The sequence below is a fragment of the Ammospiza nelsoni genome, chromosome 19 (assembly GCF_027579445.1).
Source record: "Ammospiza nelsoni isolate bAmmNel1 chromosome 19, bAmmNel1.pri, whole genome shotgun sequence".
NCBI lineage: Eukaryota > Metazoa > Chordata > Aves > Passeriformes > Passerellidae > Ammospiza > Ammospiza nelsoni.
Genome location: NC_080651.1, coordinates 7217642 through 7286677, shown reverse-complemented (window position 1 = coordinate 7286677; position 69036 = coordinate 7217642). Strand labels below are relative to the sequence as shown.

General features: G+C 50.5%; 4 protein-coding genes across 15 annotated transcripts; 1 reads left to right on the top strand and 3 right to left on the bottom strand.

Annotated features, from left to right (window-relative positions):
- Positions 1 to 8738: 8738 nt before the first annotated feature.
- MXRA7 (matrix remodeling associated 7) lies at positions 8739 to 39094 on the bottom strand. 7 transcript variants are annotated; one of them, XM_059485945.1, is made up of 7 exons: positions 38571 to 39094; positions 29784 to 29879; positions 27358 to 27418; positions 23450 to 23549; positions 21292 to 21345; positions 21078 to 21158; positions 12211 to 13917 (listed from the first exon to the last, which is right to left on the bottom strand). In XM_059485945.1, the coding sequence occupies exons 1-6, from the start codon at positions 39051 to 39053 to the stop codon at positions 21125 to 21127; spliced, it is 828 nt and encodes a 275-aa protein (XP_059341928.1). In that variant the 5' UTR covers positions 39054 to 39094; the 3' UTR covers positions 12211 to 13917; positions 21078 to 21124. The 7 variants fall into 7 exon arrangements, with proteins under 7 accessions (XP_059341930.1, XP_059341927.1, XP_059341928.1 ...); XM_059485946.1 differs by having other exon boundaries at positions 21292 to 21342; XM_059485947.1 differs by lacking the exons at positions 12211 to 13917; positions 21078 to 21158; positions 21292 to 21345 and adding an exon at positions 8739 to 9245 and having other exon boundaries at positions 38571 to 38639; positions 38673 to 39094.
- Positions 39095 to 46006: 6912 nt separating this feature from the next.
- JMJD6 (jumonji domain containing 6, arginine demethylase and lysine hydroxylase) lies at positions 46007 to 60561 on the bottom strand. Its single transcript, XM_059485610.1, has 7 exons — positions 60335 to 60561; positions 59199 to 59587; positions 55904 to 56190; positions 54539 to 54674; positions 54284 to 54422; positions 53149 to 53276; positions 46007 to 51532 (listed from the first exon to the last, which is right to left on the bottom strand). Exons 1-7 carry the CDS (start codon positions 60461 to 60463, stop codon positions 51496 to 51498), a joined length of 1245 nt encoding a protein of 414 aa, XP_059341593.1. The 5' UTR covers positions 60464 to 60561; the 3' UTR covers positions 46007 to 51495.
- Positions 60562 to 60890: 329 nt separating this feature from the next.
- Positions 60891 to 62721, top strand: METTL23 (methyltransferase 23, arginine). Its single transcript, XM_059485537.1, has 5 exons — positions 60891 to 61177; positions 61258 to 61362; positions 61451 to 61688; positions 62017 to 62101; positions 62390 to 62721. The coding sequence occupies exons 1-5, from the start codon at positions 61097 to 61099 to the stop codon at positions 62589 to 62591; spliced, it is 711 nt and encodes a 236-aa protein (XP_059341520.1). The 5' UTR covers positions 60891 to 61096; the 3' UTR covers positions 62592 to 62721.
- Positions 62722 to 63023: 302 nt separating this feature from the next.
- SRSF2 (serine and arginine rich splicing factor 2) lies at positions 63024 to 67369 on the bottom strand. 6 transcript variants are annotated; one of them, XR_009419716.1, is made up of 6 exons: positions 67083 to 67369; positions 66538 to 66946; positions 65687 to 65997; positions 65234 to 65337; positions 64467 to 64576; positions 63024 to 63955 (listed from the first exon to the last, which is right to left on the bottom strand). XR_009419716.1 is itself a non-coding variant. In XM_059485539.1 (4 exons), exons 2-3 carry the CDS (start codon positions 66897 to 66899, stop codon positions 65694 to 65696), a joined length of 666 nt encoding a protein of 221 aa, XP_059341522.1. In that variant the 5' UTR covers positions 66900 to 66946; positions 67083 to 67369; the 3' UTR covers positions 63024 to 65337; positions 65687 to 65693. The 6 variants fall into 6 exon arrangements, 2 of the variants coding, with proteins under 2 accessions (XP_059341522.1, XP_059341521.1); XR_009419713.1 differs by having other exon boundaries at positions 63024 to 64576; XR_009419715.1 differs by lacking the exon at positions 65234 to 65337 and having other exon boundaries at positions 67083 to 67363.
- Between the last annotated feature and the right edge of the window lie 1667 nt (positions 67370 to 69036).

The following is a 69036-nucleotide window of genomic DNA, read 5'->3' as shown; positions in this document are numbered from 1 at the left end:
ATTAACAGAGGATTAACCCTTAAGAACAATAGCCCGTTGCATATTCATGCACCTCATACATGATGCACAAATTCCATTCAAACACAGGATTCTGTCTGGTCATTGTCAACTTCTTCCCTCTAATCCTAACAGCATCTTCAAGGCGGGAAGAAGTTCGTTTCTTCTGATAAGAAGGCAATAAATTCGTTTCCCTGAAAGATTTAGGTGTCCTGTGGCTGCTATCTGGTGCGAGTGCCTCATTCCTTTCTTTAAAAAAGCCCCACTAACATAGTTCTTATTTTACCAAATTTTATAACCTAAAGCTGTATTTAACACAGTACTTAAGAGAATTAATACAACATTTCTTTCTAACACAACACATACAACATTTATTTCAATATTTGCGAAAAGCCAATCATATAATACGTGCATTTTTCACAGGGATCTCCAGAAATAAATGCCAGGCAGCACCACCTCTCTCCAAGAGCTTCTTCCTGCAGGGCTGCAGTCTCTTCACCAGTGTAGAGGAGGAAAAGCTGCCTGCCCTGTGAGGACTCATCATCCCTCACTTTGATTTCTCACAGGCACAGCCCGTGGTGCTGCAGTGAGTCCCCAGGAATTTCACTGCATTATTTATAATAACATACGCATAATATTATATATATATATATATATATATATATATATATATATATATATATATATATATATATATATATATATATATATATATATATAATATAATAAAAATGCATAATAATGTACATAGAGCCAAGGATCTCTGATTCCTGAGGTTCAGAAAATGCCTTGGGAAGGTGAGGAGCCCAATGTTCTCATCCATCCATTGGGGAAGATCCCATAAATGTGTGCAGGGTGCACATTTGTGTGTCCCCAGGGTGCATGGGGGAGGCTCACAGCCTCCCTGCCCCCCTGGCCCGGTCCCACTGCCGATTTTGGACATGTGCTCAGGCTGTTTGTGCTTCCCCAGGGTGATGTCAGCTGCCTGGCTCATCTCTCCTGCAGCAGCATCCCACACGACCTGCTTCAACGCCTGACAAGTCACAGTCCCCACAGCAGGTCTGCCAGCAGCTTTTCATGGAAAACAAAATCAATTATCCCCTTCCTCTGAGACAAATTAAGATGAAACAAACTATAAAATACTTCCACTTTGTGTTTATTGTTCCCAGTGCAATTCAGCATTCCCAACAGCTGAGCACACCGTGACTCAGGACAGCGCAAGCCTCAATGGCTGCATTCCTGACCTACTTTGGGAATTAAGAAAGAATTTCAGACAGGAGAATTTCCCCTATAGGTTAAAAAAAAAAAAAAAAAAAAAAGTGTCTTACAGCTATTCCAGAAGTGTTGGCTGGGATCCAGTGACTGGATGAGCTGAATAAGATTTATTCAAAATTTAAAAAAATAGAAACAACAAAACAAACCAGAGGGTCTTCCATGTTTTGCTCTGTCCCTGTCCTAGCACAGATTCAAATCCATGGCACTGACTAATCTCTATCTCCTGAGCCTATCTTTAGGAATTCTTATCATCTCCTGCTGCTCCCAGAGCTTGTAACCTCTGCTGCTTCATTTGATATTTAGAGAGGACTGAGAAGAAAAATTGTTCCTATGAACACTCACTTTTGAGAGAAAAACTTTAGTCATATTATGGAGAAAGAATTAAAAAAACAAAATACCCCTCAGTTGCCACAAGCAGAAGGTAGAAGACACCACTGTACATTTTTCAGCACCTCTGAGGTTGTGTTGGTCAGAAAACTTTCAGAGAAATTCAGGCAGAAAAGGCCTCAGTGCTGAGGGGGTTACTTTTTATACAATCTTTATATCAAAATGTGATTCACCAACAAAAGCAAAGGCAGTAAAGGTGAAGCTGCTTTATTAAAATAGAAGCTGCTTGTGCCCCACACTCACTGAATTACTGCCCAAATTCCCCATAGGCACCAGGTAAAAAAAACTTTCAGAACAAGTTATTTCACCTTCCAGGGGAAATTATATCATCTAAAAGAGATTGTTACCCACATGATTTTTGAATTTTACTCCTTTGTTCTTATGGGGATAAATCCTGACTATTTTAAATTAATTCCCTGCCTGGCAAGAGTGCTTAAGAGACATGGGGGACTGGAAGGGTGAAGCAGGAAGGAAGAAGTGGGGAGTTAGTGTTCTAACTTCAAAGCTGCTCTGGAAACTCCTGCTTGCTCTCCTCTGGCAGGTATTAGTGAAGAATTTTGCCTTTGGCTCATTCTGAGAAATACCCCTGAGGAATAAATTTGAAATATTTGACATAGTTTGCAAAAAATCCCAGAATTCCCCTGAACAGCACAGGAGGCAATATAAGGTGGAAAATAACTTTACAGATGGAAAAAGCACAGGGTTCATGGTGTGGGGAAGGGCAGACTCTTTCCCATCTATAACTATTCTCATTTTTTTCCAAGAAAAGGACAGAGCAAACCCAACTGTTTTGAATTTTATCACCTTTTGTAAACATAACTGATGGCATTAGGTAACCTCTGATAATTTCTACAACAGAAGATGCTCAGTGAAGAAAAGCCAAACTTTGGCTTCTTGTCCTCAAAGATTCACCCAAAGAAAGCAGACATTGAGTAAAATTACTTCACCCAAACAAATATGCATTCGGTAGGCAGCAAATATGATTTAGGTGGGTGGGTTCACATGAATTTTACTGCAAAGAGGGAACTTTTTGCCCCTCAATTTGTGGAGACCCCCACCTCACACCCTGTGCACAATAAACAGTGTCTCCTTGATATTCAAGTTGGATTATCTGTGCCTGGGCAGGATTTTCTCACTTTTTGTGAATCTAACTGATGCCATCAGACAAATTCTACAACAGAAGTTTCTTAATGAACTAAAGAACTTTTGTGTTCCACAGTCAACCATCCAAATGGAAAATTCAGCCTGAGGACTGATAATTCAGCTTGAAGATATCATCCACATCATCCACATCTATCAGAGATCCAGGTTTTTAAAAAAAAAATCTGGAATGAGTTGATAAAAGAACTTTTAATAGTGAGGGAGGTGAAGGCAGGGGAAGATAAAAATGAGCAGAATTCCCTTCTGGCTGTGCAAGTAGCTTTGATGGAGATTTGAGATTTCTTTCCAGATTGTTAAAAGGAGGTTTTTGCAGGGGTTGCTGCTGGGATTGGTGACCCCTGTGCTCCATGATGTGTCTGCAGGTGTTTCCCCCTCTGGAGCTGGTGTCAGTTCAGGGGGTTGGGCTTGTCCAGCTTGCTGTTAAATATGTATTAGGCAAATTTGTGTGAATTTTACTGTATAAAAGAGGTGACTTTTCATCTGTTTGATTTGTGGAAACCTCCCCTGTGCATAGAATAAACAATGCAGAGTAAACAATGTGTCCCTGCTCAGGCAGACTCAGTGTCTGTGACCAGAGTGATGCCTTGAGAAGGCTGAGCTAGAGCAGAGGCTGGACAGAGTTACAGAATAAAGCAGGGATTTATGAAAAGGATCTTCTCAATGGATCCACCTTGGGCAGCACAAGAGCCCAGCCAGGGCTGCACCCAAGATGAACCAAAATGGCCCCAAAATGCACGACCGGGCACGGGGTCTCTCACTGTGATCAGTTCTGCTCCATTTGCACCTTGCAGTTCATTGTCCAATTCCAGCTTTAGCCCATCCAGTCCCATCCTTGTTTTTCTCTCTCCAGCCCACGGTGTTTGTGCTCTTGGGCTGAGATTTGGATCATTTGTCCTTGGTGCCCAGCTGGAGCAGGAATTGTTTTGTCTCCCTGCTCTGTGCACAGAGCTCACCATCCCCTGATGTGAAGCTCAGACCCACACACTGAAGCAGCACAGAATGTGAAAAATACAAAAGCCAAAACATGAGGCATCCAGAGAGCTCCAAAGATGGAAGCCCCCAGACTGGGAACTCACAGTTCTGGGGATTTTTGAAGGAGTTTTGAAAGAGCTCAAGACATTCTGAGATGGTTTTGATGATGTGGTTTATTTCTCTTATCTCTACATAGGCAGGAGTGGTGAGTTTGGCTCACACCTTCACAGCATGACTCAGAACGTCACAAGACCCACAGTTACAAGACCTTTCAAGGATTTATTATCCAATAAAACACTGCCAACAAGGATATTTGTGGTTTTGACCCAATCCTTAAATATTTTGTGTTATGGACTCATGCTACAGTGTGAGCTTTCTTAGCCAATCATGTTATGGCACACAAACCTACCGTGCTGCAGTCTAAACTCCTTGTTTACCTCTGTAACTACTTTTATTTTTATGTCTGAAATTCTAAAACTCTTAAACTTTCTTCCACTTAATGTGTCTCTGCTTTAAACTGCAAATCCACATTCTAGCACCTAAGTTTGAAAGCCTTTTCCAAGCTCTCAAATCGAATCCTGTGTTTAATTCTGCCTGGAAGATTAATCCACAAACATCAGAGGTTTATGTCCAAAAAGGAGACAGAGGAGTCCTTTGGCTTTATTTAAATAAATGGAGTGGCCATGGGGAATTCCCCTGGGGTGTCTCAAGTTTTTGGAGGATGCAGCCTCCTTTTTATCCCAATTTCCCTCTCTCTTTCCCCATTTCTGAGATACTTGAAAGGTTCAGACTTCCTGAAATTCCTGAAACTCCCTCTAATGTACAACCCTCCCTTTCCATTTTTAATTCTTATAGAATTCAGGGTTTTTTCCCATTGTTTCTTTCATCTTTCAATATCCAATTCCATTTACCAGCAAACCTACAGTTTGTTTGTGTGAAAAATGCCTATTTTATGATTGGTTTTTCACAAATATTAAAATGAATATTATATGTGTTATGTTACAAAGTAATGCTCTATTAATTTTCTTAAGCAGTGTGGTAAATATAGTTTTAGGTTATAACAAAATGTTAAAATAGAAACTATGCTATGTAAGATATTTTTTACAAGAGAGGACTCAACAGCGAGATAGCAGCCGCAGGACACCTGAATCTTTCAGAGAAAGAGAATTTCTTGCTCCATTATCAGAAGGAATGAACTTCTTCCTGCCTTGCTCAGCTCTGAGGGTGCCGTCAGGATTCAGAGGAAGAAGTTGACATCGTCGTGAGGGCGGACCGGCCTCGCCTCAGGCAGCACCCGCGTGACGTCACCTGCAGCACCTGACGTCACCTGCAGCTCCTGACGTCACATGTACGCCTGACGTCACCCACAGCGCCTGACGTCACTCACCGCGCACGCGCGCTGCCGCTAACGGCCGTCCCGGCGCGTCTCCAGCCAGCCCCGCCCCCGCTGCGGCGCGGTATGGAGAGCGCGCAGGGACAATTCCAGCCTGTTTCGCGTTGCCGTACGGGAGCCCAATGGGGACATGTCAGTCTAATGGCGACCGTCACTTGTTGCCATGGCAGCGCGGCCCGCGGCCGTGGGGAGCCCCCAGTGTCGCTGTCCCCTCACGGACACCCCCTCGCCCCCCTCAAGGGGACCCCGCAGTACCATTGGAAATCACACCAGTTTAAAAATTTATGCGTAACTTTAGTCAAGGGGTTTTGTTTGGCTTTGCCCCAGGAAAAAGAATTTTAAGTTTCTTTGCAGGGCATTGTTCCACCAGGTGGGGTGTGATGAGCTCAGCACACCGACAGACTGGGAGCACCCAAAAGATAAAGGGACATCAGCGCCATCTACAACATCTGCCCCAGACCTGGCGGGGTTGGAGACATCTCCAGAAAGACTGGTAAGAAAATCAAGAAATGAAGATCTGATTAACATCAGAAGCAAAGAAATCCAGATCCAATAGGAGACCAAATACTAAGAACTACTCGGGACCAATGAACACTGACCCAATTCGTTTCTATGAGTTTTGACTGTATAAAAGATCTGAAAAAATCTACTTAAAGCCATGTGCCATGAAATGATTCTCTGTACACCTGGGCTATGTGTGGGTGAGATGATTTCTGTGGTACATCCTGGCCAGAACATCCTGGCCAGAAAATAAAGCAATGCCTTGACTGTCTAACTTTAAAAATGCTGTTGGAGGGGGTTGTTTTCCCCACAGTTTTGGTGACAGTGCTGCCATCCCCTCATGGAAACACTGAGTACAGCCACTGCATCATGGGGACCCCCGGTGTCACTGTCCCCTCATGAGGGACCCCTCACCGCCATCATCCTGTCATGGGGACCCCCAGTGTCACTGTCCCCTTATGAGGACCCCTCAGGGGGATCCTCACCGCCATTATCCTGTCATGGGGACCCTCAGTGTCACTGCCCTCTCATGGGGACTTCTCAGGGGAACCCCTCACCACCATTATCCTGTCGTGGGGAACCCCCAGTACTGCCATTCCCCCATGAGGACCCCTCACTACCATTATCCTGTCATGGGGACCCCCAGTGTTACTGTCCCCTCATGAGGACCCCTCACTGCCATTATCCTGTCATAGGGACCGCCCCCAGTACTGCCATCCCCTCATGAGGGACCCCCAGTGTTGCTGTCCCCTCATGAGGGACCCCTCACTGCCATTATCCTGTCATGGGGACCCCCAGTGCCACCATTCCCTCATGGGGACACTGACTGCAGCCACTGCACCATGGGGACCCCCAGTGTTGCTGTCCCCTCATGAGGGACCCCTCACTACCTTATCCTCTCATGGGGACCCTCAGTGTCCCTGTCCCCTCAGGGGGACCCCTCACTGCCATTATCCTGTCATAGGGACCCCCCCAGTACTGCCATTCCCTCATGAGGGACCTCCAGTGCTGCTATTATCGTGTCATGGGGACCCCCAGTACCACCATCCCCTCATGAGGGACCTCCAGTGTCACTGTCCCCTCATGGGGACCCCCAGTACCACCATCCCCTCATGAGGAACGCCCAGTGCTGCCATGATCCTGTCCTGGGGACCCCCAGTGCCTTTGCCCCTGACAAGGATCCCCCAGTGCCACCATCCCCTTTTGGGGTGGAATTAGGTGCCCTCTAAGGTCGCTTCAACAGAAACGAGTGTACAATGGGTTCTGTGATTCTGCAGTTATTTAGAGGATGATCCCAGAAGGGGAGATGCTGCTGCAGATGGTGACATTTCCTGTATGAAGGAAAACCCCACCATAGCCACTAATGACATTTCCTGCATAAATATTGATGAGTCCAGTGGGAGAAGCACTTCAGAAGCTGCCCAACCAAATCAGGACATACCCCATGGTCCCTCCCCACCACCTCCATGGATGTGTCCAGCAGGATGCTCCTCATTTCAGCCTTGCCAATGCACATGGAGGAATGCACTGCTCAAAACCCGTGGGTTTCACATCTTGACATCCCTTCCTTTCATGTCTTGGGCAAAGAGAGGCTTTTTATTTATCTTTTTCTATTTATCTTCATTTCTTTCTTAAATCTGAGCCTGGTAAATAACAGTTTTTTCATCACTGTCCTGTTAGCAGCAGCATCTGAACATTTTGGTGATGGTGGTGGGAGCTGGTGTGGACAGGACAGGGTTAATCCCAGCTGCTGTCCCTTGCACAGTGTTATCATTGCTGCCATTCTCTGAAGCTGAAGGGTTTGAGGATTTTTTTTTTGCCCCAGAACTGTTCCTATTCAGAGAAGAACCAACCATAACATAGGAAATATAAAAAATATTTTGGAAATAAACTGTGAAATCTGCAAGACAAAGACTAAAAATCAACTACTTTTATCTCTCTTTTGCTTGCTTTCATGAAGAGTTTTGGAAAATCCTGACTTTTTTGAACTAGGGACAAGCCCCATATAATTTTTCTACATTTCTCCCTGCTTGACAAAGGAAACTGTGTCACAGGGACACAGCAAGCTAGAGTGATATTTCACAACATGGAACTACTTTTCCCACTTAATTCGTTCATGTTGAATAAGAAGAGGTAATTTTCAGACATTACATTTAAATTAAGTCATGATTGGTAGTAAAACCAGCTTGATTTCATTATAAATATGCCTTGGCCTAAGTGAAAACAATTAGAAGATAAAATGATTCTTAAAAGTCTAAGTGTCTGATGTTCTAGAACACACTGTACTGGGAGACAGCGACCAGATAATGAGATATTAGGTTTCTTGGGCTGAAGAGGATTACACAAAATAAAGCAAAACTAATTTTTTAAGTGATCATTCCTGAAAACTGGGGCAGAAAATGTTGCCTCCCTTTGTGAGCAGTTACTAAAACCAAGAAAATCCTTCCTGATAAGGAAGTATTTAACAGGATTTCATAGGAGAGATAAGCACACCAGAAGACATTTAGCTATAATTAGGAATGCTCATTGATTTACTCTATTCAAACCACCAAGGGCTTCTCAAGACTATTCAGAATCTTGATAAAATCACAGAGATTTCCTAAGATTGTAGTTTCCCACATAATTATGTATGAGAAGAGCAGGATCTGAGGTGGACACAACCATCCTTGTGATAAACCCAGCAGCCTTTCTGTGCTCCTTGCACAGTGTCAGGAGATGTTTGTGTTTCCAGGTTGGAGCTGCTTCCTCAGGCGTGAGGATGATCTCAGTGAGGTCAGCCAGAACCAGCTTGGGTTGGTTTCAAAGCCAGCCTGAGGGAGGATGAAGTGTTCCTTCCAGGGAGACAAGGGGCAGCACGCCCTGATCAGAGCACTGATGCCTTGCTTTTGATGTTTGTTTTCTAACTGTAGGGCTGGAAGCCTCCCTGCCAAGACAGGGAGGCAGTCTCCATCTTTGGAGCTTTTCAAGACCCAACAGGATAAAGCCCTGAGTAACCCACCTTGGTCTCACGACTTTTAGCAGGAGGTTGGACTACAGGACCCTTCAACCTGAGTTATTCTATTATTTTAATCCATTTTACGCCTATCATCTTTGGTTTTCTTCAGATATCAAACTGAGAAAGATTAGGCTTGAAAGTTCATTTGCATAAAGCACGGCCAGAAAAAAAGTTGTGAGTTTAACTGCTTTGTAGGACTGACACATATGACCCAGCCAGAAAGAGGTAAAAAATCGCTGTACGAGATGATAGCTCTACAAAGAAAAAATATTAAAAGGCTGAGGAATTACAAGTCTTTTGAAATACATATCACAGGCCTAGATATGTTTGCAAAACAATCTGGAACTGCAAAATAACTACTGAGACATTTTTAAAGCACTACAGCCTCCAGTGTCCTGCAGAACAAGGGCCAAGATGGCTTTTGGGCACAACCTCCCCTGGCTGCAGGGTTAGATATCGTACAGTCTGAGCTGCTCCTTCATGTCCCCTTCTGACATCTCTCCAAAGGTGTCACTTTTTTCCTTCATCAGTCTGAAGATGGCAGCCAGCTGCTCTCTCTGAACCCTGTTGAGAAGAAAGGAGAAGTAGGAATAGCCAGTCCAGGAGCAAGGACATCACTGTGAAATGAAACACGGAGCCAAAGGCAGGTCACTGTGCAACCCTCACTGGCTGCAGGAAATCTGTGTGAGATAAGGCAGAGATAGCCTCTGGTTCTCCTTCCTCCCCCTTCCCATCCATCTCATCACCCTGCATGTCTCTCTGCAGCTCCCTAAACGTGGAGATAAACCAGCCTGCTTTAACACTGACTTTGGAGCTCCTTAGGGCTTATCTATGCTCAAACTTTCAGGATAACTTGACATGTGGAATTTTATAAGACCAACATGTCCCAGTTTAGCAGACTCCATAAAAAAACCTGGTTTAAGATTCAACAGCCCAGTGTGCTTTCCTTCTGTAATGAGAGGATGTAGATACAGAATAATTCAGGAATAGCCATTAAATTTTAGATGCATATCCTAACTTAAAACTAGACAGCAGACTGCGTGCCAGTGTGGACATGATTTTAATCAGCCACTGGAAGATAAGATCAGGGATAGGAATTTGCTTTGATTCGAGTTTGTTGGCCAATGTCCAATGGTGAGATGGACCCAGGTTGCCATTCCAGCAGTGAGGTGGTCCCTGTGTAGGCAGAGGCTGACCAGTGGAACACCTAGCTCAGATTTTTAATCCCCAGGCAGTCCCATAGTAGATGATTAACCCCCTTCTCCCCTGACAGAAGATCTCTTGATTTTTCCCCACCCTGAACCAGTTAACCATTGTACATCCCATGAAGACTGGTATCTGTGACAGGGCTTTATTTGTAGGATTTATACTGCTCATCTCTGGGGGTACAGGGGGTGGGCAGCACTCTTGGCAGGTAGCTCATGAACTGATGTAACTGCACAAAATTCCCTTTTGGGGCAAGATGAATGTGCACATGGCCCCAGGCAGGGCTGGCTGAGGGATGGAATGTTCCCACTGCCAGACCCCTACCTGCTGGGGATCAGGCTGCTCCATTGCCCAGCACATCTCATTCCTGATCTCCTGTGGCTGATAGAAAGAACTACTGGGGATGTGGTGCTTTATGGCTGTGACAAGGCAGATGAAGTTCTGTTACTTCAAGGCTCATTTTGTCCCTGCATGAGCGTGAGGCCAGAACTCACTGAGAGCTCAGAGCACAGACCTGCCACAGTCCCAGCTCCTCCTGCTTGCTCAGCACCTCCCATGGGCTGAAAACACAGAATCTGCCTTTTACTCCCACATAGTCACCCTCCTGTCAAGAGTCCTCTTTGCTGCCACAGCCAGCTTCCCACACAGGACTTTAAACCATTTAATTAATCCATTTAAATGCACGCCACTGCATAACCTGGGGTAGTCTTCCTGCAAAGCCTGAGTGGACAAGCCATCATCTGTTCCAGTAACAGGAGGGGCAGTAATAACTATTGACAGGCAAAACCAGGGCACAATCTTTGCTTGAAAGGACAGCATCAACACACCAGCAGGAATAAGATCAGAGGAAGACAGGAATAAGCAGAGGAACCTTCTTCCCGTGCTCCTGAGCTCCTGCTCTGCATTTCCCCTCTCCTGGGCTAAGCTCCAGCAGCAGCAGGAACAGCAGCCTGTCCTCTCAGCACTCCTGAAGCAAACAGGGCAGGAAAAAAGCAGATCCTGGCTGAAGCAAGCTCATTTGCCAGTTCTTTTCCATTAAAATTAAAATGCAATGATCCCATGGCCAAACAAATCCTGGTAATGATGTGGGATCTTTTGTTTATGGAAGCCTGGATTTGTTTGCCTCTTCTGTAATGTTTTGTGCTCACAGGAAGAGCATCCAGCTGCCCTTTCCAGATGAGAGGAAGGGAAGCAGGGTCATGAGTAATCAATATTTTATTTTAGATCACCACTGGGCACCACAGGGCACGTTGCCAGTCTGGTGTGGAGAAATTCAATACATAGCTTGGCCTCCTGTGTCTGCAGTGCATCCCAGCTGGGAGTGCTCACACAGGGCTGCATCCCTCACTCCTTATTTCACAGACATCAGCACTGCTGAAACCTCGCCAAAGCCCCGTTTCCTTGTCTCCAAAATCAGGATCACAGACAATATTCACTCTCTTTTTTTGAAGCACAACATCAATGCATTTTGGCTCTCCCCTCAACTTTAAATATCACGACTGTGCATTTGGAAAATAGAAAAGAGCTGTTACTACTGTTACTTTTCTGCACTACACAATCTACTACAAAGGGACAGCAAAACAAAGATAAAGAGAGAAAAGAGCCTGGGAAGGAGGAGTAAGGCACCACAAACATTAAACTGTCTTTGAAGAGGAGCTTCTCCTATCAGAGGTGACCTTGCAAAACAACCTTGTAGTGATCCAGCTTGGTTTGCTTTTGGGTATTTTTTTGGATGAGTTCAGATCAAACATAATACCCCGTTCACAAATAAAATCATTCTCTCTTCTCATAAATGCTGTCCTCAAAACTACTTGGATTCAGGAGGTCAAACAGGATTTTACTTATTGCTAACAAAATAGATTAATTAAGGATTTTTGAAGCAGCCTAATTCTTCTTCATAGGCAATTACATTTGCATACTTAGTTCCCTTAGGCTCTTTTTAGACATTTCAGTCCAAGGCTTTTACAGTTAGCTGGAGGTTTGGGGCAGTGAGCCATAGGTATGTCAGAGATCTGGGGTTTAGGAACTGCAAAGCACCCGTGTCCACAGCAGCTGAAATCCTGGGCAGAGCTCTGCATTGGGAATGTTGTTAATGGCTCTGCAGCCAAACAAGAGCAGGAATGCAACACTGCATTGCTTCAGCAGAAAAAGGGGAATATCCCTGGTTTTCCCTCTGATCATTTATGGGAATGTAGTAATTTATGGGATAAAAGTCATAGTAGGGCAGAATGTACTTCTAACCTAAAATACAGATTTCTAACACAAATCTCTTGAGGAAGAAGTTAAAAGCTGCTGGAGGTAGGGAGAACAAGCACAAACCAAATAAACTATTCAAAGGTTTATTGGACCAAACAAAGGCAATTTTTACAGATTCAAGCCACTAGAATTACAGTCCTTTGTATAAGAGCCACCATCAGATACAAAACAAACAAAACCAAACAAAAGTAAAAAATACCCAGACAGCCATTTGAGTTGAAGAAAGAGTTTGACTTGTTGCCACTAGCAAAAATCTGGACTTAACTACCGACTTTGCTGGATGTACATATTGCCATGTAACTTAAACACAACGGATATAAGGCATTCTTTGCATAGTTGGGTGCTTGGGACACAGTCAGCCAGCCAGTACCCAGGAGAGACAGCGGCTGCACCAGCGGGATGTTGAAGCAGAGGGTCCAGATGTGCCTTAATTCATATGCAAACCACTGAACACGCTTGCAGTTGTCGGCTGGGAGGGGCAGCCCAGCCTCTTCTAAAGCTGAAGCCTCCTGCAGTTCTTTAAACGAGCCAGTTTGGGAAGAGTTTGCCAACCCCAGGCGCTGGAAAGGACAACTGTGTACAAGGTTTCAAGTATTGTCTGCATAGGAATTAAAAAAGAAAAAAAAAAAAAAGAAAAAGCAGCCTGTTGGGTTCCTGATATGTTTGCAGTGTTAGCCAAGAGGCAGTGACAGAGAAGCTTTGGAGGACACATCCCCACCCAGGCCTGGTGTTTCTACAACATCACTAAAGGACTTGGACCCTCTTCTCTCTCTCAAAAACCAGCTGGGTTTGATTTAAAACCAAGTATGTGCCCAGCCAAATTCATCTGCTCTGTGTGACAGAGCTGTGGGGCAGGGCTGAGCTCTGGTTCCCATGGACCAGCAAGAGAAGAGGGCACTGGAACAGCCAGCAGGCAGAGGAAGGGGAGTGGGCCTCTCCCAGGACCTCCACTATCCCCTCCTGAGCCAGAGGGAGCCCCTGATGCCATGGCTGCCTCCTCCTTGGGTCTCTCCTCTTGGGAGCTGGAGCAGGGAAAATGAGGATGCAGATAATAACAGCAGCCAAAGTGCGGCCTCTCCACCACAAGCAGAACAGCTAAACGATCAAACTTCATCACTTCTTGAGTATCCTGTGTACCTACAGAATCAGCTCTCTGCTAAAATAACTACAGAAGCAAGATTTGAGCCAGCCCAGCCATCGTCTGCCATCCCTCACACGGACCCCATTTGTCTCTCCAGCCCTCAAAGAGTAAAGCAGCTTTGTACAACACTGGAAATCACAGGCAGTTACCAACCCCCAGCAACAAAGAGGAGTTTGACCCCAGGACAAAACAACTTGAGATTCTGGTGCAAGGTCTGAGAGCTGGTCTGAGAGCAGAGCTATGGTTTGCCCACCCCAGGAAAGGAACAACATGAATTTCATGGCCCAATATATGAAGCCAACACAGCTAATAGACTTGTTGCATATTTAGTGTTCACTTTGGGTTTTGCTTGGGGGAGAGGGAGGAAGGTTCTTCCCAGTCCCCCAAACACAACTCAGGTCACTGCTTGGGCCCAGCCCCAGCTCGTGGAGCCACACAATAGGATATCCTCAAACTTGACAGGAGTTTTTGAAGAACTCAACTTCAGACCAAGAGGGGATCCCAAGTTTTGAGGGTTTATGGGTTTCTCTTATGGGTGTGTTTGGTTGGTTTTGGTATTTCTCTCAAGCCTTTAATGATGCCAAGGGATGCCTTTAGGAGGAGGCTAGGGACAACTTCATATAGTCTTCAGGTCTGCAAAGAGAAACAGGGAGAGATCATTTCAGTCATTTCACTCCTCAGGCTGGTTCATTATTATTCACACAAACGAGCAAGGAGAGCCCTCGGTGTGTGTGCTGGGGGGAAGGCAAGGCAGCTTCCCCCTCAGAGCAGGACAAGCTGCTGTTTGCAAACCTCATGCCTCTAAGAAGGACTTTGCTTCATCAACTGCAGCAGGATAGTCGAAACCCAATCGGAAGTGCAAATCCTCTTGTCTGGCACCGAGCTAAGTTACAACCCTTCTGAGCTACTAATAACAACTGGAGAAGCCAAACTAATTAACTCCAGGGGTTATTGCCTCACTGGCCCGTGCAGAGCCTCCTGGGCTGCTGGCCCCCTTGACCAGCCCAGATTCCTCTCCCATCTGTAGCCAGGTGAGCCAGGAACAAGTGCTGATTTCACAGGGTGATGTGCCTGAACTGCTCAACCTTTCTCAATCTTTCTACAGATGAGTCTGTTCAAGGGAAGGAGGTAAAATCCCCAGAGTCCCTGCAGGTAATTTCCTTTTGATGGGAAACTCCCCCAGTGTGCCAGGGAAGGAGGGTGAGATGTGTTTAATGTGTGGGGACATCCAGGCACTCCCTCCACGAAGCAGAGCCAGGGTCTAAAAAAATGTGATCCCTTGTTCTCAGCTGGAATCTTCCAGACACTCTGGCCTTACTCTCATGGGTGAACCACCTACATCAGGAAACAGCTGGCCCAAGGCTGGACAGCTGCCCATGGACACAGAGACCTGCACTGGGGTAGAGGGAAGCTACAACACACATCACCTACCCTACAAGCACATTCAGACACACCCCAGCCTCATTCCTCCTCAATTCAATCAGGTTCATGGTCCATAACACCTGAGCCACGTTTGGAAGTCCCCTACTCCTGCCAGCCCTGGTGTGAGGGTGAGGAAAAACCTCATTTCTTCCTTGCTCTTCTGCAAAACCTTGCTTTGTCCAGCAGCCTTGTGACATGGCCAGTGACCTGGATCCTGGGTGGGAGATCATCCTGTGACACTGGGGGTACTGGAGCCCCAATGGGAGATCATCCCATGGCACTGGGGGTACTGGAGCCTGGATAGGAGATCATCCTGTGGCACTGGGGTTAGCTGGAGCCCCAATGGGAGATCATCCTGTGGCACTGGGGTTAGCTGGAGCCCCAATAGGAGATCATCCTGTGGCACTGGGGTTAGCTGGAGCCCCAATGGGAGATCATCCTGTGGCACTGGGGGTACTGGAGCCTGGATGGGAGATGATCCCATGGCACTGGGGTTAGCTGGAACCCCAATGGGGGTACTGAATTCCAGATGGGAGATCATCCCATGGCATTGGGGTTACTGGAGCCCAGATGGGAGATCATCCCATGGCACCGGGGGTACTGAATTCCAAATGGGAGATCATCCCCTGGCACTGGGGGTACTGGAGCCTGGATAGGAGATCATCCCCTGGCACTGGGATAACTGGATCCTGGTAGGGAGATCATCCCATGGCACTTGGGGTACTGGAGCACCGTTGCCAAGGCTCAGTGGCCATCCCACCAGGACAAAGAAAGGAAATTTTCCGGGGTGGATAATCGCTCTGCGGGATCCGCGGCGCTGAGGACGGATCATCCCGCTCAAGTCACGCAAGCATAATCAGATTTCACGTGGCAGGACATAAGCTCGTAGCCATGGGGGCCCAGGAGGGGAGGTCCCCTCCAGAGTGCCACGGGTGGAGCAGGGAGGGATGGGGGACATCAGAGAGGGTGGATGAGCCCCTCACAGGGATACTCATCTCCACAGGGCCAGGCTGACAGCTGGGGTGAGAAGATCTCAAAACCAGCGTGGCCCTAATGGAGGATGAACATCAGAGCCAGAAATTCCCATCTGCACAACAGGGATACCCCTTCCTGGTCCTGGAGCAAGCTGTGAGGAGAATTAGAATAAAGAGCATGAGGCAGTCCCTCTCTGGGACACTGGGGCCATAAAACCCCCAGGCTGAGAAGCTCTGCCATCTCAGCCATGGAAACTGGAAATGTTGATTAGCTTGGGATGGAGGCCCAGAGATTTGAGCCACTGCTTATCCTTGGCTCTTCCCTCCTTTCCATTCTGCTTGGATCAGCATGCTTGCCCCCAGCAGCTCATCAATCAAACCAGGTTAGGGTCATCTTTTGCCAGAAGCTGTATCCTTTCTTCAGATAAAGAATATCCAGATATCTCTGCTCTTGCCCAAGCCAACAGCCAAGTCTCTGAATCACATGATTTGTTAGCTGGACATGGTTCTGTGCATGGAAAAGCTGGAGACAAGGAACCCAGACAAAAGCAGGTCCTGGAATAGGAGGGCAGCTCAGGGACTGCAGGTCTCAAAGAAGCATGGAAACTGCATGTGCTGGTGGCCTCAGGAGCATTCCCTTCACTCCAGCTCACCCACAGCACTGACACAAGGCTTCCTGCTGTTCAGAGAAGACAACACTTCAGCTCTGAAAAACAGGGGTTACTGGTGGCATTGCCATGTGCATCTGTCTCTCCTGTGTGCAAAAATCCACAGCAGGTCAGGAGATCTGTAGCCCATTCACAGACTTCAGCTTTCCAAAGGAGTCCCGACTCACTCTAAGGAGAGGCCTCTGTAACCATGTCTGGTAATTGCTTGTGCCCTTTTAAGGAATAGTTTCACTCAAAAAGATTATTTTCAGAAGCACAGAGCATTCCCAGCTCCTTTCCCTGGCTCAGGACCTTGTCAGAACCATCAGTGCTCTGCTCTGAAATCCTGGCAAGGAAGGTGAACAGCAACCTGGCTCCAGACTCTTCTCACTCCAGACCAGGATTGACCCTTGAGGATGAAGAGCAGGGAATAAAAGCCCTTAGTGCTGGGCAGACCTGCAATGGGTGGTTGAGATCTCCCCAAGGAGAGAGATTCCCTCCCATCTCGCTGCTGGGGATGGTCCCATCACCACTGTCCCCAGTTATTTACCATGGGGGCAGACACCATCTCTTTAACCCAGTCTTGAGGTATTGCAGGAAGAATATGAGGAATGACACACTGAATTAAATTTTCCTGGTGCTCCCAAAAATGTAAGCCAGTTGCTTCAGCCAATCAGCAAAACACAGAGAGGACTTAAATGCAGAACAAGGAGAGACAGTGCTTAGAAAAGAGAGAAGGGATTGAGTGAGAGGTACCAAAAGGAGCTTCATCAACACAGATCTGAAATTCCTCCTCTGGGACAGAGAAGTTAAAGGTGCTCTGGGCTTTGGGAAATTCCTGCTGTGCCTCAAGGCTGCCAGGACCAGTGTGAGCAGGGAGCACAGGTCTCAGTGGCTTTAGGACAGGGGCTGGTGAGGAGCCAGCGGGATCAGGGCTGTATCACCTCCAGCACACCTTGCCCACAGCTGGTTTGAGGCAGAAGCTTCTCACATTGCCCAGCCAGAGCAGCAACAGCTGAAAAGGCCAGAGCACAGCCAGGGAGGTGGCTTGGGCTCCTGACCAGCTCATCCATCACCTGTGTGCCCATTCCCTTGCCACACTCCTGACCTCCCCAGCCAACACCACAGCAGTGGGAAAAGCCAGGGACAGGCTGGGCGGTGCTTTCCTCCATCACTCAGTGTTTTTTCAGCTCACTGAACACCAGTTTGCTCCCAGCCTGGCAAGATGCCCCAATTCCTGCATCTCTGGGTCTGTCCCAGCTGCAGGGGAGCCCAGCACAGGCAGAGCAGGGCTCCCAGGGAGTTAGCAGGCAGACAACAGCCAGCTGCCCATGCTGCACAAGGTTAAGCAGAAGCAGATGAAGACAAGTCATGAGAGCTGGGTGAGGGAGACACGGAGAAGCAGCCACAAGCCAGGACAATTCAGGACCTGAGGCAAAAAAAAAAAAAAAACAACCAAAAAAACCAGGAACTCAAGCAGAGTTGCTGTCTGAACTAAAATCTCATGCCAAGGCAGGGTCAGAGACTCACACCCTGCAAAGGCTATGGGGGAGTTTGCAAGGGTTTCCTCTCTGGGATGGGAGAGGAGGAGATGGGAAGGGGCTTCCTGGCCTCCCCTTCCCTGGCTTTCTGAGGGAGGCATCCTGAGTTACTCTGTTTTTAAAGCTTTTGGGGATTCATGACTCAATCATGACTATAAATAGGGCCAGGGTTCCATTCCACTGACATCTCATAGGTCAGAGGAGGTTTTCCCTGGGGATATGGAGGCAGGGAGCAGCACCAGGCCACCAGCAGACTCCCTCCTCATCCAAGTGGACTTGGGCACCTACAGAGTGAGCATGAGGGGGAGCTCAGCAGGGAAACCCAAACTATTGCCCTTTACTACAAGAGGCAGCTGGGAAGCAAAAACACCTCATGCCCTGGGTGTTGGGAAACTGAAAGGAACCTTGCCCATGGCTGGAGCCATCCCTGTGGCTGCAGTAAAGCAGTGCCCACCCATGGCCCTGGGCTCTGCCCCCCTTGCTGCTCCTCCTCCTCCCTCAGCCCAGGACGACTATCGTGCTGCAGAAGATGAGAAGCAAACAAATAATAACCCTGAACCCTCCAAAAAGCCCAAACTTACCAGCTCCCCTCATCCAAAAGAAGCACCATGCTGGACAGGACAGGACAGACAGCAAAGCCACTGGGTGGGGGGAAGGTTAGCAAAGAGAGGGAGGAGGAAAGCCCAGTCCCCATGCTGTACAGAGAGGGCAGCGAGCAGGCAGGCCAGGGTTGTGTGATGGCAATGCAGGGGTGGGCAGGGACAGATGCCAATGGACAGCTCTCCCAAAATGCAACCTCCCCCAGCCCTGCCCACCCACCTATTTTTGGAGGGCTACTAATGGAGATGTTTGAAATAGGCCAAGGTCTGTCAACACAGCCATCAAACCTCTGCAGCTGCTTCCTGCCCTTGTGTGCTCCAGGGCTGTCATCACCAGCATTGTCTCATTCAAATTTCAAACTTCTGCACAGTTGGCCCTCAAGCCACAGCTGCATCCCACGTTCATTCAGGATGCCTTGTAGAGCACAGAAAGGTCTCTCCTCTCTGACATTCCCTAGAAGCAGGGTCTGCCCTGCCTTGCTGAAATTCTAGGGTCCAAGCCCATTTTTTTTCAATGCCCCATAACCAAGAGGCACTCTGAACCCAGCTGGGGAGGAGGCAGGTTCCCAGTGCTCAATCACCACTAAGAAAAGGGTGATATTTACACCACTAAGAAAAGAGCTTGATATTTACAGCCACCCAATTCCCCTGGCATGAGTTCTAATTTCCAGTTGAACTCCAGGCTTAAACCCAGTCTGTATTCAAACAGTGTCACCTCAACCCATCTGTGGCTGGCCAGGAGGTGAGAGGAGAGCATTGAGAGGCAGGAGGAGAGTTTGTTCCTTGGATGGGTCACCTGGATGTGGGAAGTGAGCCCATTAGCCAGGGAAACTGGGCAGCCATCCCCATCTGGGATATCCCCATCTGGTCTGGGGGATGTCCTGCTCCATCCAGGAGTGCCCCTGCCAGGAGCAGTTTGGTGCCATTCATCAGACCCTGTTCAATGGCTCTACCATGGGGCAGCTTCTGCCTCTTCACCCCCACCTCCTCCTCAATCCCACACAGAGGAGAGACCTTTCTAGAGCCTGTCAGATGGGATCTGCTCTCCTTTGTCCCACCAACACCCCTAGCCAAGAGTGACAAGGAGAGAGCACAGAGAGCTCAACCCCCTGACAGCACTGAGGTCAACCAAGGCTTGGCTGGGAGCTGCTTTGCCTCATGGAAAGAGAGAACTGGAAGCAGAGACCCAAGGGGGCCATTTCTCCCATTGTTTTCTCTTTTATAAGGAGTGGAGCTTTGCTGCAGCTGCCAACACTCAGCAGAGCCCTGACCATATTAATTTCTAACAAGAAAAATCCCCACTAACCTCTTTCAACCCCAAGGGAAGTTTGAAGAACATCTGGCAGAGAGCACTCCAAGCCACCCATGCCAGCCAGGCCCTGCAGGCACTGGGGGGTTCCTCCTCCCTCTGCACAGGAGAGGGACAGCAGCACCTCTCAGGCAGCCTGGCTGTGTCTCACACCCACACAGCTCAGCCCTGCCTGAGCAGGGGCAGCTGCACCACCAGCACTCACATTTCCTGAGCCCCAGCTGGCAACAGATGGCCAAAAGCCTCAGGTGCACAGGACAAGGATTTGGGAATAAGCTGTGCTGGCTGGACCAGGGGCTGCATCCTTCCCCTGCACTCTTCCCCTTCCTGCCCAGACTGTTTTTCTCCCCCAGGGGGGTAAAGGCTTCGTGCTTCTGTTCCAGAAGGACTGGTGACCCACCTGGTGTGATCAAGCACAGCCACCACCCCAGCACAAGTATTGGCCAAAAGGATTTACTGTCCTCCTCCCTCAGTGAGCACTCTAATTTTTAAGGCTGAAGTCACCAAAAGCAGGAAGTTGCCTCACTCAGTGAAGGTCACATTCCTTCCCCTTTTAGTCCAGATTTAGCACCAGCTGGAAGCCACAAGGCTCAAGTGAATTGTAGGCAGGACAACCACAGCTTCTGCAGGGATGCAGGTTAGAACAGAAGTTGGTTTTTTGCTTAAATAACCAAATCTATTGCATGCCTGTACTCTCCTGTCTGAAGTCCTACAGCTCCTTCTGGAACAGGCAAGGAATATTTTCAATGGCATATCCAAAATCAAGGAGTCTCAAAATTCAAAGTTGTGAACTACACAGCAAGCAGCCTCCGAGAACCCACTTCTGGTCCTCCCAAAAAAGCATTTTTGGGATGTTTCTTCTTTCTGCTGCTTCACATGGGAACCTGTTGGTTCACAGGAAAGCTGGAGGACTGATAGGGCTAAAAGTGCACACTAAACCTGTCTGAGTTTTGATAACACACCCTAATACTCTGCAGCAGCCCCATTTTCTCAAATCACTACAAAGTGGCTGTGGGATGTCCAGTTTCAGGCATCCAAGCTGGAAGAGGTGAGCATCCAAATGTGAGAGCCCCCATTTGCCCTGAAGTGCTCGTGGAAGGTGAGATGGAGGCAGAGAGGAGTGGACTCATTAATCTGTTATGAGGAGGGAAGGGGAAGGAGGTGGGGAAGGAGGTGGGACAGGCAACCAACTGCAGCTCCAAACAAGCCCTCCCCTGGAAAATAAAAGCAAAATCACCCAAGACACGAGCAGGTGTTACCAGTGGTACCACTACCTCTAAGCAGCAGCAGCGTGTCCTTACCAAAAAGATTTGCAAGAATGTTTGTGGCCGAGGACCTAAGGTACTCGCTACAGAGATGTGAGATCAGAGGTCAGCTCAATCCTGCAACATAAAGGTGGCAAACCCGGGTCACAGCAGGTCAGCAGCACTGGCAGGGCTCATGGAGAGGGGTGGAAGGGCAAGGAGGAGGATGCAGGACAAGGCTGAGCTGCTGTGCTCAGCTCTCCCAGCTTACCTGGCAGCAGCCCTGCCCCCTTGCACCGCCTGCGAGGCCTGCAATGAAAAGCTGCTGATGCCGCAGTGAAGATTTGAGGGGGGGAAAAGTAAGCCAGCAACAAAGCAAGACAAAAAAAAAAAAAAGTTCACCAAGCTGCCTTAAAGAAATGAACAACACAAATATGGAAGAGAAGAAAATAAAGGAGCAGTAGGAAAAACACATCTGGCAGTGGCCCTCAGTGGGGAAGGTTGGTCAGAGCCTCCATGGGACATGAAACCCATCAGTTCAGGTGCACTGTGCTGCCCTGGGACTGCTCCACACAGACAAGAGCAGCCTGAGGTGCCTGGGCTGTGCCATGGGCCCAGGACAGGTCCATCACCCCTGGAGTCTGTTCTGAGTCCTGAGTTCTGAGTCCTTCCCCTCCCCTCCTCACATGCAGGATTCAGCATCTGCTTCCCTCTATTTTCTGATCCATACTGCCCTTAAGCATTTTTCTCCTTGTGTCCAGTGCCTTGATTTTGGGATTTCTCCAAGCCCAACAAAACCCCCATCCCACTGCTGTCCTTAGACAAGGTCACCTCAGTCTCCAGGTGACAACAAGGGTATTTTTTTGCCACACAGGAACCAGCCCAAGGCCCTGCAGGAGTCCTGGCCCTGCAAACCTGAGCAGTGATTGCTCGGCTTGGATGGAGCTGCTGGTGCAAAGGGCTGGAATTTGCCAGCTGCAGGTCGATTTTTGCATTGGTGCTTAGCAGCATCCTGAAAAGCAAATCCCATTTAGCCCCATGGGTGTCTCCAGGATCCTGAAAAGCAAATCCCATCTAGCCCCATGGGTGTCTCCAGGATCCTGAAAAGCAAATCCCATCTAGCCCCATGGGTGTCCCTGGCATTCACTTGGCTCATCCCCCCAGCACCCTCCCCAAGTGAAAAACGCAGTGACACTCACAGCCCTGCTCAGCAGTTACAGGGTGGGGGCTTCAGGCACAACACACACATGGAAAAGAAGAAAGCAAACATTTTTGCCAATGCAGAATCAACCCCATGCCAGAGGAAACCAGAGCTCATTCCTGTTGCTGACCCCAGAGCAGGGCAGGTCTCTGGATTTACTCTGCTTACCACAGTGCCCTGCTCACCTCACACAGATAAACCTCAGCCAGCATCACAGGGATGCTGCCCAAGAGCCTCAAGGCAGGGTTTGCCAGCAGGAGATGCCTGAGCTGGGGGTGAGCTGTGATCCCCCATCCCTGCCTTCCTTGCTGTGCTCAAGTTTCTGCTTGGTTCTTTACACCAGGCCAGCTGTGGTGGTATTTAGACCATGATTTGACAGGCAAGGGGTGACAAATGCCCCTAAATCACTTTCTGCAAACCTCTGGGTGGAGAATTGGGTCCCACAGCCCTTGGGACAGCAGTGGGGACAGCACCACCTCCCAGGCTTGTTGAGCCACCCCTGGGAATCAGCTCCTTGGAGCTCACCCTCAGGGAAGGGGTGTGAGCTGCAGACACCTGTGAGGGAGCAGCCTGCCACAGAGCCCTCAGCTCAGGATTATTCCTTCTACAGGCTGGGGAATCTCGAGCCAGAACGCTTGTTTGAAGTGACAGGACAGGTCTGACCTTTCTTCATGCAAGGCTCAGGGGATACTTCAGCAAAAAGTGCAAGATGAACAATTCTCCATCGCCACCAGGCCCACCACTTGGTAAATCCCCACCATATCCAGCTGCGGAGACAGCCCTGGGGATGGACACTTGCAGTGCCAGCCCCATCTCAGTGAGCTCTAGAACCTTGTGCTCCCTCACTTTGCCCCAGTGTTTCTGAGCTGTGCCCACGCCCTTGGTTGGGATGCCATCCCCAGCCCCAAGGGAGGGGAAGTAACCAAAGGTCAGCTCCTCAGGAGACATCTGTCAGCACAGAACTAATGGGGTCAGGGCAAATCCACCAGGAAAATTTGGTCTAAGCATCCAGAGGAGCTCCAGAGGTATTTAGGGCCACAGTGCCTCCATCTCCTAAATCAGTGTGGCTTTATTTGTTCTCATATCTTCCTGTGTGGGAGAGGTCTGGAGCTCCAGAGCAGTGAGACACTGAGGGCAGTGTGGGGAGAGAGGCTGAGCACACCCAGCTTGCTCCAAGGCACATCAGCCAGGTGGGCTTGGGCAAGAAGAAAAAGGAACCTCAACTTACCTTTGTTCTTCCTCTAGTTCTTCTTTGGACATCATTGACTTGTACTGGTTTCCCCTTAGCTTCCCAGGACTGTATTTAAAAGAAAATGTCTCTTCTGCAGCTGGAGAGGGGAGACAAAAAAACAGCAAGAAATCTGTGAACCAGAGACCTCCTGAGAGCCACAACCCACAGCAGTGGGGTTGTTCCTTTGGGTGCTCTCTGCTCTGCTCCTGCACCCCAAATGCTCTGGCCACTCCAGCACATTTCCTGAGTCAGCTCCAATCTGCAGGAGCCTGGGCACTGCCAGGGAGGATCCCAGAGCAGAGCCAAGGTGCTGCAGGAGCCTGGGCACTGCCAGGGAGGCAGGATGGATCCCAGATGATGGCAGCAGCCTGGGCATAGCCAGCACTGCAAACAGTGAGGACTGCTGTGAGTGAGCAGCCTGCTGGAAGCAGATCCAAGGAAATCCTACAGGCCAGGAACCATATGCCATTGTTCTCCCTGGATTCAAAGCCTTGCAGGCCCATCTTGGCTTATCAAGACATGCTAATCCTGCCCTGATTAACTTGCAGCATTTTCCACTTCTCCTCTCCAGGCTTGCATTCCTTCTCCTCCCTCTCTCTGCTCATCCAGGGGCCCTTTCCCCAGCTTGGGGCTCATGGATGGTGCCACAAGCAGAGCTCTCCTGCAGCCCTTGCCAAAAAGAAGATGCCACATGGCAAATGCCAGGGCTGCAAACAGCCCCAGGAGCACCAACACAGCCCCTCTGTCAGCAGCCCTGAGGAGAAGCCAAGGTTCCTTCTCTGGGTGCTCTCTCCAGCCTCAGCCTGTGCTAATTAGAGCAGCAAAGCTCAGACTCTGAGCCAAAGCCGATCCTTTTCCAATCGGATTTTGTTCGAGCACTATTTGCTCTTAAAAACCTCTCCCGTGCTTTATCTCCCTGCAGAGAGGGGAAAACAACAGGAGGGGAGCTCAGCCCACGAGGAGCTGCTGCTGTGGATGTGTGTTATCTGTGGGCTGCTTATCTCAGAGCCTTTATCTCTCAAGGACTGCAGGAATGGGCTGCTTCAGCCCAGCCATCCAGCACAGGGGTTTGCACATTCCCAGAAATATTTGCTGCTTCCCCAGAGCCCTGGGGATGCTCCCGAGGAAGATGTTCCTTCATTATCTGCATGGCCCTGAAAAAATTGCACACAAACCACAAACCAGTATCCAGGATGACACCAGCAGGACCCTAAAGGGCTCCTGCACCCTCAGGGGGTGAAATTCCCCTGGCAGGAGAGAAACCCCAACTTGTGCACAGCTCATGGATGAACACAGGGACCCCCTTCCCAAACTCTCCACTGCAATTGTGGCCATATCCATGATTGTGTCTCCTCCTCCACCTGCCCAAATGAAAACCCCTCACACTCAGGATTCAGCATCAGCTTCCCTCTATTTTCTGACCAATTCTGCCCTTAAGGATTTCTCTCCTTGCATCCAGTACCTTGATTTTGGGATTTCTCCAACCCCAAGCTCATGCCCACATTCAGCTGCGGCCAGACCTTAGGGACCTCCATGTAAAAAGTCAGAGCCTGATTTTGTAGGTGGGGAAACCAGAGATCTCAGAAACAAGCAGTGCAAGGCTTGTTTCAATAATAGCTTGTTTCAATAATAATAAATACAATAACTATATATATAATAACTATAAATACAATATAATAAAATACAGCACAATATAATAACTATAAATACAATAATAATAAAAAAACTTTTACCAATTTCCATGCCAAAAGTGTAATTTACAAATAAAATTTGATGAGTTATTGTAAAAATAAGCTTCCAAAACAAACAAAAAACCCCCTCACTTAAATCTACTTTCGAGAAGAACTCCTTCAGATATTCTCTCCCAAATTTGCCCTGGAGCACCAGGAGTGGGATGGGAATTTCCCAGAGGCCTCCCCCCTGCTAATGCCCACATTTCCTCACTTCTTTACATCTCCTGATCTTGGGGAGCTTCCCTGGTGGATTACAACTCAATTACTAATCTAGGGTGTTTCTCTGATCCCTAAATTTAGGCTCCCAGGGGATGCAAATCCTTTATCCAGCTTGGTCACAAATGGCTGAACAACACAAGCAGCCCCAAACATTCAGCTTGGCCATATTCCACTTCCCTGGGTGGGAAACCCTCCCCATGGGCAAACAAACAAAGAAAACCTGGCTAGCTGGAAAGAAGCAGTAATGCTGCAGCTTATCAGCACCTTGGGTGACCATAAAAGTGCATGGAAAGAAAATTCTGCTGGCTGCTGCTTTGGGAGATATTAGGAGAAAGGAAAAAAAAAAGCAAAAAAAAAAAAGAGGGTGTAACATCCTGTTCCTTATGCTGGTGCAGAGCAGGAGCTGCTCATTACCTTTGTAAAGCTGCAATGATTTCAAGGACAATCAAGATTGTTTCCCTCACATGGTTTTCTGCCTAATCAAGTGAGATTTGGGATTTAGAGTGGCCCTAAAGGAGCAGTTTAGTTGCCACCTCCTCAGCAAATAATAAGGGAGGAGGGAGGCAAGGAAGGTCCCCATCTCCCTGTCCACAGGGTGAGATTACAAAAAGGAGACAGTGTGTGGGTTTGGAAACCTCTGGCTGGTTTTGGAGCTCAGGAACTTTCTCTACAGATTGAAAACAAACTTCAGGAAACACCCAGAAAAGGGGAGGCTGGGTTTTCATGTGGACAGGGAAAACACCAGAGGAACAGGAGGTGACCTACTTACTGAGAGCCTCCGTGAGTTCATATTAAAGAAAACATTTGTCTTTCATCTCTGTGCCCTGCATTGCCAGTGCTGTGACCCTGAGCTGGCAGGGTGAGAGCAGCTCTGCCCTGAGCAGGCTCTGGTGTGATCCCTGCCCACAGGGAGGGAAAGCTGCTCTGGTGCCTTTGGTCACAGGGCTGGGGCATCTCCACCTGCCCCAGGGGAATCTCTGGGCTGAGTGGGGCCAGGACACACAGGAGGCAGTGGAGGAGGAGCAGGGCTGGTCCCAGGGCACTGCTGGTGCCCCCAGCTCAGGCCATGGATTTGCCCAGCTCCACTAGGAAATACTTCAGAAACAGTGGGAATAATTCAGGAGAGGAGCCAGGGAGGACAGAGTCCTGGCCAGGTCTCACAGCCAGGGGACATCACCTTCCCCAGCCCATTGTAAGGATGCCCTGCAGTGCCAGGGCAGCCCTGAAACAGAGCTGGACCTGCAGAAGCAGACACAGAGGCACAGCAGCATTGCTGAGCATCCATTTGGCAGAATACACCCACCAATCCTCAAAGCAGACCCCTCACAGCCCCCACAGTGGCATCCCCAGCCACCAGTGCTGTGGGGAAGCCCTGCAGGGTGCAATGAGTGTATTTTGGGAGCCCTGTCTCCAAAGGAGCTTCCCCTGCCTCGCAGGAATGGCAGCAGGATTAAAATTTGATTCTCTGTGGCATTAGGCATAATCCTCCCGAGCTGGGGATTGCCACACAGCACCTTCAGAGAGCCAGGCAGAAAGTGGGGCAGGGAAGGGGGAACTCCCCAAGGCCTCCTGCTGCCCCAGCTGTCCCCAGCCAGGACTCCTGGGGACACCCCAGCAGAGCAGAGACCCCTCCAGACACACATTCAGGCACCATCTGTTTAATTTGCTTAGGACCGAAGCAGTTGTCACCCCAATTAGTCAATTAATCATTTTCCAATCAACTAATTGGCTAATCAGTTAAACGTGGCCCTGGCTAAAGCCTCTGGAGATTGTCCTGGATGAGCAAGGAGCTTTTGGAGCAGCTGCATCACAAAGCTGCCCCATGGCAAACAGCCCAAGGGCATCTGGGCAAGGGGCAGGAGTTTCCTGGAGGAAGGAGAGCATCCCCAAGCACTCAGGGCTCCAGAGCTGTCCATAATCTCCCTGCAGAGCTCTGGCTTGCTTGGCACTCACCATCCTCATCCTCTGGCTCTCTCACCACCAGCTTCTCGTTTTCTGAGTCCACCTCTTCCTCCTGGAGGAGCGAGAAACAGAACAGCCATGAGGAGAAGGTGCTGTGCTGAATAACCCACGTTTGGTTGGGGCAGGGCTGGGGGGCAGAGCCTGGAGCTCCAGGGACATCCTGGGCACCCCCTCCCTGCCTCCTCCCAGGCACAGGACAAAGGGATGCTCACTAATGAGTGAGGTTCATTAGTCTGCTTCCCTCTCACTAGTCAGTGCCAGTCATCTAGCTGTGAAATGCAAGTAATCAAGGAGATATTAAGGTTTATCATCAAAGAGAAATTAAGGTTTATAATCAAAGAGATATTAAGGTTTATAATCAAAAAGATATTGTTTATAATCAAAGAGATATTAAGGTTTATAATCAAAGAGATATTAAGGTTTTTAAGAAGAGCCTTGTGCCTGAGCACCTTCCTCCCAGCTGCATCCCTGCCACCCCTGCTGCCCAAAGGGACTGAGCCAAGAGCCACAGGGACTTGTGTGTGCCCCAGGCCAGGCTTGGACAGGCTGTGCTGGCAGGAGGAAAAGGTGGATCCCCAGCCAGAGCCAAGGGCCAAGGAGCTGCTCTGGAGCACAGGGACATTCAGCAGTCATGGGGGTCAAAGGCAGCACTGGGCGGTTGTGCTGGGACCCCTCCAGAGCCATCCACAGCTGGTGTCTGGAGCAGCAACAGCACATTTTGGGGTTTTTTTTTAAAGGCAAAGCAATTTTGGAAGTTTTGGGGGTCCCTTCTATAAGATAAAACGAACTTCATCAAGCCCAGAACCTTGTCCTGTGCAGAATCTCCAAGCAGGAAGAGAGGGGACCACTCCAGCTCTGGAGATAAGACAAGGACAGATGGCAGAGCCCCTGCATGAGGGATTTCCTCCTGCACAGCCCTGTGCTCCAGCTGCAAACCCCGGTGAGCCGAGCCCAGGGCACTGCTGTCACAGACATCTTTTATGAAAAATCCTTTCCTTAGGGTTTTTCCTCCTGAGAATCTGAGAAGCCTCAGGAACAAAGTGTAAACATTGATCATCTGCTGCTGTGGAATGCAACAGGTGATTGGTCTCATGCAGTTGTTTCTAATTAATGGCCAATCACAGCCCAGCTGGCTTGGATTCTCTGTCTGAGCCACAAGCCTTTGTTATCATTCTTTCCTTTTTTATTCTTAGCCAGCCTTCTGATGAAATCCTTTCTTCTATTCTTTTAGTATAGTTTTAATATAATATATATCATAAAATAATAAACCAAGCCTTCTGAAACACGGAGTCAGATCCTCATCTCTCCCCTCATCCTCAGACCCCTGTGAACACGGTCACAACCAGCACCCAGGGGTGTCTCCTGCAGCCTCCTGGCAAAAGGACAGAGCACCTGGCAGAGGGGAGGCTGCCAGCCCCTCATTGTCGAGGGAAAAACTGTGGGGAAGGAGAGCCAGGGGGAAGGAGCAGGCAGAGCTGAGTGCTGGCTGTGCAGGGCAGAGCTGGGGAGGAGCTGCTGGAGCACAGCCCCGGCCCAGAGCTGGGTGAGTTTGTCATGGGGCAGGAATGTGCATTATTCACAGCCCCTTGGCCTCCTCTGGCCACCCTGTTCCCCACAAGGAGATGCACCAGGACCCCCACCCGCTGCAGCCACGGCTATTTTGGGCCACACTTCCAAACATGGGCACTTCCCACTGGACACGCAGGCTGAGGATGGCTGGGGAGGCACCCAGAGGGAGGGCACAGGGAGGGCACAAGCCCAGGGCAGCAGTTCCCCATCACAACCATCTCCCCCTGTGAGCTGGGACATGCCCTGGGACACCCAACCCTCCAGGAGGGAGATTTCAGCCTCTTCCTCGCCTGGGCATTGGGAACTGAGCGTTTAACAATGAGAGCAAGCAGGAAATTTGGGTGGCAAACCTCCAAGGAAGGGAAATAGATCTGCTCCAACACACTTGACATGAGCAGAGAGGGACGGGCAGGGGTGCCAGGCTGGCAGGCGACAGCAGCGTGCCAGGGCTGGCTGGGCACCCTTGCTCGTGCCAGCCTGGAGCTCCCTGCAGCACAGCTCTTCTCTGCTTGGATGGCTTGGAGGCAGATGCCAGCACCTCCCTTTCCCCTTCCTCCACACACCCCTGTCCCTCTGTCCTCCTGGGGCTGCTCCCTCTCCAGCTGCCTCAGAGGGACCCACCTCGCTGACCCCCATCCCCAGGGCATCACAAACCTGCCCCTGGAGCACCATTTCCTTCTGTTTTAAATGGGCTGGGTCATTAAGAGGCCACCCAGCCTCACCAGGGAGAACAGCAGGGAAGCTCTGCCCCCCTCCCCAGGCCACTGCCACCCTGGGACAATGCCCCACCCTGCAGGGACACTGTGGGCTGTGCCACCCTCCCCAGGCTGGCTCTGCCTCCCACACACCTCTGCATGGCTGGAAAGTGCTTCGTGGCCCCGTGTGTCCTCTGCTTGTCCTGTGTGCCCGAGGCCGGATCCAGGCGAGGCACCCAGCGGTGGGATCTGGAAAAGGACAAAAGCTTTGAGCACAAACATCCCCAAGTGCTCAACCAACCAGCCCTGGCAGCTCCTGCACACATGGACAAATGCTGAAGGTGGCCCATAGCCCACTTTGCCCCATGCCTGCGCTGTGTGCCAAGCCAGGAATGGCTGCTGGAGTGGGGAACCCCAGAGACCTCCAGTGCCCGGTCCTGCAGCCAGGGCTGGAGCTCTGGAGCTGCTCCCTGTGGAGCTCAGGATCTCTCCATGAGGAGCTCAGGATCTCTCCCTGTGGAGCTCTGGAACTGCTCCCTGTGGAGCTCAGGATCTCTCCATGAGGAGCTCAGGAGCTGCTCCCTGTGGAGCTCAGGAGCTCTCCATGAGGAGCTCAGGATCTCTCCCTGTGGAGCTCTGGAACTGCTCCCTGTGGAGCTCAGGATCTCTCCCTGTGGAGCTCTGGAACTGCTCCCTGTGGAGCTCAGGATCTCTCCCTGTGGAGCTCAGGAGCTGCTCCCTGTGGAGCTCAGGATCTCTCCATGAGGAGCTCAGGATCTCTCCCTGTGGAGCTCAGGATCTCTCCCTGTGGAGCTCAGGATCTCTCCCTGTGGCAGCCCCAGCCATGGGGTGGGACCAGGGCAAGGAGGCCCCAGTGAGGGCTGGGCTGGCTGTGCCAGCTCCAGGCTGGGCTGTCCGTGTGTCCTGGCAGGGCTCAGGCAGCTGCCTGGGATGCTGATGCAGCAGAAGGGAGGAGGGGACATGTTTGGTTTGTTAATGTTCTGCCAGCTGCCTTCTCCATCAGCCCCTGGAGACCTCCCCATCCCACCCTGCCCTCCTGGGGCTGGGCTGGGCTTTCCCAGCCCCACAGCAGCTGTGGTTGGCCTGGACCCCGTGCTCAGCCAGCTTTCCCTGCCCAAAACCTTCAGCTGGAGGTTTCCCTGCTGAGCCTGGAGGGCTGTGGAGGAGGATCTGCGTGGGCAGGGAGCAGGGACACCGTGTCCCTTGGCCTTGCACTGAAATGCCAGCACGGGGCTGGAAATGCCAGCAGGGACAAAGCCCCACCTGGAGCCTGGCAGTGCCACAGCCCCTGGGAGCCAGGGAGAGGGGAGAGCCCTCTCTGCCTGGAGAAGCCCAAAATTCAGAATTTCACCCCTGAATCTCAGCCTTGCCATGGCCATTGGGTGCTGCTGTCCTGAAATACTGAAAACCCAGTCAGAGTAAATCCTGATCTTTACATAAAATACAGTAGAATAGCAGAACACTATGAAGTGGCTTTGATTACAGTTTTTATAAGTATCAAAAAGTTTTCTGTAACTTTGCTGGCAAAAGACCTGAATTCACAGGCCAATATTATTTCTTCCAACCAAGACCTGATGTAGCACTACTGTACGTCACAAACAGTTCTTAAAAATTAAAATCTCAACTTCCCAAACTGTCCTAGAAGTCTAAAGGGAGCCTTCTCTTTTACCAGAATCTCTTCTCACTCTAGTCAATCCACAAATGAAGTGACTCTGTCCCAGAAACAGCCCTGCACCAAAGCCTTTCCATGCTGAACACTTCTTCAAGGGGGAACCACTTCAGAGGGAAAACAGGTCCCATTTAGGAACCTTAACCTGCTCCACATGCACACCTGCTCCTTTGTGAATGACAAGGTGAAAACCAGCACCTGTAGTGAGAGTCCCTACAAAATCTATGTGTTGGATAAGTGGGTCCTAGTTATTCCAAAAGAGCCACAGCTGTGAAGTCCTTAGTTGGGCAGCAGCTGTGGCTTGCAAAGATAACTGGGAGAATATCATAACAAGAGTATGGGACTCTAGAAATATGAAATACAATAAGATAGCAACAATAATTGATGACCCCGACGTGATGGAGGTATGCAGCCTGAAGAGCTGTGGAAAATAGGACAGCCTGAGAACTGTAGCAGCCTGAAGAGCTGTGGAAGATTGTGTGTGGTGTATGAGGCCTTTGAGTCTTGGGATAAAACATGTATTGTAAAGGAAATTAATATATTATACTTGAATATCTATATTGTATTTGAATAGAAAAAAAGGGGGGAAATGTAGTGAGAGTCCCTACAAAATCTATGTGTTGGATAAGTGGGTCCTAGTTATTCCAAATGAGCCACAGCTGTGAAGTCCTTAGTTGGGCAGCAGCTGTGGCTTGCAAAGATAACTGGGATAAAAGAGGGTGGGTCGAGAGCCCAGGAGGAGTTCCTGTGAAGCTATGAGGAACTGCACAGCAGAGAAGAGCTGCATGGTAGAAAACCAGCTAAAATGTATGGACTTTAAGAATATCATAACAAGAGTATGGGACACTAGAAATATGAAATACAATAAGATAACAACAATAAGCACCTGCAAGGCAGGGAGGGGGAAGATGTTGGGACAATGCTGGGAAACTTGGAGAACACCATTGTTGCAGACATCTTTTCATGAAAATCCTTTCCTTAGGATTTTTTCCTCCTGAGAAGCTGAGAGACCTCAGGAACAAAATGTAAACAATGATTATCTGCTGCTGTGGAATGCAACAGGTGCATCTGTGATTGGCCCATGTTGGATGTTTGTAATTAATGGCCAATCACAGTCAGCTGGTTCAGACTCTCTGTCCGAGCCACAGACCTTTGTTATTCATTCTTTTCTATTCTTAGCCAGCCTTCTCATGAGAACCTTTTCTTCTATTCTTTTAGTATAGTTTTAATGTTATATCTGTCATAAAATAATAAATCAAGCCTTCTGAAACATGGAGTCAGATCCTCATCTCTTCCCTCAACATAAGACCCCTGTGAACACCGTCACACACCAGGGCACCCCAGGTGCTGCTCTGGTGGGAAGCACGGCCCAGGGAGAATGCAGGGAGAGTTTGGAGCAGCTGGGAGTGAGGAAGGAACAACTGGAGAAGAAAGAAGCGGAGTGTTCTGTCCAAGAGCCCACAAATCAGCATCTCTCCGGTGCCATGAAAACCTCCCCTCAGGGACAAAAAAACCAAAAAATTAAAACAAAACAAAAAAAAACCCGGTGAGAAGCAGCGCTGCAGGGAGCCGTGCACGTCATTATCCGGGAGCATCTGGAGGAGACTTGACACGGGCCGCCCCAGCAGCTGCTGCAGCAAACAAAGCTCGCATTGCCGGGCCAGGGACGCGCTGGGCGGCAGCTGCAGGGCCCGGGGCCGTGCGGGGCCGGGAGCGCAACGGGAACGCAACGGAACGATCCGGGAACAATCCGGGAACGCTCCGGGAACAATCTGGGGATGCTCTGGGAACGCTCCGGGGATGATCCGGGAACAATCCGGGAATGCTCTGGGAATGCCCCGGGATCGCTCCGGGAATGCACCCGGAAAGCTCCGGGATCGCTCCGGGGACGCTCCTGGGATGCCCCAGGAACCCTCCCGGGAAAGCTCCGGGAACGCTCCAGGGATGCTCCGTGCCCGCTCCTGCCCATGGGCATCACCGAGCCAGCCCGGGCACAGCACAGTCCATGCCCTGGCACCTCTGAATCACACCTGGGCACTGCTCAGTGGGCTCAGGAAAGGCCAGGGTTAAAATGCAGCAAGTCATCCACCTTCAATAATAAGGCAGCAATCCATCTGATCCATCTGCCCCGGCGGCTCCTGGCTGCAGAGCCAAGCATTTCATTTGTTGGATGATCACAAACGTGCTGCTGCCCTTCAGCTCCATGGCCATGACACCCGCACGTGGAGCTGGCTCTGGAGCAAAGCAGGGCGAGGACAAAGCTTCAGGGACATCTTGGGCACAGCCAGCACTGAGCATGGACAGCCTGGGTCTCCCTGGGGAGGGTGGCTCAGACAGAGGAGCTTGGCATCCTGACCCCCTCAAGGCTCTGCCCACACTGAACCCTCTCCCAGCCTGTGGGAGGTGGGAGCCAGGCTTCCCACTGCAGCATCATCTGGTTTTCAGCTCACTTCTGCCCATTTCCTCCCCACTTGCTCCATCCCTGCTGCAAACCTGGGCTTCTTGCTCAGAAAGGACAAGAGGACACTTGGGGGGTGGTGTGTCCCTCACCCTTTCTTCAGGGACAGCCTTATGGGCAAGCTGGGGACAAATAAGTGCCCTGCTCCAGCTTCAGGAAAAGGGAAGATCCCAGGCTGCAAAGCAAAAGGAGAAAATTATCTTTCATTAAACTCCTGGGTCCTGTGTGTTGCCATTTATGGCTGCACTTTCTGCTCCAAGCCTGATGCAAGACATTGCAAGAGGGAAAGAAAGCAGACAGGAGAGAGCCAGCCAGAAAGAGAAAAGCCAGGAGAAAAGGGGAAGGAAGAAACCTTTAAAAAAAGACTAAATAATAATAATAATAATGTTGGTCAGAGTTTAGCAGAGCAAAGCAGCTGCTGTGTCAGCAGCTCCCCTTCACCCACCACTGGGGCTCTCCATCCTCTCTCTGCCCAGAGGAGCAGCTGCAGACCAAGAGCAGTTCCCCAGCCCTGGTGATGGTCCTGCCAGCTCTGGGGTGCTGGAGAGGATGTCCCTCACGTGGAGATGGAGTTTTGAAGGTCTGAGCCCCCCAGAGCGTGGGAGCATCTGCTCCTGCCACTGCTATGGGCAAGGACAAGGCACAGAGTGGGCAGAGCATTTCTGAAGCTCTGGGACCACCCAGCCCTTAATGAGGAGCAGGCAGTGCCAGGAGAGCTCTGGTGTGTCCCACGGCAGGGTGAGGAGCCCAGCTCAGCACACCCATCCCTGCAGGCACCACCACATCCAGCCCATGCCCTTTTTGCTACAGCAAACACCCACACCAGGATGTCCCTGCTGAGCTGCGTGGCATCCTTGGCAGCAGGCAAAGCTGGCCCTCACCTGGCAGCTTCACAAAAAGTGGGCACTTGAGGAGGCAAAGAGTCCTCCAGCAACCCTGGCAAAGCTCCAGGGCTTCACCCAGCCCACAAGGACCTGTGGGACCCCAAACTTCTCGACCCATGTAGGGGACACACCACACACCCCAATGTCCCCCTGTCGCTCACCACGACCCAGCAGAGCCCCATGGTGGGATTCAGGGTGGGCAGGACATGTGCTCAGGTCCCTGGGGGTGACACACGTGCTGTGTCACTTCCCAGTTTCCATTCTCTGCAGGAGATGAGGCATCTGTGCCTGGCACAGGCGGCTCTGTGAGAGCTGGGAACATCTGAGCAGGCAGGGATCGGGGTGGAGAGCCCTGCATTCCCTGGCAGTGCTGCTGCCAGGGCTGTGGCGGGAGTGGCACATCCCCACATCCCTCCCCAGTGCCCTGTGGGACACTGGAGCTCCTGTCCCAGTCCTCTGGCAGCGCAGACACGGCCTGAACAGCTGCCAATTACAGCCAGACTTAATTAGACACCCTCTCCCCTGCAGCACAGGGAGGGAGGGCAGGCAGGAGGCATCAGAGGGGGAAATGATGACTTTGTAAATGTAATCGGGGCTCCCGGTGGGAGCTGGGGGGTTTGGGCTGCCTGCTGTGTCCAGAGGCACCGGGAGCCCCCAGGGAGGCCCAGCCTGGGGTGGGAGGCACCCAGGGGAAAATGCACCAGGAGCTTGGCAGAGGAAGCAGATGAAGCCTTTGTGGCTCTGCTGTGCAGGTGACAGCCCCAGGCAGGGTTTGTGTGTCCCCTCTTCCCTCTGTCACACTCACCCCTGCTCTGTTTGAAGCTGCCAGCTCAGCTGCAAACCAGCCAGGCTGGCGCTGCCCACTCACCCTCCCCATCTCCTGAACATTTTGGCCAGGATGGCATCTTGGAGGTGGCTCTGCTCCAACACTGACAACCCTGCCCGGTCCCTGCCACCTGTCACTTCAGGACAGAATGGCTCATTAGGGAGTTGAAGTTTCTGACCGTTTCTCACAAGAACCACGCTCCACAGCCCCAGATTCGCTGCTGTTCCCACCCAGTTCCCACCCAGCAGCTTTTCATTACGGGATTGCTTTGACAGCACTGCCTCATCCATTAACGAGCTGGGGATGGGGATGAGAACAGACAATGACAGACTAATTAAGGGGTTTTTTTCAGTGATGGGAGCCAGCAGAGACAAGGGGAAACACTACCAGCAGTTCAGGGAAACAAGGACTCCTGGGCTCCTTTCCCTACTCAGCCACTGGGTCATTCAGTAGCCCTGAGCATGATGCTGCAATGAACTGGTCACTGCAGAGAGGGGCAAGGAACCTTCAATTTTAGCGATTTACCAGGAGATGGAAGCAGGAGGGACGCTGAGACACACAGCTGCCCCAGCAGATCCCAGTTTGCACAGGCAGGGAGCAAGGGAAGGAGGAGGCAGAGGGATCCAGCCCGTCATTAACACACCGCGGCTGCTCTCCCTGCGCGGCTTCATCCATCAGCACTTTGCTCGAGTGGTTAATGGCTGCGGGCAAGGCGAGCCAGGCTGGCACAGTGCGTGCTGAGCAAACAGGGGGGAAGGAAAATAGGGAAAGAAAATAAATAGGGAAAGAAAATAAATAAGGAAAGAAAATAAATAAGGAAAGAAAGCTCTCTGAGCGCCTGCTGATGTACTGAGAAGCCCCGAGCCTGCAGGAGCCAGCAGCCAGACAGGGTCTGGGAGCCTCTGCTGAGTCACATCAGGGGACTGCAGCCCTCACCGAGTCAAGACAGGCTGGAAAGGGAACGATTCCATCAGCAAAGCACTCCCTGCTCTGCCCAGGGCCCGTCCCATCCCTGCCTGTAACATCTCCTGGGCTTGGGTCTGGGTGGTGCTGGAGGAGGGGAAGGATGAAGCAGCTTTGAGGATGTTCACAGGGAGCCGAACCAGGGGAGATCCTGCAGAGCTGTGGATGGTCTGTCCCACTCTGCCCACAGCAGCAACCCTTGGATCAGCAGGCTGGGCACTGCCACACGTGTGTGGTGCCTGCTGGAAGGGCACGTAGTCCCTCACAGTCCCTCGGCCAGCTGTGCCACCCGGCCCCGGGGCCAGCAGAGCTGGCAGCTGTGGGATCATGTGCTGGCCACGGCTCCCAAACACACACTCAGCATTGCTCCCCCTCAACTGCTCCCCACAGCACCCCCAGCACACAGGCCTGCTCCCTGACCTTCCCAAAGGGATGCTCCTCAGGCCCAGGGTGAGCAGCATCCTTGTCCTGCCCTGCCCACACAGTGAGGAACAACTCCCAGGAGGGAAAGCTGGGCAGGACCCTGTGCTGTTCCTTCAGCTCCCTGGCTGAAGCCAGTGAGGAGCCCAGCCAGGCTTCTGGAGGACACAGAACTCCCCATTTCTTGAGTAAGGACTCATTCCAGGCACACAAAACCCTGGTACTGCGCCTGTGCTGAGTGGGGACAAAGGAGCTGAGCCCTTCTCTGAAGGCAACAAGCATTGCAGCAGTGCCTGTTCAAAGAAATCAGGGCTGAAGAGCAGCCAGAGGGGAGGAAAACATTCCCAAGACGTGAGCTAGCAGCAGAGCAACCTGTGGGCTCTGGCAGCCCTGGATCTGTCCGTCTGTCCCAATGCACCTCACCAGAGAGCAGCTCCAGACAAGTGGCCAGCTTTGGTGCTGAGCTGGCCCAGCCAGGACCCAGCTGGCCAAGGGTGGCCCAGGAGCTCTCCAGAGATCCTGGTACTCACAGGCACTGATAAATCACACAAGAGAAACAGATGTGGTTTCCAGGATGCTGTACAAGGCACAGGGCTGCTCTAGAGCTGTATCCAAGGGCAAGGGGCACCAGAAAGGGGACAGGGACAGCTCTGAGGCTCAAAAACCACCAAGGGAGGTGCGAGGAGCACAGGGAGGCCGAGGCACATCCCAGCCCCAGCAGGTGCCCCGCGGGTGTCACAGAGCATCGCAGCACAGAGCAGGGTGTGCGAGCCCCGGGACCTGCCCAAGGCTATCCGGTGAGTCACTGGAGATGCTTTCCAAGGCGAGGGCTGAGTGTGAGCTGCCCGGCAGCCTGGAAACAGTTGCTGAGGATTACAAATGCTGCTAATAATAGCCAGGAGCCGTCTGGGCCCCAGCCCCGTGCCCCGGCCCAAGCACGCTGCCGGCACACGGCGACGCTCCCGCATTCCCAGCGCTCCCTTCCCGCCCCTTGCACAAGGAGCCACACGGCAGAAAGCCACCAGGACAGGGAGTTCGGGTGCCTCAGGTTGTCACCGAGTCCCATCCAGGCTGGGCAAGAGCAGAACAAGATCTTCCCGTGGACACTGGGTCGCTCTTTTATTTTTAAACAAGATCCGATGGAGGAGGAGGATTTACCGAGCGTTTATTGGCATCACTGCCGCCCCCAGCCCCGCCAGTTCAGCCAGGGGTCAGAGACTGGGGCCAGCATCCTGGGGGGCTGAGGAGTGGGGCGGTCCCTTCCCTGGGGCGGGCAGGGACAGCGCACGGAACCCGGGGACAGTTTGTGTAACCCACAGAAAAGGGATGCGGACGGGAAGAATAAACACAAGCACATCCCCCAGCACCTGGACAAGCTCTTGGAGAAAGGAAAAGACTCCCGGGGGTTAGATGTGCACACAGGAGAGGCTCACACTGGCACACGCTTCCTTTCCCTTAAATCTTCACTTTCTTGATTATCCTTGGCGGGCCGGGGAGGGAAGGAGCCAGAAACACCCCCCAAACCGCTGCCTCCCCGGGGACAATGAGCTTGTTCCCACCCGAAGACAAAACACGGGCTTTGCCGGGACTTCTCTTATTTTACAGGGGAAAACCCGGAGCGCTGCTCCCTCCCCGCCAGCCGGGGGGACAGAGGGATGGGGAAGGGACACCACGGGGGCACTGGGGGGACCGGCCTTACCTTGCTCTCCGCATCCTCCCGGTGTCCGGGCTGCCGGGGCTCCTCCGGGGGCTGCCGGGGCTCCTCGGGCGGCTCCTTGGGATGCGGCCGGGGCTCCTCGGGGGTTTGCCGGGGCTCCTCGGGGGTTTGCCGGGGCTCCTCCGGGGGCTGCCTGGGGATGCTCTCGGTCGCCGCGGGGCTGGGCTCGGCCGCGGGGCCCGGCTCCTCCGCCGCCTCCCGCTGCTCGGTGACCGCTTCCTTCCCCTCGCCGCCCACTCCGACCTCCTCCACCGGCACCCGGCTCCCCCCGTCCTCCGGCCCCGCTGCCGCCGCTTCGCCGCCGGGGCCGCCCTCCCGAGCCGGCTCCGCCGCGGGCCCCCGGGGCCGCTCCGCCGCCCGCTCGCCGCCGCCTCCCCGCAGCCTCAGGAAGACGGAGGCGAGGACGAGGGCCAGCACGGTGAAGAGCAGCGGCACGGCCAGGTACGAGTCCACGGGCAGCTCCATCCTGCGCCGCCGCCGGAGCCCGCCCGAGCCGAGTGCGCGGCCGCGGGGGGTGCGCGGGCAGCGCTCGGCCGGCGGCGGGGCTGGGCCGGCTCTCGGCCGGCTCTACCGGCGTCATCACCGGCCCTGCCCACCCCCGGCCCCCCCGGCACCGGGCCCGGCACCCACCGCCCCCTCCGAGCCCGCAGCCCGGCCCGGCCCCGCTCCCCGGCCGCGGCCACCGCAGCCCGGGTGGGATTTGGGAAGGGGCGGCCAGAGGGGAAGGCTCGGGATGCTCTGCTTGATGGGAGCCCGGCCTGGGACAAGGGGATCTTTCATTAGACACTGCTTTACATCCACAAAGTCATTCCCAAACTGCTCGGCACTGCCTTGCATCGTCGAATCCTAGAATCATTTACATTCTAAGATGACAACCCCTGTCAGTGGATATATTGTTCCTAATACCCAATCTAAACCTCCCCTGGCGCAACTTGAGGACATTTCCTCTTGTCCCGTCACTCGTTAACAAATCCCGTTCGAACAATGGGAAGGTCTCGGTCTCCCGGGATGTTCCCTCACCCAGGGCTCGGTGAGCTCGGACACGCTGGGGTGTTGGCTGGCCTCCGGGAAATGTTTAATGAGCGTTTGCACCTTGTTAGCCCTTGCTGGGTAGCGGAGGGGCTGGCAGGGCCGGGAAGGCTGTCCTGACTCCCCTGGGTGAGCAGCATCTGGCAGCACCTCCATGCCAAGCTCCAGAGCATCACTCCACCTTCCCCAGGAGCTGCAGGGACATCAGTGCCATCAGCTGCTGTGATACCCACCAGATAAAGCTGGTGCTGAGAGCAGCTGGGCTGCCAGAGCCTCCCCTCGAGCATTTTGCTGAAAAACAGGAGACTGAAAAACCAGGATGTGTCCAAAAGCCATCACAAACAGGCAAGCAGAGTGGCCAAGGAGTTGTCATGTTCCCCCAGACTCTGCCTCTGAGGATTTCCTGCCTCTCGAGACTGCTGGGAGGATTAGCCAACCTTTCACAAAGCAGGCTGAAATTAGAAGGCCTAAACTATTCCTGCCAGGGTGAAACCAGCACGGAGCAGGATGCACATGGGGGGAGCAGACATGGAATTCACCCCGGAAAGTTTCTCCTATGGGAAAAGGCTCCGGAGATACCACCCGGAGCAGAGTTTTTGTATTGACTGACCAAAGACAAAACTCAAACAAAGACAGGATTAAATCCCCGGGTGGGAGGAAGGAAGTGAAGCCATGATCCTCCCTGCGTTTGTCTTTATTGGTAATCCTATCAGGCAGGCAATCGTTAGTATGGATAATTGTATTCTTAGCAACAACCAAGCACGGTACTTAGCTCCCCTTCTCCCGCAGAGCTTTGCATTTCCTGGCTCTCCATCGTCAGAGCTGCTCTAGAGCTCAGCCAAATCACCCGGAGATTGGCAGCTTTGGTTCAGCAGCTTTTCCATGCGTGTTTGGTCCCCTCTGCCCCCTGCTTGCCCTAATCCCAGTAGCCCTGAAGGCACCATCCCGAGTCCAGGGCATCTCTTGCTTTCAGAGGCTCCCTCTGAGCCCTGGAAATGGCTCATGGCCAGAGACAGAAGCAGGGTGGGGAAGTTCCAGGGTCTGGGTCCTTGCTCCTGTGCTCATGTGGACTGTCAATTTGGGGCACAAAGAGGAATTCTGGGTGAGATGAGGGAAACTGGGCACTGGGAGCTGCTAATAGGGTGACACGGGGTGCTTAGGTGTTACATTTCCAGCTGTCACAGTGCCCTTAATTGCTGCCAACACCCAGGACACCTCCTGCTCTTTCTCCTGGCAGTGTAAATTTTCCACAGCTCTTGGTTGGAAGTGTGTTGGAGGGTGTTTGCCCGCTCAGGAATGCAGCAGCATGTGGCTTGCATTAACCCAGCACGGAGACAGAGCACTTCAGCCAGCACCCTCCGGAGCAGGATTTATCACTGCCTTAAAATAAGAGAAGCTGGTCCTGACAGCTTCTCCAGGGGTTGGAATGCCTGACAAGGGAATCAACAGGAGCTTCAGAGGTGCTCAACAGCAGCAGCTCCTGGCTCTGGACCCGCAGCAACTCCCTCTCAGGTTGCTGGAACCTGCAGCATGCACAGGAATTGTGAGAGATGCTGGGTTTGGATGTCTGTGAAAAACAACACTCCTGGTCTCGAGAGCAACAGGCAGGAGCAGCAAGGACGTGTCTGCCAGAAGAGCTGCTCTAACTCAGCCAAACTCATGCAGTAACGAGGTGACAGGATCAGCAACAGAGCTCAGCTCCCCGTGTCCACACTAGGGGTGAGAGCTCCTGCAGAATGGGACCTGATGGGGATGATACCCCGAGCAGAATTTGGGCTCAGCAGGTCCTGTGTGACACCAACCTGGCCCCTCCAAGGCTCTCCAGAGGGCACTGATAGAGTAAACTCGGCCTGGTCCCTGGCCAGAGCTCTTGCTGGGAGGCACAGAGGTATCTCTGGGGCCCCCCTATCAATTTACAAGGCACGACTGGTGTCACAGGCATCTTTTATGAAAAATCCTTTCCTTAGGATTTTTCCTTCTGAGAAGCTGAGAAGCCTCAGGAACAAAATGTAAAACAGTGATTATCTGCTGCTGTGGAATGCAACAGGTGCATCTGAGATTGGCTCATGTGGTTGTTTCTAATTAATGGCCAATCACAGTCAGCTGGCTCGGACAGAGTCCAAGCCACAAGCTTTTGTTATCATTCTTTCTTTTTTTATTCTTAGCCAGCCTTCCGATGAAATCTTGTCTTCTATTCCTTTAGTATAGTTTTAATATAATATATATCATAAAACAATAAACCAAGCCTTCTGAAACATGGAGTCAGATCCTCGTCTCTTCCTTCATCTTAGGACCCCTGTGAACACGGTCACAGACTGGCGTCTCCAGCTTCATCTTGTACGGGAGGGGATGGATTCACACTCCCTCCCAGGCAGGGACCCCCAGGACAGACGAGCTCGGGCTCTGCTGGCAGGGGGGGCTCGGGGAGGGGTCCCTGGGCACGGCACCCCCGGCCAGGCTCGGGCTGAGCCCGCAGCGGGGCAGCGGCAGCAGCTGGAGCGCGCTGCCCTCTCTCGGGAGGAGAACCGCCCTGCAGCGCCCGGGACAGCCGGGGACGGCTGGGGACAGTCCCCGAGAGCCCCGGGACGGGGACAGTCCCCGACAGCTCCGGCAGAGCAGGGTTTAGACCCCAAGAGCGCAGCACGGGTAGGAGGGGATGGCCGGGAACGGTCCCCGAGAGCTCCGGGCGGGCAGGGAATGGTCCCCAGGAGTCCCGGGAGGGCAGGGCAGGGATGGCTGGGAAAGGGCTTCCCTTGAGCCCAGTCTGGGCAGGGGACAGGGGGTGGCTGGAAACTGATCCCCGAGAGCCCCGGGCGGGCAGGGGACAGTCCCCAGAGCCCCGGTCAGGCTGGGGACAGACCCTGAGAACCCCGGACGGGCAGGGGACAGTTCCCGAGAGCCCCGGGCAGGCAGGGGACAGACCCTAAGAGTCCCTGCAGAGCAGGGGACAGACCCTAAGGGTCCCTGCAGAGCAGGGGACAGTCTCCAGAGCCCCGGGTGGGCAGGGACTGGCTGGGTCCGGTCCCCAGAGCCCCGGACGGGCAGGGGACAGTCCCCGAGAGCCCCGGGCTGGCTGGGGACAGACCCCGAGAGCCCCGGGCTGGCTGGGGACAGACCCCGAGAGCCCCGGGCTGGCTGGGTCCGGTCCCCAGAGCCCCGGACGGGCAGGGGACAGTCCCCGAGAGCCCCGGGCTGGCTGGGTCCGGTCCCCAGAGCCCCGGCCCCGCACAGAAGCCGCTTTCACACGGCTGCCAGCTCCGGGCCGAGCGGGGGAGCCAAGGGCAGCAGCAGCAGCTGAGGAGCTTTGCCAACAAAGGGGGATTCAGGAGAGCAGCGGTGACAACTGCTCCGGGAACAGCCCCGGCACGGAAATGCTGCGAATCCGCCTGGGGACGGGCTGAGCCGGGCCGGCTCCTGCTGCCCGGGCACTGCGGGACCACAGCCACCCCCCCGGGATGCAGGAATGGGCTGTGGGACATCGGGAGAGCCTCTACAGGCACAAAAAAAGATCTAACACAGCACACGTTCTCAGTGTCCTGTACACCCGGGAGCTGCACAGGCAGGTGCTGTTCTGAGCTCCTCTGTGTCCCTCCCACCCAAAGCCAGGAGGTCACTGAGCTCCCATACCTGCCTCTGCCTCCCAGCCACAACCCGAGTGTGGCTCCACAAGCCCCCGTGCAGTGAGGTGTGCAGATACATGCTGGTTTCCGAGAGGAAAATTCAGGATTTTATGTTCCCAGATCCTCCCAGAACCCATTTCCCCTCACATAAAGTTTGAACACAGACCAGTGTTATAACTGCTCCAAACCTGGATTATTTCTGCAAGCCCCAGTCAGGCTGCCAGTCATAGATACCACTTTTTCCTTGCCAAGAACACATCCCTCTCCATTCTCATGCCAGAAATGAGAAGCTATCCCAAGAAATGCCTCTGTACTCGCTGTTCTTCTGGCTTGCAGGTCACTCCCCTACCTGGCTGGCTTCTCATTTGCTTATTGTACATCTGGCTGTGTTCTGGCTCAGGGATATTTGGGTTCAATTCACAAATAGCAGAGCTCAGCCCAGGGGTGGGGATGGCTGTACCTTGCTTCAGTGATCCAACCCAAGAGCTCTACTGGAAGTATTTGTTTTAGACCTTCTCCCTAAGCTCCTGTCACTTCCCCCTCTGCTCTCACCCATGCAGCTTTTCCAACAACTCCATTCATTTTACAATCTAATCCCTGACCCAGGGCAGGCTCTGAGTTGGTTTTGAGGGTCTTCAAACTGCCTTGACAGCACAGTGACACAAGCTGATATTCCAAAAGCTCCTGGATCCTGGCAGCCATTCCAGCCCCAGCTGCAGTGCAGCAGCTGAGCAGTGACACAGTCTTGGGTCTGAACAAGGCAGTGCTGCAGAGAAAAGCCCAGTGCAGCTCTCCCTGTCAGCACAGCTGGGACAGGCAGGACACTGCTGCTGCTGCTGCTCCAGCTGCCCTGGGCAGGCTGCAGGATCTGTACCAGGGTTTGTTCCAGGACAGGACACAGTCACAGGCATCACACACAGAAGGGACATGGAATGATTATTTCCCTCTGAACACATTCCCAACCAGCTCTACCTGCCTTGATCCACACTTCTCCAGAACCACAGGAGGTGAAGCCCCACAGAGGAGTCTTTGTGTGCCTTGAAGTAAAAAATGTGCTGCAAGCCTGTTCATTCAACTCCAAACCAGTCTTAAAACATGCAGCAGCTCAGTGCCACGCCTGGCACTGCAGGAGGACACAGCCCAGCTCCATGACTTGCTCTCCAGCTGCCACAAAATAAAAGGCAGGAGTTATTTGCTTCTGCATCAGGCTGGAGGGAAGGAGCAGGAATATTGGCAAAGGTGCAGCACAGGCTCCCCAGCAGGAATGAAAGTATCAGTGTGTCATCCTCCTTGGTGAAATGAAATTGCAGCTGTCACAAAGAGAAAGATGTGCAGATAAATCAAGAGGAATAAAAATAAATCAAGTCCTGATTGCAAGGCCACAGAGGGACTGCAGGAGGTACCAACAATACCTACAAATGAGGAAGAATGGTGAAGTTGTCTCTAAATTGCCTCTCCAGACTGAAAATCAAGAGAGATCAATTATAAAAGCATTTCTACAGTGGCTGTACAGTTTTTAGCCACCATTAACTTGCAGCATTTTCTGGAATTGGGGCTTGTTAAATGCCAGGCATGGACACACCCAGAGCATCCACAAGGAGAGGAGGGGCTCATCTGCTAATTGTGCATTGAGCTGGGCATGGGGAGAGCTGCTGAAGGGCAACTGGAAAGGAGAAAAAAAAAATGCTTTATATGTGACACTAAAGAAGAAGAATGTTTCCAGCAGTGTCTGGGAAGGGGAGGACAGAGGTTTATGTGGAAATGGGTGAATTGCCTGTCTGCATTTACTCTTCAATGTGTTTCATTCTACAATATATTGCTATAAATATTTCAAAAGCCTCAGGGCTGCTGTCCCACACTCTGTTCCAGCTTATTTACCTACAGTTACTGCTTTCAACAACTCTCACTGACAAAATATACAAGTTCTCCCATCTCCCCAGCCCTTGTTCCACCTCACAGCCAGGCTCCTGAGGCAGCTCTGCCCCAAACTCCTCTGCTGGGAGTGCAGCCCTTGCACAGAGCCCCTCTGTACTGTGGGGCTTATTTAGAATCATGGAATCACAGAATGGGTTGGGTTAGAAGAGACCTTAAAGTTCCTCCAGTTCTACCCCTGCCATGGGCAGGGAACTTTCAATGATCCCAGGTTGCTCCAAGCCCCTTCCACCCTGGCCTGGGACATTTCCAGGAATGAGGCAGCCACAGCTTCTCTGGGCAACCTGTGCCAGGGCCTCACCACCCTCACAGGGAAGAATTTCATCCTAATATCAAGCTAAACCTACTCCCTGTCAGTTTGAAGCCATTCCCCTTGTCCTGTCACTGCAGGCCCTTGTAAAATGTCTCTCTCCATCTTTGTGGTAGGTTCCTTTCCCTGGAGACTTCTTCAGGCTGGACAATCCAATTTCTCTCAGCCTTTCCTCATGGCAGAAGTGCTCCATCCCTCTGATTACCACGGTGGGCATCCCAAAGCAGACACCTGGAAGGTGAAACCCCTTCCTGGCAGTGTGAGGTGGCACCAGAAACACAACACAGAAACCTCTTGTGACACAGACTGGGGAGGCCAGGGCAGGCCAAAGGGCAGTGGGACAGTCTGGTAACAAACCTAAATTCACCTCCCAGAGCCAGGACAACCCCAAAGCTTCCAAACCCCAGCCCAGCACAGATGGGCAAACCCTCAAGCATCCCCAGAGCTGTTCCCGGCACAATTAACAGAGGTGCACACCTGTAAGGTTTTTTCACATCATCACAGTATGAAAGAAAGTGACAGGATAATGCAAAATAATTGATTTTATTTAAAATAAAAAGCAAAACCACAATCATCTGAACAAGACAAATATCCCAGCTCTGCTGGATGGGTGATAAAAGCAGCTAAGGGCAGTGGCAGGGTTTGGAGCTGACAGTGGGACTGTCACACAGATGGGTAACACTTTCCTTCCCCCTCTGCAAGGGGGATGCCAAAAACCTCCCAGTTACAATGTGCCCACAGAGCCATTCCAGACTGGATTCAGCCAACAGTCTCATTTCCCAGCCCACAGTGGCTGGGGACTCAAGGAGAGCAGAGGTTAACTATGAAAGAGGCTGCTGTCCTTCCTTGAAGCATTTGGAGAGGTTTGATGTAACTGAGAAGACAAACTGGAGCCAGCACAGCAGCTTGAGAGGGGAGGAAGCTCTGCCAGAGGCTCCTGGGTGTCACCTGCTCCCACAGCACTTGTGCAGGAACAGCTGCTGGCACTGCTGCCTCCTGCCCACATTTGTGGCTCTGATGGAGTGTGGGATCATTTCCTCCTGAACTCTCCCAGCCTGTGGCTGTCACCAGGCTCTGAAGCACAGGCAGAGCTCCCAAATCCCATTACCTTTCCTGGAGCAGGCACTGTGACAATGACACCCAGCCCGAGGCTCTCTGCCATCCCTGGGGAACAGAGCAGTGAGGCAGAGCTGTGCTGCTGCTCTGGGGCTCCAGGAAATGAGGAAATCTCCTCAAGGAAATGAGGGGTGCACAGGGTGCTGCACCAGCTTCATCCAGGGCCTCCAGAGTACAAAAGCAGCAGGGTTGGAACAAGAGACAAGGATGTCCCAGGAAGCACAAGCCTGGAGAAATGAGAGCACAGAGCCCACTGTCCCCAGCCAGCTTCCCACAGAGTGAGGCACAAAGGGAGCACAGTTTTTAACTGTTCCTCCCTCAGCCAGCCTGGGAAGCACCAGCTCTCCCCATTCCTGTAAGGCCAGAGAAGCTGACTCCCCGATGAGAAAATTGCATCTCCTCCCATTTGAAACCAGATCCTGCTCTAGCAGCACCCCCTGTTTAGAGGAGGCCATGGAACAGCAACAGCTCAACCCTGGTGAAAACAGAGTCTTGTTCTGCTACAATTTATGTACCACACAGCAATTCTGGAAGGGCCACCACAGAACACTACGTGGCCAAGAGTGTTGAACAACATCCCCAATGTTTTCTGCTACAAAAAGCTCCCACCAGGCTCAGAAGGCTCAGGTTGCTCAGGATGAATGGAACATTTTTGTGGGTGAATGGCTTCAAAGCATCTTACACAGCAACTGCAGTTCAGCCTCACAACAGCCCTGTGAGGTAGGGATTTTCCTCACTGCTCAAAGATTCACCAAAGCGGCTCAGGTAAAAGCCAGAAGTGGAAGAACTGGAGATCCCAGAGTCCTGATTGCCAGGTAAGCCTGCACAGACACTGTTTCACAGCAGGGAGTGCCCTGTGGAGCAGTCAGGAGAGGGCTGCTGGTATCCTGATGTCTGCTGCAAACATGCTGCTTTTCTGTGAGGGGTGTCACACCAACACAGGCTTCACCTGGGATTGCTTTATTTCACACTATGGAAGAGTAGACAGGCATGGCAGAATGCTCTGCACACTGCATCCTCCCCCTGTGCTTCTAGAGGCAGAGGTGTGGCTCTCCCAGCACAGCCATCAAGCTTTCACATTGGATTTCAGACTGTGCAAACTGTGTCAAATGCAGCTGCAGCTCACTGAGGGCTGCCCAGCCACCAGAGAGGAAGGGACAGCTCTGCAAGGACTGTGACAGAGCTGAGCATTGTGAGCCTTCACTTCTGCAGGCCCCACATGATCCCAAAAGGCAGCAGCTGCAGACAGCTCTGAGAGGACACACACAGTCTGTGCAGGCTCCCAGGCTGTTCAGCCTTGGCCAGAAATGCCAGGAGTTGGAGAAGTTGGAGGATTTTTTAAAGTGATCTTGTGGAAGAATCTGCAATGGCTACAGAGCAAGAGTCATTGCTAATGCCTGGCTATCTAGCACAGGAAATTTGGGATTCTGGACAGCTCAAAAACATATCAATAAAACTTCCCTTTCCCCACCACCACACTGCTCTTACTGGCACAAAAGACTCAAAAACAGAGATCCCAAAACAACATATTTAGGATTCCTTTATACAAAAGGATATGGTCCAGGAGTGTTTAAATAGGAACAGACAAGGTTAAAAATGGATCAGAGAGCCCAGAAAAGCAACACTCCGGGTTCCACCAAACCCAACACGTTTAAGAAAGTCACAGTTGAGGCTTTAATCTCTCTTTAATTTGCTCTTTCATCAGTGCCTGGGCATTGCTGTGCGTTTCCTACATGCACAGCACTTCTGCTGACAAGTTTTCTCTCTCAAAGAAAGCTGAAGTGAGTTCTGTACCCACCTCAAAGGGCTCAAAGAGCACCCCTGAAGCAGCCCATGGGAAATTCAGATTTCCTGGCAGCACCTTCAGCCACACAGAGACACCACCAGCACAAGCCCCTGTTAACAGAACAAACCAGCAGCTCCAAAAGATCCCTTGGGGCCAAGAGCTTTACCTGGCATAATACAAATGCATCCACACAGACTTAAACAACACATTGCATTTTTAAAAAGCATAAAACAACAACATGTCCCCCTCCTCAGTCCTTTAAAATTGGCACTGCATCTTTCAGAAAGGTCTGAATGTACAACCTCAAAGAGAAGCCATTTGGGGATGTGGACTGCACTGGCCTGAGTGAGCCCACAGCCCCAGAAGTGTTTGGTGTTCCAAGCCCACACGTGTGATCCTGCCAGAGCCAGACTTTGTCAGCAGTTGCCTTGTGCTAAACATCACACCTGAAGGATTGCAAGTACTGGCAAATGCTTTTTCCTGCCCCAGTTTTTGCTGTGCAAGAAACTCCAGGATCCTCCTGCTCCACTGAACTTCCCATCACAAGGGGCTAATGCAGCTTTGTCACCTGTCACCCTGACAGGGTGGAAGCAGAAGGACTGCTGCTGGTTCAGGTGTTGCACCTCAGGTGTGTGCATGGAGCACACAGATCCAGACCACAAAAGATGCTTCAGGCTGGTGGTCACCTCTGCTGAGATTGCTTCAGTGCTTGGGGCATTCACCTTCCCTTCCTTGCCTGAACAGGGATCTTCTCTTGGAAATAAGATGAAAAAGGAAGGTGTTTGCCCAGTGGAAGCAAGGTCAGGTGGCATGGGAAGAATACAGAAATGCTGCTGCCACTGTAGGGAGAAAATTCACATGGCCAAAGCTCAACTGGAGACAAAACTGGCCAGAATCGTGAGGGAAATAAAAAAGAGTTTTTTCCAATATATTAATGGCAAAAAGCAAATTAGAAATAACACTGGCCCATTCCAGGATGAGGATGGTCTCCTCACAAACAGGGACATGGACATGGCAGAGTGTTTAATGTTTCTTTGCCTGTCTTCAGCACAGATGATGGACCAAAGGGGTCTCAGTGCCCTGAGCTGGAGGACTGTGACTGTGAAAATGTCCAACTTCCAGCTGATCCCAAAGCAGCAGGATCTGCTGCTCCACATGGGTGCCTGCAAATCCATGGGAGCTCATGGCACTCATCTGAGAATCCTCAAGATGCTGCTGACGTCATTGCAAAACCTCTCCATGATTTTTGAGCAGTTTTGGGAATCCAGAGGGGGTTCCAGCTGACTGGAAGCTGGCAAATGTCCCAGTTTTCAATATCAAAGAGGAGGAACCTGGAAACCACAGGCCTGTCAGTCCCACTTCAGTGCCTGGCCAAATCATGGAAGAGATGACTCTGGGAAGTACTGAAAAACACCTGGAGGACAGTGCAGGCATCACTCACAGCCAGCACAGCTTCAGGAAGGAAAGTCCTGCTTGTTGAATCTGATCTCCTTCAGTGACAGGGTGACCCACCTCACTGATCTAAGAAAGGCAGTGGATGTCACCTCATGGATTTCAGCAAAACTTTGGGTATTGTCTCTCCCAGTGACCTTCTGGACAAACTGTCCAGTCCACAGCTGGTTAATGGTGTTCCATGATGGGTGAGCCACTGGCTCACAGGCTGGGCACAAAGGGTGACAGTGACTGGGGTGACACCAGGCTGGCACTGCTCACTGGTGGGTTCTGCAGGGCTCCACCCTCACCCCTGTGCTCTTCAACATCCTCATGAATGACTTGGACACAGGACTGGAAGAATTTTAAGTTTGCCAAAAACACTAAATTGGGAGGAGCTGTCATATCCCTCAAGGGTAGAGAGGCCTCAACAAATTAGAGATGGGCAATCCAACCACGAGGAGTTAAACATTCTGCACTGGGGTCTAGGAACTCCTGCTTGGTGGCAAGCTGGATCTGAGTTAGCAGTGCCCTGACACCCAGAGGGCAAACCATGTCCTGGGGGCACCAGGCCCAGCATCACCAGACAGGAAAGCAAGGGGATTGTCCTGGAGTTTTGGGAACCACAACATCTAACAGACATTAAGCCATTGGAGAGCACCCAAAGGAGGCCATGAGGATGGTGAAGGGTCTGGAGGGGAACTGTATGAGGAGTGGCTGAGGTCACTTGGTCTGTTCAGCCTGGAGGAGACTGAGGTCAGACCTCATTTGGGTCTTCAGCATCCTCATGAGGGACAGCAGAGGGGCAGGTACCAATCTCTTCACTCTTGTGACCAGTGGCAGGGCTCAAGGAAACGGCTGGAGCTGAGTGAGGGCAGGTTTAGGTTGGATATCACAAAAATGTTTTTTACCCCGAGGGTGGTTGGGCACTGGAACAGGCTCCCCAGGGCAATGGTCACAGCACTGAGCCTGTGTGAGCTCATGAAGTGTCTGGACGATGCTCTTGGGCACAGGGTGGGGTGGGGTTCTTGGTTTCTGTGCAGGGCCAGGAGTTGAACTCAAGGATCCTGATGGGTTCTTTCCAGGTGCCCAAATTCCAGGATTTTATGAGACACACACAGCCCTGACAGCAACGTTCTCCTGCAGCAGGGTAAGAGCCAAGGACTCATTTTCCACAGCTCAGTTCTTGCAGAAGCTCATTTCCTCCTTGTTCTTCCCAAAATTCTGGTGTGAGATCCACCAATCATTCCAATAGGCCAAAAGGGCTGGTGTTCCTTTCCTCAAGTGTACAGGACAACATGTAAACATATGACAGTGTCAAAGCAAGGCAGGTTTTTTCCATTTACCTGCTGGTTTTAAAAAGAGTTCTTTAAAAACTGACTGTTGCCTTCCTTGCCAGTTCTGTGACCCATGAAATACTTGGCATGTCCTTACCCACAGCTGGGTTGTAGTGCAGGGGTCAGAGGGGACAAAGCATTGCACAAAGGACACAGTTGGGGTGCTCCCCTACAGGTTATTCAGGAGCCAACCTTGGACAGCACAAAACGAAGATGTCTGGATCGAGGAAGAGTAATAAAAACTTAAGGAGTGTGAGAAACAGAAGCAGGAGGGAGTAGGACAGAGCTGGCTGGCTGCTAACAGAGCTTCCATCAGCAGCTGCCTCTGGGTAGGTGCTGTTATCCCTCAGGGGTAGCTGCGGCCTCCACAAGATTCCCTAATCCTGTCAAAAAAAGGTACAACTGCCTTTAAGCATTCCCCTTGGATCAGGGCACAAGATCCCAGCATGCAGATTCATCTCAGGCTTATTCTGCGTCCAGCATTGCATGAGCAAGGTTAAGATTTCATGTTTGGAAGCATTTCTAGCAACTAAGCCATCACACAGCTGGAACAGAACGCCCACCCACCCTCACAGAGTGACACAATCAACATATGGGAGGCAGAACAGTGAAACCCAGACAGCAAATGTTCTAAGCAAGGTGCTAATTTTCAATATTTAGGGTATTCATTTCAAAATTTGAATAGCAAATAATTTAAAAGTGCATGAGTTTTTCAGAAGAACAGATCTGCATTGTGATCTGCATTTTTACAGCTTTCATTTTAAACCAGGGTCTGCATTAAAGGTTTGTTCTCTCCTGCTGCTCATTCCCTGAAGTCACACTGGCTGCCAAAATGGCATTTGACAATGTCATAACAAGCAAAGTGTAGAAACCTCCAGGGCAAAATAAGCAGTGAGTACAGTTCTCCCCAACCTTTAATGATGCTCTGTACTTGTAATTCAATTGTAGTCAGTTATGAGCAACTGCAGGGAACAAGAGAGCAATCTACAGGAGCACACAGGCCTCCAGGCAGTCCCACACTGGGAAGTCAGGCTGGAATCATGGTGGAATATGGACTTCCTCAGGTAAATTACTGCTGCACACCTCCTTTAGCAAGCCACACACTAAGCCACCACAGCACTTGCCTCCATGCCAAACCTGGAGCACCCAAGAGCTCAAGAGCTGGCCAGCACTCTAATGCAGGCAGGCAGCCAACCCAGCAGCACTGGTTAACCAAGCTGCAAGGAATTTGTTTAAGAATTTTGGCAAGCCTCTGCTATATGAGAAAAATGCTTCATTTAGCAAAGAATGTTTAAGTTCTTCCCTGCAGTATACTCCCAGATTCCCAGTGTTCCACTCTTTTTAACCTCGCCTGTCCAGAGAACTGCTTTCCTCAGCAACTTTACCATAAGCATAACTGTCCTTGATTTTGCAATATTAATGTTGTCTCCTTCCACACTGACTGAAACTTGCTCAATATTTATGTTTTTATTTATTTATTTAAAATGTAAACACAGACATTTGGAATTTAGGATGAATGTTGTCTTTAACAGATTAAAGCAGTGGAATAAATTGAAATAGTTCAGGCAGCAGTAAGAGAAACCATACAACTACTTGAAGGTTTTCTGTTTGAACAAGACATTGAAACCTGAGTGCTGCCTGATCATTCTTCATCTTTAACTGTTCACTACTCATTTGTGCTCTCTGAAGAGCAGTTTATAACATCCCACCTCTCTCATTAAACAAAGATAAAATCAAATCCTCTCATCTATTAAAAGAGACAACTAGGAAAAGCAATAAGACTGTTTATTAAATAAAACCCCTGATTTTTAAAAAGAAAACATCAATAATCTTAGTTTTCCGTTTGGAACAATTAAAATAATTCATGGAGGGACAATACCACCTTGTAAATGGGCAGTGGGAATATACTGTAAGGAAAAAGGAATCCCCTATGTGAAGTGTGCCAGCTTTCCCTTGTATGTCCTGTGCTTGTTTAAACCCAACAGCTGCCCTGGGTCACCTGGAGGAGCTGCGCTCTTTGCTCACGCAGTCGTCCTGGGAAGTGGTGTCCCCGTTCCCCATCATCCCACACGTCCTCCGCTTCTTCCTGCGGTGCATCATCCCCTCGGTCTCAGAGCCAGAGTCACACTGCAGGATGGAAAAATGAAACCACAATTCAGAGGAACCTCAACAACTGTCTGTGCTGTGCAATTCACCACAAGTTCTTTGAGCTCAGCAATCCTGAACGTGCTGTTTTAGGCCGGACACATCAAGGAAATTTTAAATTAAGCATTTAAAAGTCAGGAACAGAAATGTTTTTAGATTTCGTCACTGGTTGAAGCTGACTTGAGGCAAGACAATTAATGTGCTCCTTTTGATCCCTAGAAGGACCTCTGTCACAGACACATTCTCTGAAAAATCCTTTCCTTAGGATTTTTTCTCCTGAGAAGCTGAGAGACCTCAGGAACAAAATGTAAACATTGATTATCTGCTGCTGTGGAATGCAACAGGTGCATCTGTGATTGGTCTCATGTGGTTGTTTCTAATTAATGGCCAATCAGTCAGCTGGCTCAGACTCTCTGTCCAAGACACAAACTTTTGTTATTCTTTCCTTTTCTATTCTTAGCTAGCCTTCTGATGAAATCCTTTCTTCTATTCTTTCAGTATAGTTTTGATATAATATATATCATAAAATAATAAATCAAGCCTTCTGAAACACGGAGTCAGATCCTCATCTGTTCCCTCATCCTAAGACCCCTGTGAACACTGTCACAGACCTCATCTTCCAAGAGAAGACTTTGGCTTCTGAAGGATTTAGGTGTTGACAAGAGTCCCATGTCATAACTGACTTGTTTTGCATTTTTTCCCCTCTCCCAATTTTCAGAACATTCACTTTGCAGCTATTTTCCACAAGCTAAATGAGTGATAGATTCACATATAATACAGACATAGATCAAACAGATTGAATCCATTTAGCAATGTGAACAGAGGCTACACCAAACAGAACCTGCTAAAATCACAGGCTCCTCCACCATGTAGATGGATTTAGCTGCTTTCTATTAATTTATTCCATATGGCATGAATATAAGAATGAAGGCATGTTAAAACAATGTAAATGCAAAATATGGATCATCTATTGCAGCAAAAAGCATTACCTCTGAATCAGAGTCTGAGGAGCTGGAACTTGATGAACTGGAAGAATCACTAGAACTGTCAGAAGCAATACCAGTAGATTCCTGCAGGTCAACTGAATCAGCCAAGGCTGCCAATTCAGGATGCTCCTGCTTTAGGATCCTAAATACAGTTCAAATTTCAGGGTTAGCCTTTGAATTGTAACACTGCACATTAATGAATATTTTAGGTTTTGTTTTCAATGGAGAACATACAAAGAAAGGCACTGAATCTCTTACCTGTACCATTTCCGTGACAGTTTGGGTCTCCCTCTCACTGTCTTGTGCCACACCACTGGGAAGTTGGTACAGCTGGCAAAGTTTTGTGTGATGGCAATAGTTGTGTCAAGGTTGAGGACTACATGCCACCAGCCACCTAAAACACAACACCAGTGACCATTGGTGGCTGCCTGGCAGAGAGCAAGTTCAAGAACAGCCAAGAACACCTTTCCCACAGTGCAGCTGGAACTGGAGCTTATCTCCCAAACCCAGGTGAGTTTTCCAACCCATTATATTTCCTGTCTTATTTCAGCTTTCACCACAGTGCCTGACAGGTTCTCCATGCTCTGACCAAATTACCCAGCTCACAGCCAGGACTAAGATGTGACCTGACAGCACCACACTGGCTGCTGACAGTTTATTTAACAGCAGCAGCCATTGTAACCCAGACTGCACAGAGCCCTTTCTGTTCAGCTGGGAGCACTTTCCACGCTGATTTTGCAAGGTTCTTATGACTACAGACTAACCTTTCATTTAAACATAGATGCAAAATTGTTTTTCCACGTGGGATAAAAATAGTGGAGTTCTTACAACCCACTTAGAGGCCCAGAAAAGACTGAGGGAACAGTTTAATAGAACCTGACAGCTACAAACTCTTAACAGAAGGTACACTCAGGAGTCACTAATAAGTGCCAAGATAATCACAAGGCACCCTTCACACACCAAGTCAGCTGGATGTTAGACACAAGCAATGTGGACACAAACTATGGGCTGTGCTGCACATAAATGATGCAAGATTCAGAGGTTAGAATCTGCTACTGAACTCACCTCACCCCCACTTACAGGGCACACAGTGTGCAGCCACTCAGAGGGAAGGGCATCTTCAGCAAAGCTTTATTTAGCTTTTGATTTCAAATGCAAGATGAAGCATAACCACAGAGAGGTGGGTGGAAGGTGTCAGTGCATTTAAGTAGTTCATTTCCCACAGCTAAGAAAAATTCACATGCAAAACTCAGCCATGAATTTGCTCCAGCATGTATAAACTCAAACATTTTTGTCTAAGACTTAGTGAGGCTCAAACACTTTTATTATTTTATGCCCTGACAGCTTTCTATTACTGCAATGTAGTTCAGACTACAGTCCTGTGATGCTGCAATTTAAATCCCATTTGTTTTGCCATCTGTATCACATGCAATCCTATGACACAGGTCATACAGGTTTTGTGACATTCATAACTGAACAGTCCCAAAATGAGCTCAGTTTGTTTTGTAAGAAATGGAAAAAGCTGAAATGGAAAGCCGAAATGTTCATCTCCATGACACAGGAATGTTACAAACATGGGGTTTTTTTCTCCTAGATTTCCTTCCTGGAGAGATTTGCACATACCTGGCACAAAGACTGTCTCTCCTGGTTTCTGTAAGACTTCCAGGGGTTTGAACTCGGGGGGCCAGGTGGGAAGCTGTGTCCGAGGATAGATGACATTGAACCAGGTGATGGCCTCGTCCTGCTGGTTGCCCCCCTCCTCCCGTGTCACCTTGATCAGCTCTCTGGGGGTGCTGGTTGGGAACAGGCACCAACGCTTGTGGCCCTGCACTAAGGCATTCCAGGCACTGGTGCCCAAGGGATCAATGTGAATTCCTGTTCCAGAACGAGGTGGGCCCATCACAAACCATCTGCATAGTGAGAAAAATGCTTTAGTCATAGAGCAGGCAGGTCCCTTTCTTCATGTTGGACAGACAATTACAGCAGCTCATTGCACATTCAGTTAGGAATTAAAGGAACTACAGTTACATTTATATTCTTGATTTTGTGAAGTTCACATTGCAGCAAAACGATATAACAGGAGTTTAACCTAAAATCCAGTATGAATTTACATTCTTGATTTTGTGAAGTTCACACTGCAGCAAAAGGATACAACATGAGTTTAACCTAAAAACCAATATGAATTGGGACAGGAATGACTGTGGGATAAGTAAGTGAAAATGAGTTTTTATGTGTCATAGCTGTATTTTGTTTTAAACAGTTCTTCAATAAAATTGTGATTTCAAAATTTATGAGCATGATTAAGTCCTAACTACCTGCATTGGGATTTTTCCTAATAAATAAAATTATTAATAAAATAATTCCATAAAATCACTATTTCAAAGTTGATGAGCATGATTAAGCCCCAACTACCTGCATTGGGATTCTTCCTAGGGAGGGGGATTCTCCAATGGTTTTCTAGAATTTGCTGCTCAAACAGACCAGAACTGCAGAACAATGAGGAACAAAAAGCAACAACAAGGAACAGAGCAAGTTACACAACCCTGGCCTCTCTCTTCCCCTTCTGTTCATTCACAAGAGGCTTTTCATTCCAACACTTAACTACATGGAGCTTATTCTCCAGTGCCCACTCAGGATTTGAGGTTTATATTCCCACTGCCCATTTACAAGGTTTATTTCTCCCAGTGGAGAACTTTATCTACTGTACATGTTTAACTGCAGCAGCACCTTCAACTGCTCATTTTCCCTGCAACAGAGCAGTAAGACCACAAAAAGCAATGTGAGGTGACTTCATACCAGGCACCAAGAGAAAAAAAAAAAAAAGCAATAATTGTTTAACTGGCAGCAGAGAGTGCAGAAACCAACACAATCCTCCATGGTGTAGTGACAGGAGGGTGATGCCCAGCAAGAGGAATGCAAAACCAGCAAGTTCTCCATCTCCCCTTTCCAGTGCAGGTGTAAATCAAACTGGTTTTGAAGGATCATTTGTCAGCATGAATTGTAGGACTGTAAAGTTTGATTATCAAGATGATTTCTTCCTGTTTCACAAAGGAGCTGTAAATAAGCAGGTGTTGGGTCATTTCTATTACCAATTCACTCTTTAGATTCATCATATGCTTAGAAAGCTGATTAAACTACAGGTAGAACAGTCAAGGCTTTTGTTAAGAAATCAGAAGAAATTATACACCTGAAGGTCTGAGGGCACAGACAGAAGCACTGTTCACCATCCTTTTTCTGACAATAACCTGAATCTACACACACAGGTTTTAAACTCCTTATTTAGCAACACTGTCATTTACCAGCACTTAATTTACAATGAACAAAACACAGTTTGCCCCAAGACATCAAACTTACCATTAAAAACTTCACAACTCCTAAACTCAATCTGAAAGCAAACCCCAGCTGCCTTCCTCAAATTAAAATAGCTCCTTCAGCAAATGGCTTCCAGAAAGTACTGTCTTAATTTTAAAGAGGAACAATGCCAATAAAAATGTCCAAATAGCACCAATTGTTCTTTTAAGGTCTCCACACTATCACACACCTCTCAACCCAGAGATCAACCTGTAGAGGTCGTATCCTCCTCATATGATGAGCAGCACTTCTTGTCAGATTTTCAATTATGCTCTAGAAGTATTGCACACTCATTTCTGTACCTAGATGAACCCTCTAACTCCAGGAGACATTACTGTGCTCTTGTGTATCACTCAGCTCTCAAAAAAGCCTGAAAAATAACCACATTTTTCAGAAAATACAACAAGTTTGATACCAAGATCAAGAGCAAGGACCTCAGAATGCTCTGAGGTGAGGAGGATGTGGGGGACACAACAAAATAAATGAGTCACAACCAGATTCTCTCATTCACCTCTAACTTGGGTAAATGATCTCCAGGTCATTAAGTGTATCCAGTTCTACCACACCCAGTGTGGTTTTGTGTTTGACCACAGCGTTGGATGTTCTCGGAAGAGAATTATGAAAAGCACTGTAAAAACACCTCCTTCAGTGATCTCAAATGGAATCAGGTTCTTGCTGCACTCCTGCAAAAGCACAGCTGAACTACAGACACGTGAGAGAGTGCAAAGTGCCATTACTGATGAGCTCTTGCTCAATTTTATTTAAATAAACCACATCACAGCCTCATGGCACTCAAAGAGCAACAGGCATTGTCTGACAATTATAATGGCACTGGAAAGACTTTAATTACTTGGGAGGGTTCAACTTAAGCTCACAGTGCTATGAAGTGTCATAGTAACATAGATAAAAATGGCTTTTCACCTAGCAGCCCAAACACAAGGTTGCTGCATTTGAATTTATGAATGAAATGTCATTTCACTCTCTTCCAAGCTGAAGCAAAAATCAAGAGCTGAAAAGACCCCATAGATGTGAAATATTCTCTCTCAAAACCATCTGAAGGGGAGCTAAGAACTGGTGCCCATATTAGATCCTAATGTAACTTAAGATCTTTACCTTAAAAGGAGTGACTCATAATTAAACAAAATTCCACAACGTACATAAGCCACTGGGGCAAAACCCAGGAGCTGTTCCTGAGGTATTTAAAATTAGAACACTAGAATGCATACATAGCAAGAAACTGATCTTTACAGCTCTCAGTAACTATGTAATTTTTGAAAAAATCTAAGAAGTGATGTAAGCTGACTTAATAGAATGAAAAAAAAAAAAAAACCCTAAACCATAAACCTATAGCAACACTGGTGGCAAAAGGAGAAATTATGATATAAATAATTTAAATTAAAAAAATTATTAAAATTAAAAATCTACCCTTCTCTCCTGCAGGATTACAGAGGTACATTCATTTCAGAGACGATGTAAAAATATCCCTTTTTTACATGAGACAATCACAGCTATTTAGGAACAACCAATGAGCTGGAAAATACCCAGTTTTGTCTTGCTGTCACTCTACCTGTAGGGTGGCCTTCGTTTCTCCCCTGCATACTGAAACAAATCATCAGTGAAGAATTTGGGGACCTTGTAGTCCTCCAGGAGTTTCCTTCGCTTGGGATGCTCTCCATAGCTGCTGTCAAAGATGTACAGGGGGCTGTCATCACGTGTGGTTTCCATGTACTCGATGTAATATTTCATCTTCATCTTCACGGAGTAACCATCATTGTCCTCCCCACATTTGAACTTCTGGTTCCTGTACTTGCGTTTGAGCCGCTCCAGCGTCCACTTCTCCTGGGCAGACCAGCCCACCTGAGCGTTCAGCAGCACCACGGGCTTGTAAGGCTTCTCATAGCGCTCAACAAACTCCTCCACTGTTAACTGGAGTGCATCGGCCCTCTCCACGTTATCCTGTGAAACCAAGGGAGGAAAGCAGGACAGATATTAGGACAGACTGACGTCCTAGGGCTGTGCTGGCTTGTGGGGGTGCTTCACACGTATCCTTTGCTCCACACACCACGCGGCTGTGGAGCTGCCTCTGGGTTATTTTAAGCTCCCCGAGGCTGCAGCCCCGTTTCTGCTGGCCCGCTCCCTGCACACATCAGTGACAGCCGCCGCCTGGAGCCTTTGGCACAGCTCCGCACCGAGGCAGCTCCGGGGCGGAGAGGCCACCCTGCCCTTTGGTGACACATCCCTGCTGCGTGTCGCTCCCTCGGGACAGGGACACCGAGAAGCGCTCCTGGGAGTTGTGCGGGTGCCCGTTCCACCCCGGCGGGCCTGACCTTCCCACAGCCTCGCCACGTGGAAGGAAGAAAGTCCCGTCCCTCACCCAACCTCTCGGTGCCGCCAGCTCTGAGGCAAGCCCAGCCTCGGGCAAGGGCCCTTCCCGCCTCCCATCAGCCGTCCCGCAGCTCCTCCTTCACCTCAGGCGCTCCCGATCCCCTCAGTCGCCCTCTCCATCCCCGTTCCCTCAGGACTCCCTCGTCCCCAGCCGTGCCCCCACCCGGCTTCCCCAGCCCCCTCCGTTCCCCTCAGGTCTCTCCCCTTACCCGCAGGATTCGCTCAGTCGCGCCCCCCTCCATTCCCAATTTCCCCCCTCCATTCTCCATTCCCAGCCTTTCATTCCTGATCCCGCTCTCTCCCCTCCGCCCGGCGCACCTTGCAGGCGGTGGGGCTGAGGGGGAAGGTCTCGCAGTAGTTGTGACGGGTCCAGTCCAGCGAGTCCTTCAGCTCGGGCCGGGCGCTGCGCTTCGCCTCACGGATCCGCTTCTTGCTCTTGTGGTTCATGGCGGCGGCGCTGGGGGCCGTCACCGCCCGCGGCCCCCGGCCCGACCCTGATCCCGATCCCGGCCCCGCTCTGGCCGCACCTTCCAGAAATTTCACCCCGTGCCGCCGCTGTCGCCGCGGCCCCGCCCCCGCCACACTCCCATTGGCCGGCTGCGCCCCGGCTTCCGCCACGCCTCGGCGCTGATTGGCCCAGGCTGGGGAAGCGGCGCCCCCGCGCCGCCATGTTGAGGAAGGGCAGCGCGGGCGGCACGGAGGCAGCGCGGGCACCGGGCGCCCTTAGCGGCGGAGTCCCGCGGCCACACCGGGCACCCCCCGCCGCCGCTGCCCTTCCCGCGGTGGGCCGGCGCTCCGCGCTTGCTGCTCCCCGGACAGTGGCGGGCAGACCGCGTGTCACCCGGTTTCCTCCCTTCTCCGGGAAGCGGCCCGCGGAGGCGCCCAGCCCCGCCCCACCGGGGTAGCGGTGCGGGCAGGAGCGGTCCGGCATAACCGCGTTCCCGGGGGGAGGTCGCGGCTGGGCGAGCGCCTCATCGCCATCAGCGCCAGCGGCGGCGCTCCGCGTGACGTCGCGGCGGGAGGAGGCGCGGATTGGTCGGCGCGGCCTGGCGCTCATACGTGTCTGCCCGCGATTGGCCCATGGCGGCGGCGCGGCGGCAGCTCGCGCGGCGGTACCGCTTCCAGGAGGGTCCGGCGGCGCTGGCCGTGCGCGTGCCCGAGGTACCGGGGGCAGCCGGGACACCGCGGGAACGGCGGCAGCTCCCGGACCCCGGCACAGCGCCTCGGCCCGTGTCTTGCAGGTGCTGGACTCGCAGTACGGCACGTACGTGTGGCCCTGCGCCGTGGTCCTGGCCCAATACCTCTGGGCGCACAGGCGGAGCCTGCCCGGCAAGCGAGTGCTGGAGGTACCGCACGCTCCCCGCCCGGTTCCCCCTGCCGTGACCCGCGGGTCAGGCTCCGCCCGCGGTCCCCACGAACGCGCTGTGGTTTCAGATCGGTGCCGGTGTGAGCCTCCCCGGCGTGGTGGCCGCCAGGTGCGGTGCCCAGGTGATCCTGTCGGACAGCGAGGAGCTGCCGCAGTGCCTGCAGAGCTGCCGCCGCAGCTGCCTCATGAACCGCCTGCCACACGTGCCCGTCCTCGGCCTCACCTGGGGCCGCGTGTCGCCTGAGCTGCTCTCTCTTGCACCCATAGACGTTATTTTGGGCTCGGATGTCTTTTTTGACCCCAAAGGTACGTTAATGCTCTTCGGTATCTTTGGTTTGTGACTGCGAGGAGTTCATGTCCCAAGTACTGCTGGGAACAGTGTCAGTGGATCAGGTGACGCTGTGCTACTGACCCTGTTCCTCTGGGCTAATTCTAGTTCAGAGATGTCATAAATCCAGCTGAGGGTGTGGGAGTAGAAGATTAGGTAAATAACTGAGTCCCTTCATGCCCTGCTTGTGTCTCTCATACACAGAAACACCGTGCTTGCATTGATTTATAATTACCATTTCATAGCAGATTTATCCACACCTGGAATCGAGACTAACCCAGACTGCTTTATCTCCCCAAACTACAGACTTTGAAGATATTTTAACTACAATTTACTTCTTGTTGGAGAAGAACCCACATGCTCAATTCTGGACAACATACCAAGTCCGAAGGTAAATTTTTACATATTTAAAACTCAAATTTTAACTCCTGTCTCAGCTGTGGATGAACATTGAGTGTGGCAGCACCACTCTGACTCAGAAAAGCTCTTTATGGTAAGTCAGGCTGCTATTTGCCTGGAGGTAACAAAATCTGAAACTAATCCAAGAACCCCCAATTTGGTGTTAAGTAGAAAACTGCTACAAACCCCTCTGTGCTGCACTAGTTTGGTGAGAGCCTGCTGGAGTGACTGCAGCAGTGATAACCCTGGGTGAGGTTTTCACCCCGTTTCCTCCCCTCAGTGCTGACTGGTCTATCGAGGCTCTGCTCCACAAATGGAACCTGAAGAGCAGCCACGTTCCCCTGCACTCCTTTGGTGCAGACAAAGAGCACTTGGCCAGCTCCTCCATGCCAGGAAGACACACAATTGAAATGATGATCATCTCACTAGCACAGTCAGAGGGCACTTCTCTTTATTCCACTTCAGATTGCAGTACAAGGTGATACTCAGCTGTTCACTGCAGCACAGAGCTGCAGAGAACAGTCCTGATTTTACAGCAAACCTCATGGATATTTTGGGGAAGCAGCAATTCTTAAAACATGCATTGTAAAAATAAAGTTGTTTGGTTTTCCAGCTATGGCTTTTGAGAAATTTGTGTTCCTCCCCCAAGTCCATGAAATAGTTCAGAGCCTCAATTCCATCATGTGAGTCACTACAAAACAGAGTTTAACCTGGAAATCCACAAGATCCAGCCTAAATCCACAGCTTCAGCTATGAAAAGGTAACTGCACTCTTAAAATAAAAAACCCATTCCCATAAGATCCTTTTCCCAGGACTGAGAATCCTTCCTAAAGTCCCACATCCAAAATCCAGCCCCTCTGTTGGTAAATGAGTGTGTGGAGACTGCACTAACCTAGAACATACAAACTCCTCAGTTTGTAGAAAAGTACTTTTAATCCTCAACAAAGCCATACTGCCAGTGTTCAGATGTTTCCATTCCCATTGAACATACATGCATAAGATAAAACAAGGCATTACAATAACCCTTGACACAGGATGTTTGAAGTTACAAGTCATTTGGTACCAAATCAAGAGAAATCATCACTGTAAAGATCAGCCCCTGTCAAGCAGCAGCCTGGTGAGCCAGGGCAAGCACACAGCAATGCAATTATTAGTACTGCTCAGTGTGGACCTCCCAAACACCATCCCAGGCTGGGTCTGTGTTTGTGGCCTGGTGTGTTACCACCTGCCACACAGCACTGGGTTAGTAACAACACTAATTAAAGTTTGCCCATGGTAATTTCAAAGCAACCCCAGTGGATAAAATTTATAAGCAGTAGAATGCATTTAGTTACTATATAGAAGTTAAACATTGACAGTATAATTGCAGAAATCTTTTCAAGCTAAAAATAAGCTGACCCAAGACATTAAGTTGAGAAAAGTTAACACAGAAAAAAATGTTTAATATTAACTACAGAGACAGTGGGTATAGTACAGAATGTCTTAAGCAAAAGATACACCAATCAGTACTTACAAAGGAATGAACCATTTTTTTGCTTAACATTACAATTCTCATATGTAAGTTCATATATGTAGGTTGGTAAGTTTTACCATTCTGGAAAAAATAAGGTGTGTATATCATCAGCTAGATGTGCTCACTGTATGCTCCATTATTTTACGCAAGGCCCGGGTGACTGGAAGTGCAGTTGTCAGGCATTTTAATTAACTGGACAGCCATTTGTTTCTGCACGACAAGGCATCATACACAGGAGCAATCAGGAGACAACAGGAAACAGCCAAGCACTCTGCACTGCAACACGCCACCTTAACAGCTAACCAGCATTACTCAACTGCTACACAACTGCGCCTAGTGCACAAAAATACATAAGAGAAGAGATTAGAATTGAGTCTGGTAAAACAATCCTTGCAAATATCAACTGTCACCTGAAAAGATTTCTATCAATTTGAATTTGAAGATGCTATTTTAAGTCAAAGTTTTTCTTTCTTATTAAAAAAAAAAGCATTTACAGTAAGTTTCAAGTTGAAGTTTTGTGGACTTATTTAAGGATTCAAAATAAAATTGAGAGTACTTTTTGACAGTTAGCTATCAGCATATAATGGCTGCATGATTCCTCAGTATGAAACTGGAGGCAGCAAGTTACCATCGATTTTAATTTCCAATAGAAGTCAGCACTATATAAACAAAAATGAAATTTTACCTCAAATATCCAAGCCAATATTGAAATCGGTAGTCGTTCACTTCACTAAATTACAAGAAATTTGAATAACAGCAACAAAATGGCACATAAAATGTAAAATCTGCCACTTGAGGCGCAACTTAAACAAGTAAAAAGTTAGACAAAATGTTACAAAATAACCTTTTCAACAGCTGGTTGCTCGGCCAGGGTCTCTCCAATGGGCTGAAGACTCAAGCGATCTTTTCCCCCCAAAGGCGTCCTTTATCTGGGCTCTCATTTAGCTGAAGCATCTAGGTTTGAAGAGAGAAAAATTCAGCCAGGTTTCTACCTTGTCCATTTTGGGTGTGGATGACTTCAGGGATACTTCTAGTTGTGTTTCAACTGGCTTTGACTAATTTAATTAAGTTTTAGGAATTTCCACAGTGTTCCACCTCCCCCCCCGTGTGTTGCTTTACTTCAGAGGCCAAATGTAAGGTTTGGTTAAAATATTTAGTTACAAAGGAGAATAAGCACCAGGCTGTAGATCAAGCCACCATTAACTTCAATTCAGCCTGTTCACCACTCAATTATTCAGAGTTCTATAAAAGTTACAAAACTAATACTTCTTCATAAAGACTTAACTAAGCTCTAATTAGCAGTCAAAACCGAAAATGTGACTAATTTTGCTACAATTATCTAACTCCAGAGCTAGCTCAGGCCCTTTCCTTTTAAAAAATAGGACCAAACAGTTTGAAGGGTTAAAGACACACTATCCTTTCCCCACCCAGTGTATCCTTAGATGCCTCTTCAAGATGTCGACTTGAGGAAAAACTAGTTTCCGTGGTTTTCTCGTTGCAAGGAATTTTACCACTTTTCTAGGACAGTTATTACCTCCAGTCAGTACAACGGCCACTGAACCGATCTTCCGTTCTAAAAGGATAGTGTATCTTTAACAGTGTAAGACAAACCTGCTCCAACACACGCCCACAGAAACTGGTCCCTGGAGGATCAGCCAAATCAGTTAAAATCTGCAATACTGGCCAATATTCTTTTAGCAAACAGGAGACCGCAGCTTTAAAGGGGAAAATGCAGATGTTGGATAAATACAGTAAGAAATAGTCATTTTCATCATAGGTTGCGTCTCATACAATATTTTATTAAAACCAAGGCATTAATCTTGCAATAAAACATTTTCTCTGTTAAAAAAAAAATTTCTCCGTAGAAAACCCTTCAGTAATTATTTCCCTAAATCAATAACCAAAAAAATCACTGCTCAAGAAAAAAAAACCAAAACCAACAACAATGTGCCCCACTAGGATTCACTTGGTTCAGGCTATTAATGCTCCAAGAACTACCCAACACCCCACCTAAGCGATCTAATAAAGTAACATGCATCCTGTGCTGACCCCGAGGTACATTACCATGTTCCTAGGAGGATACGGCTCCTTCTTCTTCCGGAGACTTAGGAGGGCTCTTAGACCTGGATCTAGAGTTGGATTCCCTCTTTGAGGCAGGGGGAGGGCTTCTAGATCTAGACCGGGATCTTGACCTGGATCGGGATCTGGAGACAGATGAGGACTTTGACTTGGATCTCCTGGCAGATCTGGACTTGGAGGTGGAGCGAGACCGAGAGCGTGTGCGAGACCGGGATTTGGATCGACTGTAGCGGGACCGACTGCGGGACCTAGAGCGGCTCCTGCTTCTAGATCGGCTGCGACGGCGTCTTCTAGGGCTAAAACACACCAGGAGGAAAGAAAAAAAAAAAGGGCGCGTTAGAAGTTGCTCAGAGGTGACGCACGGGCTGGAGCGAGTGCTGCGGGACAGGGAAGGCGGAACAGGACGCACGTGGGCAAGAAGATGAGTGTTACGAGGGCGCCATTGTTCAGAGTGAGTGGCCGGGGGCTAAACCTACTACAGGGCGAAACTCTTCCACTCCGAGGGAACCCCACGTGCCTGTGCTAGTAAACCTCTAGTAACCCCCCACGTCCTCTTCCCAGCCCCACCGCGAAACTCACTGGGAGAAGGACACAGAATCCCAGAATCGGTCCGCTTAGAAGAGGCAACAGCGGGTCACCCGGTCCAACCTTCCTGCTTAAGCAGGATCGGCCTAGAGCGCATGGCTCAACTCTGCGTCCCTACCATTCAGTGACGGAGACCTCGCTACCTCTCTAGGCAACCAACATGAAAACAAACGGCTCCCACTGCACAGGCGCACAGCTGAGGCTCATCTCCTTTACTGCCCAAACTCCGCTGCCCGTTCCACGGCGCTCACCTGCGGCTGCGGCGGCCGTAGCCGCTGCTGCTGTACCGGCGGGGCGGCGGCCCGCGGCGGCTGTGGTGTGAGTCGGGCGGGCGGCCGTAGCGGGCCATCTGCACGCGGAGCTCCCGGCCGTCCAGCACCGCCCCGTCCATCGCGTCCATCGCGTCCTCCGCGTCCCGCTTGTCGTGGAAGCGCACGAAGGCGAAGCCGCGGCTCTCCTTGGTGTAGCGGTCCCGCGGGATGTAGACGTCGCCCACGCGGCCGTATTTCTCAAAGACCCTCCGGAGGGTGTCCGGGGAGGTGCGGTAGGTCAGGTTGTCCACCTTGAGGGACGTCATGCCCTCCACATCGGGCGGCGGGCGGCCGTAGCTCATGGTGGGCAGGAGCCCCTGAGGGGCGGCGGCGGACGAAGAGAATAAACCTGAGGGGTTTCAAGGGGGTCAGCAGCCGGCGCGGCCCTGAGGGCGACGCGCCTCACGCCGCGGGGCGAGTCCAAAAAGGAAGAGAGCTACAGCGCATAGAGGAAAGCCGCGGGGTCCGCAGGGAGCAGCACCCACCTCAGGGTCCGAGGGGCGGCCCGAGGCCGGAGCGAAGCGCCAGGAGCGGCCGCCCCGTCCCGCCGCGACGAGGAAATGAGAGGGAACCGCCCGCGCGCGCGGCTTAACGCCACAAAATGGCCGGCGGCGCCCCGGAAGGAAACGCGGCACCGCCCGGCCCGCGGCGCCGCGGGAGCGACCCCCGAACCCTTTTTCCTCCTTTTCCCCGAGGTGGTCCCGGAGGGAGCGTGGGGAATCCCCCTGTAAATTAATAATTCGTCCGGCAGTTGGAAAGTGGTTGTTAAAACGCCGCCGCCGTGACCCGGAAGAGCTCGGTGGAGGCGGGGAAATTTTTGAACAATGTGTGTTGAAAACCGTAAAAAAACCACCCCAAAATAGCAGCAACAATAAAAAATTAGGGCACAGCAGTGTGTGTGGGAGAGGGAGAGAGGCGACAAAACCCCGCCGAGGGAAAAAATGCGATGGTGAAGTGAATCACTTGTGGCGCGGGCGGGCGGGGACGGTTTAAAATGGCGGACGTGGAGGGGAGAGCCGTGAGGGGAATAGGGCTGGGGTCTGCCACAGCGGTTCTCCCGGTGCGGCTGCTGTGCGAGCTCCGTGCCTTTCCTGCCCACACTCCGCTGCGTGCCTGTGGCGACTGTGAGGGGCCGGGCAGCCCGGAGCGGGCTCTCCGCGGGCTCTCCTTCATCGCTGCGGTGCCTGGGGAAGCCTCCGAGGCCCCGGCTGCTCTGGATGTGCCGCGGTGGATCCGCTTCCCGCCGGCTCCTCGGTGCCTGTGTGAGCCGAGCAGGGAAATGCTAAAATCATCCTCATACCGGCCCGCTGTGCAGGTTCGTGCTGTGGGAGATTTGCACAGCCCTTGTGTAAGGGTGATAAGCAACTTCTGAGTCCAAGGAATTCCGTGAAAGCTGCTCCCCCCCCACCCCAAAAGTTGTTGCTCGGTCACCCCAGGCATGAATAAAATGCTCAAACTCATGAACTGTAATGCCTGGTTCTCATTCTCAAAACAATTTTGAAAGTTTCTACCCAGCTGTTCCATAACCCTGTGTTTTTTTTTCTGATCTGTTTAATCCAATGACAGTATCGATATGAACAATTATTTCAGTAACAGAATTTAAATTCTTAGTTTTACTATAATTGTGGGTTTGTTTTTGATTTTTTTTCCCTGAAGAAGTATAAATAGTGCCATGAATAAAAATCCAGAAGCAACAGTTTGTTTCCTGCTACAAGTGACTTCAGAAATCAAATAAACTGGTACTGGTTTGACATTTTGTGTTGCTTTGATTAAAGAATTCGCTGTTTCATCTGCTGAAGCCCTTTTTCAGAGGAGAATTTTGAAGTTCATCTTTACAGTAATTTTCCTAAAATGACAGAAGATGTTTCCTAGTTTCAGTCACTTCAATACACATTGCTGTTGCCAAAGGAATTGTTCCAGCCCACCAGCCCAGTTTGCTGTACAGCAGGATGGAAGCTTGTACTGGCATAAGGGAGAAAATAATGAGTGGGACACTATCCCTTAAGGATCTTAAAATTCTGCACTATAAATTAATAATCTTAAAAAGGAAGAAGAGAGCTTTTTTTGTGTTAAGACCCCTCACCTTGATATTTTAATTGCATCTTTGTGAAGCAGCCTCTGAATAATCACACTGACTTTACAAATGGAAATTTGCTGTTTTGAATGCTGTTTTGAAAAACACTTACATTAAAAAAAAACACAGCTTAGGAATTAAAAGAGCATGTAATGCATGTATTAAATATATGTAACTGTGGCTGGGGTGCAGATTTTATTTCACAGGGTGGGTCAGGTTGGTAGGGACCTCCAGGGGAGGCCTGGCCAGGGCTGAGCAGAGGGGCAGCATCACCCCTGATCTGCTGGAAATGCTCTCTGTGAAAAACACCAATCACTTGTTTTTAAAATTTTTAAAGTTTAGTAGTAATAAAATGGCTATAAAAA

Coding starts and splice junctions, on each gene's coding strand:
- MXRA7 (XM_059485944.1), bottom strand. CDS start 39,053: ATGGAGCTGCCCGTGGACTCGTACCTGGCCGTGCCGCTGCTCTTCACC. Junction 29,880..38,570: donor GGGAGGATGCGGAGAGCAAG/GTAAGGCCGGTC, acceptor GTCCTTTTCCAG/ATCCCACCGCTGGGTGCCTC. Junction 27,419..29,783: donor CACTTTCCAGCCATGCAGAG/GTGTGTGGGAGG, acceptor TCGCTCCTCCAG/GAGGAAGAGGTGGACTCAGA.
- JMJD6 (XM_059485610.1), bottom strand. CDS start 60,463: ATGAACCACAAGAGCAAGAAGCGGATCCGTGAGGCGAAGCGCAGCGCC. Junction 54,423..54,538: donor CTGTCACGGAAATGGTACAG/GTAAGAGATTCA, acceptor AACTGTATTTAG/GATCCTAAAGCAGGAGCATC. Junction 53,277..54,283: donor CCTCAGACTCTGATTCAGAG/GTAATGCTTTTT, acceptor TCCATCCTGCAG/TGTGACTCTGGCTCTGAGAC.
- METTL23 (XM_059485537.1), top strand. CDS start 61,097: ATGGCGGCGGCGCGGCGGCAGCTCGCGCGGCGGTACCGCTTCCAGGAG. Junction 61,363..61,450: donor CCGGCAAGCGAGTGCTGGAG/GTACCGCACGCT, acceptor CTGTGGTTTCAG/ATCGGTGCCGGTGTGAGCCT. Junction 61,689..62,016: donor TGTCTTTTTTGACCCCAAAG/GTACGTTAATGC, acceptor CCCAAACTACAG/ACTTTGAAGATATTTTAACT.
- SRSF2 (XM_059485539.1), bottom strand. CDS start 66,899: ATGAGCTACGGCCGCCCGCCGCCCGATGTGGAGGGCATGACGTCCCTC. Junction 65,998..66,537: donor TACGGCCGCCGCAGCCGCAG/GTGAGCGCCGTG, acceptor GGTGTGTTTTAG/CCCTAGAAGACGCCGTCGCA.